Source organism: Eschrichtius robustus, chromosome 6, assembly GCF_028021215.1.
Source record: "Eschrichtius robustus isolate mEscRob2 chromosome 6, mEscRob2.pri, whole genome shotgun sequence".
Classification (NCBI taxonomy): Eukaryota; Metazoa; Chordata; class Mammalia; order Artiodactyla; family Eschrichtiidae; genus Eschrichtius; species Eschrichtius robustus.
In genome coordinates this window covers 135,673,715-135,743,389 of record NC_090829.1, presented here as the reverse complement: position 1 = coordinate 135,743,389, position 69,675 = coordinate 135,673,715, and the positions used below count along the sequence as shown (strand labels likewise).

The window sequence follows — 69,675 nt, the reverse complement described above, 5'->3', positions numbered from 1 at the left end:
TTTATTTTTGACCATGCCGTGCGGCATGCAGAATCTTAGTTCCCCAGCTGTTGCAGGAAGGGGGACCCCTTCAGGGCCTGAGAGTGGGCTCTTGTCTAACACTCAGAAATTAATTGTCCGAGGAGACACATGTGCTGACAAAGCAAGAAACTTTATTGGGAAGGGGCACCCGGGCAGAGAGCAGCAGGGTAAGGGAACCCAGGAGAACTGCTCTGCCACGTGGCTTGCAGTCTCAGGTTTTACAGTAACGGGGTTAGTTTCCAGGTTGTCTCTGGCCAATCATTCTCACTCAGGATCCTTCCTGGTGGCGTGCGCATTGCTCAGCCAAGATGGATTCCAATGAGAAGAATTCTGGGAGGTTGGCGGGACATATGGACTGGCATCTCCTCTCTCTTTTTGACCTTTCCTGAATTCTTCCAGTTGGTAGTAGCTTGTTAGTTCTGCATTCCTTACCAGGACCTCCTGTTGTAAGATAACTCATGCAAGTGGTCACTATCTTGCCTGGCCAGAGCGGGGGGTTTCAGTCAGTGGTTCCCCTAACACAACCAGGGATTGAACCCATGCCCCCTGCAGTGGAAGCGTGGAGTCTTAACCACTGCACCACCAGGGAAGTCCCTCCTTTGTCCATTTTAAATCAGGTTATTTGTTTTTTTTGTTGTTGAGTTGTAGGAGTTCCGTTTATGTTCTGGACATTAGCCCCTTAACAGATATGTGATTTGCAAATATTTTCTTCTTTCTGTAGGTTGCCTTTTCACTCTGTTAATTTTCTTCCTTAATATGCAGCCATTTTAAAGTTTTACGTTACCTGCGTTGTCTATTTTTGTTTTGGTTGCTTGTGCTTTTGGTGTCATATCCACCCCCCCAAAAAAGAAATCACTGACAAATTCAGTGTCATGAAGCTTTTCCCTTATGTTTTATTCTAGGAGTTTTATAGTTTTAGGTCTTACAATTAGGTCTTTAATACATTTTGAGTTAGTAAATAGTATAAGGTAAGTGTCCAACTTCATTTGTTTGCATGTGGATATCCAATTTTCCCAATACCATTTGTTGAAGAGGCTGTCCTTTCCCCATTGCATGGTCTTGGTACCCTTGTCAAAGATCATTTGAGCATATGTATACTCAAAATTTTTATTGGGTTCAGTAGACAAAGAAGGAAGGAGTGATACCAAACTCTGTCCCCAAACTGCACTCTACCCATAACCTCAAAGTTGTACCTGGCATGGTCTGGCCTCTCTCTGGGGGTGATGGGGCAGGAGAAGCTACAGTATTAGCTATCTGTCTTGGGTAATAGCTCTGACTGTTCTGTACCACCCCTGTCTTCAGTAGCTTGTTCAAAAGGTGAAAGAGGATGAGTCAGAGTCAATTCAGCCAGAAGAGTGTGCAGGGCCGTCTCCTTTCAGGCCCAACTCAGCTTTGAAGCAGGGCCTACTTCTTCCCATCCTCTCCAAGGGTATTTCTACGGATGTGGGGCTTCCTTCTCAATGATTCATTTACTACAACGTCCTACTTATTAAAAGGCAAAGGTGGTTGTAGTAAAGGAGGCGGTGGCTACGTATTTGCTCAATTGCTTGATCTTGCTTGAGTAAAACCAACAACCAAACCATTTCTGGGGCAGGTCGTGGTAACCAGCACAAGAGTCTTACTTTTTCTTTCCTTTCCTCCTTGTTCAAGATGAGGCATTCACAAATAGAGGAACTTCACGAAGCTCCCTGTGTAACCATACTTTGAGGAACTATCTTCTGAGGGTAACAATGCCTAAGGATTCCCATGGAGCCCTTTAGCAAGGATTGAGGCACACCATTTAAGAAAAGTTTTAAGCCAGTGTTTTTCAAATTGCAGGTTTATTTGTAGGGTATCCTAATTCGCTTCCAGAAATCTAAGAATTTGCCTTCACTTTGGTGGTAATCTTTAAAAAACTAATATAAGCATATTCTGGAATCATCAGAATAAACCTATTGTGTGTTTGTGTTTAGGGTCTCCTCCTTGAGATGTACTAGCAGCATTTTGATCATTTCCAGATAATGGGACCTAAACAGAGACAGACTTAATATGTTCTATTCCAGCCAAATGTAATCAAATGGTATTAACCATACTGTACAATCAGAGAGTCATGGTAGTTTGATCTTAAAAAATAGCAATGGCTAAATTGGTTAATTATAGGGTGCATGGGAGACAAGCCGTGCTGAACTCAGAAGAACCTTCTCTCTGACCAGATTCATTCTGTCAGTGGCAATTTAACTTCATCAAAATAACATTATTTTAAATATTGAATTAATGCTTTTGCTTTAACTTTATTGTTTTTCAGTTTTGATTAGAATTCATTTATAAATTTGATTTTGTTTTGTGGTTGTATGAGAGCTACGAACTGAAGATTATATTTGGTTTTAAATTCACACATATTTAAGGAATATTATAATTTAAAAATTGTCAATATTAGGAGATGCCAAAGAAGGCAATTACAATCCAACTTCCCACAAAGAAAAGCTCAAATCAGCGTGGTTTCACTGTTGAATTTTGCAAAACATTTAGAGAAAAATGAACACAAATTCTTCATAAGCTCTTCCAAAAAACAGAAGAGAAGGAAACCTTTCCCAACTCATTCCATGAGGCCAGCATTACCCTGATACTAAAACCAGACAATGGCATCAGAAGACAGCTACAAGTCAATATCCTTTAAGAATATAAATGCAAAAATCCTCAACAAAATACTAGCAAACTGAATCCAGCAACATGTAAAAAGGATTATACACCATGATCAAGTGAGATTTATCTCAGGATTGCAGGTTGGTTTAACACACAAAAACTTATCAATGTGATGTGCCATTTTAATAGTATAAAGGAAAAAAAAAAAAAGATGATCTCAGCAGACACAGAAAAAGCATTTGACAAAAATGTAACACCTGTTCATGATAAAAACACAAAGCAAACTAGGACTAGAAGGAACTTCTTCAGTCTGATAAAGGGCATCTACAAAAAACTCCACAGCTAACATCATAGTTAATGTAAAAGACCACAAGCTTTCTCACTAAGGTCAGGAACAGGACATTCTTTCACTTCTATTCAACATTGTATTAGAGGTTCTAGTTGGGGCAATTAGGCAAGAAAAACAAATAAAAGGCATCCAGATTAGAAAGGAAGAAGTAAAACTATCTCTATTTACAGATGATGTAATCTTGAATATAGAAAATCCTAAGGAATCCACCAAAAAACCCCACCCAAACAAACATACAAACAAAAAACTTGCTGAACAAAGAGCTAATAAATTCAGTGAGGTTACAGGATACAAGATAAATATAAAAATAATTTTGTTTCTATACACTAGCAATGAACAATTTGACAATTAAATTAAGAAAACAATTCAATTTACAATAGCATCAAAAACAATAAAACAATTAGGAATAAATGTAACCAAAGAAGTACAAGGCTTACACACTGAAAACTAAAAAATATTAAAAGAAATTGAGTGACCTAAATAAACAGAAAGCTATCCCATATTCATAGATTGGAAGAATTAATATTGTCAGTATGGCACTATTCCCCTAAACTGGTCTAGAGATTCAATGCAATTCCTATCAAATTCAGCTGACTCTTTTGCAGAAATTGAAAAGCTGATCCTAAAATTTATTCTTCACTGTCCTGTGCATTGTAGGATATTTAGCAGCATCTCTGGCCTCTACCTGCTTGATGTCAACTCTCATCAATGTTCGGGTAAAATGCGCTTTGGAAACTAGAGATTTGGAAGTTCCCTCAGGCTTGGAAACATTAAATGCCAAGGAGATATGGGGAGGCACCAATAGCATCTGCTATAGTTAACCCTTATACCATCAGAACAATTTTTGCCCCATGTTAACTCACTTCATGCTGTAACTGGTTCTTCCAGGTGATGGCTGGTCACGATTAAAAAAGAATTTAAAAAATCATCATGATAGGGAGATTAGAGGGACAGCTGCAGTCCCTATTTCTGAAGATGTTCTTAAGGCCATAATAGACACTCATCTTCTCCCTCTTCTCCCACCAACTTGAGATTCTCCTCACTCTAGGCCAGCACTTCTTTTTTTAATTAATTAATTAATTAATTAATTAATTTTTGGCTGTGTTGGGTCTTCGTTTCTGTGCGAAGGCTTTCTCTAGTTGTGGCAAGTGGGGGCCACTCTTCATCGTGGTGCGTGGGCCTCTCACTATCGCGGCCTCTGTTGCGGAGCACAGGCTCCAGATGCGCAGGCTCAGTAGTTGTGGCTCACAGGCCCAGTTGCTCCGCGGCATGTGGGATCTTCCCAGACCAGGGCTCGAACCCGTGTCCCCTGCATTGGCAGGCAGATTCTCAACCACTGTGCCACCAGGGAAGCCCCTAGGCCAGCACTTCTGATCTGGGTTGCTTGCCTGGTGAGATGACCCAGACCTTTATCCCTGAGTGATCTGTACCCCCATGACTGTGCCCTTATCAGGCTGTTACTGTAATAGTCCATTCCCAGTCATGACTTGGCATAGAAGCATGGAGACATGCCTCAGGGAATTCCCTGTGTTTCAGAACCACTCCTTCTTGTCCCATTATGTAGTTGTATCTCCTCATAATAATTGGGGTGAATTACGCTTGCCTTTACAGCATCTCCTTTTTCTGTCTTCTGGTCTATTGGCGTGAGGAGCTCAGAATAACTAGGTTTTAGCCACAGACTCAGGTTTAGTGGAGTCCTATGTCCTTTGGCAAAACACCCCCTTATCCCCATCAGGAAACGGAGACCTCTAGTCCAGCCAAACCTAAAGTGCAGATTCCCCAGGGGGACCCTGGGAATGATGGTGAGAGATGCCACTAGACTTCCATCCCTTGGTTCCCAGACCTTTGAATTCTACCTATCAGAAACCAGCACCTCAACCCTTCAGCAATCACCTGCCAGCTAGTGCCTTAGCTGTGGTGTTTCAGACCATCCCAATGTTTTATCAGACTGGTAGCTTCTAGGTGATGTTCCATACGGTAGGATCACTGGATCCCAGGATCATGTGTCCATTGTTGTACCTGCTTTGACATAAAATGGAACCCTTGGTCTGAGGCAATGTGTCAGTATTCAATCAGAGAAGCAGAACCACCCTGAATGACGTAGAATAACGTATTGTTGTAGGCAGAATAATGCTCCCCACAAAAGATGTCCACGTCCTAATTCCTAGAACCTGTGAATGCATTAGTTTAGATGGCAAAGGGGGAATTAGGGTAGCAAATGGAATTGAGGTTGCTTATCAGCTGATCTTAAAATTGGATTATCTGGGTAGACCCAATATAGTCACGAGGGTCCTTAAATGTGGAAGGGGGAGGCAGAAGAGGAGGTCAAGCAATGCCAAGTGAGAATTTGACCTGTTGTTGCTGACTTTGAAGATGGAAGAAGGGACCACAAGCCAAGGAATATGGGTGACTTCTAGAAGCTGGAAAAGTCAAGGAAATGATTCTCCCCTACAGCTTTCAGAAAGGAACACAGCTCTGCTGACCCCTTGATTTCAGCCCAGTGAGAACCATTTTGGACTTCTGAGTCACAGAACTTACAAATCAGTCATATAATACATTTGTGCTCTTTTTAAAAAAATAAATTTATTTATTTATATTTATTTATTTTTGTCTGCGTTGGGTCTTCATTGCTGCACGCAGGCTTTCTGTAGTTGCGGCGAGTGGGGGCTACTCTTTGTTGCAGAGCATGAGCTCTAGACGCATGGGCTTCAGTCGTTGTGGCACATGGGCTCAGTAGTTGTGGCTCGCGGGCTCTAGAGCGCAGGTTCAGTAGCTGTGGCGCGTGGGTTTTGTTGCTCCACGGCATGTGGGATCTTCCTGGACCAGGGATCAAACCTGTGTCCCCTGCATTGGCAGGCAGATTCTTAACCACTGCGCCACCAGGGAAGTCCTTAAATTTGTGTTCTTTTCAGCCACTGTTTGTGGTAATTTGTTAGAGTAGCAACGGAAAACTAATACTGATATTTATCATAGGGATTAGACCCTCGGCAGTTATGCTGTCAGGAAGGAAAGCTGAACGTGAACTGATCAGCTGCTGTCCCACACCAGCAAGGCAAGCAAGCGAGTCAGCAACCATGTGCCCAGCTGCCCAATGCCATGATGGATGCTTGCCTCTGTCTTAAACATCTTCGACAAATTGCTTCCCAGGGGGCTGCTAACCTGCAACGATGCAGAGAAGGAAATTCTGGGAAAAGTAGCTTCTGCATAGCTATTTTGATGCAGTAAAATGCCACCCACTCTTTTGACCTTTGGATGGTGATGGGGACTAAGGCACTGCCGGGCATGTAAGAAATAGCATTAATCCCAGTAAAATGAATTGCTACCCCTCCAGGTGGAAGTGGTCAGATGCTTGGAGCGTGGGTGGATGAAGGATATTACTGTGTAGGATTCAGCATCCTTCTAGGCTGATGTGGGGTTGAACGACCAGCCTTGGTGACAGGGAACCGAGGCTGTTGGGCCCGTGCATAGCTTCTTTCATGGCTGCTCTAGTCCTGGGCACACTGTGCAAACACCATGGGGGCTGAAGATGGAGACTGGTTGACCTCCACAGGATGAGTGGGCCTCTCTCCACCCAGTGGCCCAGGGCTCCCCCATGGTGGAAGCTCTCTGGTGAGCACTGGTAATAGACACCCAGATGTGCCCCTTCCCCAGACCTCTTTGTCCATGATTTTCTAATTTCTTTTATTCCAGGCCATTTGGTGGATTCATGAGTACAAGTAAAGACATGTAATTTATTCAATCATTTAAAAACATGTATTAAGCTCCACCCTGTAGCAGGTGTGATGCTGAGGCCTGGGATCATTGTAGTGAGCAAGAGTGTCACTGTCCCTGCCTCCAAGGAGCTGGCAGTCTAATAGGGGAAAGGTCATTATACGAGTTCTTTCTAGGGTAACGTGGAAGTACGGAGTGCTGAGGGGTCTATAACAGGAGAACATAGAATAGTCAGAGAGTAACAGTTCAAGGAACAAGAGTAAGGCCGGGAAGGTCGGGCTGCAAAAAGGAGCCACATTAGGCGAGGAAAGGGCTTAACCTAAGAGCAATGGGGAAGCATCTGATAGGTCCCAAATATTGTCTTTAAAGGGCCACTCTCTCCTGTGAGGAGAATGACTTGGAGAAGGACAAGAGAGGAGCAGGACAGGTTAGGAGGTGGTGTGTGGGGACCAGATGGTGGTGTAGACTAGGGCAGGGGCGATGGACACAGAAGCGGAAGGATTCAAGAGCAATTGAGAAGGTGGAATGAATGGGACTTGGGGAAGGATTGGATAAGGAGTGAGGAGGAAGGAAGGGTCAAGGACACCTTGTGGTTTCCAGTCTGAGCAAAAGGATGGATCCATTTCCTGAGCTGGCACAGAGTGCAGTGGAGGGGAGCCTGGAGGTTCATTTCTTCATCTACGTTTACTGATTTCTTAGGAAGAGGTCAGTACATGGAGGTGCTGAAAAGAGTAGAGTAAAGGCTCTCCCTGCCCTGAAGGAAGGCAGCCTAGTGGGCAAGAAAGAAAGGCAGACCAGTACATGGAAGGCAGTAATTCAGCTGGCAAAATTTTTTTTTTGCCACGCTGTGTGGCATGTGGGATCTTAGTTCCCTGACCAGGGATCGAACCTGTGCCCCTTACATTGGTAGGGTGGGGTCTTTTTTTTTTTAACATCTTTATTGGAGTATAATTGCTTTACCATGGTGTGTTAGTTTCTGCTGTATACCAAAATGAATCAGCTATACATATATACATATATCCCCATATCCCCTCCCTCTTGCATCTCCCTCCCACCCTCCCTATCCCACCCCTCTAGGTGGTCACAAAGCACTGAGCTGATCTCCCTGTGCTATGCAGCTGCTTCCCACTAGCTATTTTACATTTGGTAGTGTAGATATGTCCATGCCACTCTCTCACTTCGTCCCAGCTTAGGTAGGGTGGAGTCTTAACCACTGGACCACCAGGGAAGCCCTATTCTGGCTTTTTGACCAAGTAACCCTACTCTTGGGAGAGTGATCTGAAAGAAATAACTCTAAATGAAACAGTGAATCCATTTCAATTCAACAGATCCCTTTTTTGAGCAACTACTCACGTATGTTGGGCACCATTTGGCCTGAGGAATCAAAGACAAATGAACACAGCCCTTCACCTCAAGCTGCTCACAGTCCGGCAGGACAGACAAGCATGCGAGTAACTGTGACATGAAAGAACATGTGAACAGAGCCGGCTGAGAAGTGAGGGGAAGTTGGTAGCTGGCCAGATTCTTCAGAAGGTCCCCACCCCACGGAGCTGCCTTCCTCAAAGCCTTCTCCTTGGGACAGAATTAGATTGGCATTCATTTTTCTGGCTTGCAATGCTTGCAATGTTGACTCTCTTAAACATTGTTTATTTATTTAGGCTGCATTTGGTCTTCGTTGCTGCGTGCTGACTTTCTCTGGTTGCAGCTAGTGGGGGCTACTCTTTGTTGTGGTGCCTCGGCTTCTCATTGCAGTGGCTTCTCTTGTTGTGAAGCACGGGCTCTAGGCACGTGGGCTTCAGTAGTTGTGGTGCATGGGCTCAGTAGTTGTGGCTTGTGGGTTGTAGAGTGCAGGCTCCGTAGTAGCACACAGGCTTAGTTGCTCTGTGGCACGTGGGATCTTCCAGGACCAGGGCTCGAACCCGTGTCCCCTGCATTGGCAGGCGGATTCTTAACCACCTGGGCCACCAGGGAAGCCCAATCATCATTTTTTTTTTTTTTCCAGCCTCGCTGTTCGGCTTGCGGGATCTTGGTTCTCCGACCAGGCTTCAAACCCTGGCCACTGCAGTGAAAGAGCCAAGTCCTAACCACTGGACCGCCATGGAATTCTCCATCTCTTTTTTTTTCCCCTTAATTAATTAATTTATTTATTTTTGGCTGTGTTGGGTCTTCGTTTGTGTGCGAGGGCTTTCTCTAGTTGCGGCAAGCGGGGGCCACTCTTCATCGCGGTGTGCAGGCCTTTCGCTATCGCCGCCTCTCTTGTTGCAGGTCATAGGCTCCAGACGCGCAGGCTCAGTAATTGTGGCTCACGGGCCTAGTTGCTCCGCGGCATGTGGGATCTTCCCGGACCAGGGCTCAAACCCGTGTCCCCTGCATTGGCAGGCAGATTCTCAACCACTGCGCCACCAGGGAAGCCCTTCTCTCCATCTCTTTTTAGAAGTTAAATTCCAGGGTATTAAAGCCTTATAAAATCTGGGAACAGACAATAGTACACAAAAGGCACTCTGCTATCTGTTATGCAGTTAAGGACTAATTCCAGTCTTTTGGAAAAAATGGACCATCTTTCTACTGGAGAGATAGGAAAATGTTTTTCTTCTTCTTCAGTCATTCCCTTTCCCCTCAGCTCCTTCTCTCTGATGGATCCAGGAACTTTTGGGACAGAGGACCGGGAGTGGCTAGAGTCACTGTGAGGAGAAATGTTTAAACCTGCTCCTGAGAGAATTTTTCCATTTCCTCCCTCTTCCCAAGACCTTTCTCTAAGCCAGCATATCGACTCTGCCCACTTTTTCTTTTCTTGGTCTGCATCAATTACTACTTCTTCACCCAGAAGATATCTTCTGCTAGAACATGAGTTCTAGTGGGGACAGAACGTGGGAAGGGAAGGTATATCCTTTGCATGAAAGACGTATCAAATTCTCTCTTCTTGCCTTTTTTTCACTCAGGTGAAAAAACTGGATGTTACTGGTATTTGTCATTACTGTTAAGTAACAGGGAGTTTCCCAGGCATCAGAGATGAATTTACTAATATTTACTTCCCTGTACAGTTTGAAAAAAAATTCACAGAAGCTTACTAAAAACACACGAAGAGTTCCCAGCCTGAATGTCAGTGGTGTTTAACTTCAGATTCAAACGTGTCTAGAAGGTAGATCAATTTACATGTGGGACTACGGAGTCTCCTTAAAGAGCTTATCCTGAGAAGAAATGTTGGTAAAAGGAAGCAGTGTAGTTCGCCAGAGCGGAGTCTGCACCACACTGCAGACTCACTGGGTTAAGGCTGTGCTCCGGCCAAGTCTAAAGTTGAGGCTGTGAAAAAGCAAAGGGCAAGCAAGAGAGCTCCCTGTCCAGGAGCTCTGTGGGGCGGTGACGGCAGTGGGGCCCCTTCAGGATACCAGCGCCGGGCATGCGCACACCGGGTACAGGGACCAGCCCCCTCGGTTGTGAATACCTCATGAAGACAGCAGTTGCCACTCCTGTGATGCATGTTTAATCAGTTCAAGCAGAACCACCATAAAACCCAAGACTTTTGGCCTCAGTGCTTATTACAGAAAACTGTTTAACAAACTGCTTAAAAACCGGAAATGGGGGTTAAGACAAAGTACAAATGAAATAAGATACAAAGCTCACTGCATAGAAACATTGGAAACATGGTTGTGTCCTTCCACAACTCAACAAGACACACAAACAGTGTCAGAAACACCCATTTGGTTCAAATTTTAGATTTCAATCATTTGACAATTATTTCCTGTGCGCTTTTTACGTGTGACGCACCGCTCTGTGGTAGGTGCTGGGGATACAGTAATAAGTCAAAGTAAATTCCTGCTCTCACAGAGCTTCTGGTCCCCTGGGGGGCAGACAGACACCACGAAACAAACATGTCAGGTAGTCGAAGGGTTACGGGGAGGAGCGGGTAGGTAGGAAAAGTTTCTGTACACTCTCCAAATTCTTAGGAGCAATCAGAGGCTGCTTTGAAGGTCACAGTTTGGGGAAAAGATACAAACTCTAAATTATATTTTTGAAATAACTTTTTTATAGGTTGCAAATTTCTGGTCAGACTCTTTAGTTCACAGTTCTCGAGCAGCATTTATACTTTTCTAACTAGAAGCTATGCTAAGTCTTTATGGCTGTACTACTGGAGTATGGCCCACATCATGCATGTGCACGTGTAGGCATTAAGTATGTATGTATGTTTACAGACGTATGTCACCACTTACGGATATGTTAATCTATATTACGTATTAATACATTATTTCTGGCTGTAATGATACAAATCTTTTACATGATGCGTAGGTTATATCTAGCTTCTCCAAGAACTATCAATATTGTAGTTCTGAGGCAGTTTATTGGTGCGCCCAAGTATATGGTATTTCCAAGTAAACTATCCTTCAGAAAAAATACTTGTTACTTTACAAGTAAGCACATCCTGCTTAAGCTACACGTGGGCCACAGTGAAGAATGGGACGGAATTGCATTTTTAGGTCAGAAGACAAGGCAAAATCGAGAGGTTTTTGTTCGCTGCTGCTCAGATGCTTGTTCGCTGAAAACCACAGGGGGTCCCTAAACCCCAAAGACACACAGACTCCCACATCCAGGGACCTGGCGACTTCTGTGGTGTCTTTTCATCCTAATGCCCGAGTTTTCCCTCTTCCACATCCCACGAAGGCGCTGTTTCCTTTTGGGATGTCCATTCTGAAGCAGCCTTCTTCCTGTGGTAAATCCCGGGCCCGCGTGCTGACCAGGCCTGTCGCACTGACACAGCGTGGAGGCCCGGGCTGACAGGGTCCTGGCATGTTCCTCACTTCCTCGCTACAGAGGCAAATTCCCACTGACAGGGCCCTTACAAGCGAAGGGCCAACCCAGATCTGCTTTGAACCAAAGGCCTCCGGTCAGCAGGATCAAAGGTGTGTGTGGGTCCCTGTAGGGATCCTGCAGCAGAGAACTGCTTCGGCGGGGATCCCCGGCCCATACTGTATGCTCCCCTAGGAGCTGGACCGAGGTCCGGGGAAGCACACGGTGTGCTCTGCAGAGGACGTGCTGAGCGTCACAGCCCTTCCCAGGGCAGCTGCTTTCAACCTCTTCTTCCACCCAGAAGACCACAGCGGACCACCGTGTAAATAAGACTGGCCTGCCGTGATGCTCTGGGTAGCTCCATCTCCCTTCCCTTTCACTGGTCCTTCTGCAACGACTGAAGCCGAGAACCCGGCCTCAGAGGCCACCACAATTCCTACACTTCCCTCCTCTGCAGGCTCTCCATGAATAATCCCAAATAGCGAATCATTTAAAAATAAGCTACAGATGCCTCTGAAAGGCATTATATATTTAAAAAATTAGGTTTTCTTCCCAGGTACGTTTCCTCCCACACCTTGATACTAAATAATCAAGGACATTTTCTTGAGTGCATGTAGGCTGAGCAGAAGGGGTGCCTAATACTTCCAGACGGCGTACAGAAGCTGGCCTGGACTCAGAAATGATACAGATAAGCCACGAAAACAAACCACCCTCAGGATGTTAGTAATCAGCAGTTGATTACACACATTATCCTTATTTTTCGCTAAAGCCACCTGCTTCTTTCCTACGGAATGACTCTACTTCTTACTCTGTCTCTTCTCTCAGTACCATTTTCTGGTCCCAAGACTTCTTACATCCACTGTGACTAATGTCACATACTCCCATATCTTAAAAGCGAATAGTAAGTTATCTCCTCAGATAGTTTCCCGTTTCTCTGTAATTTTAGTGATTATGCACTCTGTCACCAGAGGCTATTGTTCCAATGTTCTGAATCAGGAAGACTTCATGGACATATAGCAAAAGATTGTCTGGTTTTAGTCCTAAACCGCAGAAGGGACAGGTAACTGTGACGTAGAAGCCAATGTAATTGGTAAAACGGATAGAATTCCCCTGAAAAAACTGTAAGGACCATACCGTGTTTCTGGCATCTGCAGCTGTTTCCCAGAGTAAGCGACTTTTTCAGAAAACCAAGTGATGGTGGTATTCAGGCTTTTCTAAAGCCATTTCCAAAGGGCCTACTTTCGTGTCCAAAGAAAAGACCAAATGTTCTAAATATGTCCTGAAAAATAACGGACTGTAATACTGGGACGGAGAAGGGACAGATGGTACACGCAGCGGCAGTGGCAGCACGGCGACGGTAGCAGCTGATGCGAACACAAGCGCCGCCCTTACCACACGACGACATGGTGGGGCTTTAGGGGATCATTAGGAAGACAGAGGGCATCTTCTGGATTTAACTCCTCTCATCCAGGGCGGTCCAATGACAGGTCTTTCAAGACCTTACACATGGAAAAGAATGTAGAAAACTCTTTCCAAATTCCTTTCAAATAGTTAAGTGCTTGCCTGTGTTTTTAGGACCTACGATCTGAAGATGATCTTTCTTCCCCCACAAGCAAATATTCTCTCGATAGTTACTGAGAGGACCAAGGAGCCCAGGCTCCCACTGCAACTCCCGCCAAGACTCCCTAATATTTTAGAGTTCATTCTTGGTCACACAGTTTCCTGTTGCAGAAGTTCTTCACTTATTTTACTTCCACTGTTTTCGTCTTCATTAGAATAGTTTCCTGAATCTTGACTAGTTTGGGAATTGTACTTTTTGTGATCGTCATCAATTGGATTAGTCTCTTCTATTACAGTAAGAGTGTTTGCATTTTCAATTATAGAACATCTTTCTGTTCGTTCCTCAGAAGTGGAAAGGAGTAGATTCCTTACTGTCAGTTCAGAGAAATACTAATTCAAAAGGGAAAGAACAGAAACAGATTATTTAAAATAACAAAAATTAGTTTTCTAGTTCTAATAAGCTGTGGTTTCTTAAGTTATCTAGAAACCCTATCTTTTGACATGCATATTAAAAAGCAAGCTAAGAGCATATCGATTGCACTATAATGTTTAGAGTAAAACCATCACTAGTGAGGTCACGTACGTGTTAGTATCGTTTTTGGGAATTATATGAAGAGTCCCTAAGAAAGGTCCACTGTGCTATCAGGGGTGGGGAGTGGAAAAGTGTGGGTGAGGAAGGAAAGGGAGAGCCCTGGGATTTGGGACATTTTATTTTGACATAATAAAAATTTTGGTATCTAATCCACAAATACCCAGAAAAAGCACAGGGAGAAATTAATTTTTCCCTGTCCCACTAAGAATAAAGAGCTATTGTAACTTGTTAGTTTTAAGTTCTTTAAATAACAGCTCTGAAGAGAAGAGTATATAGAAATGATATTAAAAAACTCAGGCATAAAAGAGTAAAACAGTTCATATTTACAGAACGTTTGTACAGTGTTAGGCCTTTCTGGTTTATCACCTTCGCTCCTCACAAGTCTGCAGGATGGTACTACTGGCTCTGTTTTACAGTCTACGGGCACTTGCTCAAGTACCCTTAAGAGAGCTGCTCAAGTTCACAGAGCCAGTAAGTGCAAATACACTATAGCCCATCAACAATTCACCTTCAGGTCTCTAGCTCCAAAGCCTGGGGAACCTGAAACTGGGCAGGTAGCGCGGAAGCTGGTCCAGGTGAACACACCACCCCCAGGGTGGTGTCCACACTCTGGTCTCCACCACTCAGTGCTTTCACTAACTATGCCAACCAGAACACCGAGGTGCTGTGAAAGGAAACTCACGTTCTGCTACTTCGTTTTCTGTGATTTCATCCACAGAAATCAGTTTTTGCACTGATGATAATGTTTTAATCTTTTTGTGAATATAGACTTTCAGTGGTAAAACAAGTGCCACAGTAACCAAACTGCCAGAAAAATATGAGATTAAGGACACACCTTACTATTCCATGTTATATTCTATTAAATGACTGTTTCTAAAGTTAATTTTCTGAAACTCTGAAGAAAAAAACCCAAATCAGTCTGTATTATTTTCTGAATATCAAGAAAACATTTATATTCTGTTGAAATCAAATATATTTCCCATTCATTTTAAGAAAAATCCAGTTAGCTCTTGAAAAGAAAAGTAACATACCTCATCTACAGTGGAAGGAGGTTTACTTGATGGAAAGAACACATAATTGATACATCTCAAGAGGACTTTCACAACATAAATGGCAACAATGATAGAAAATAATGCAGTGCAAATTCCAGCTATAAGCCAGGTTTTGGAAGTATTTCCTAAAAACAAATAAATGGTGTTTAGCATCAATATAGGTTTTGACACACATACATTAAGACTGCTGACAGTCTGTGTGAAACAAATACAGCCATGTGAAAGGAAATATACATTCTATTAAATAATACCAACAATAACATAAAAAAATTCACAACTGAACTAATTAAGGGATTTCCACATAATAATAATATTATGGATTATATAAAAAATTAAAATAGTCTCATTAAATTCTGAGTAATAATAAAAGGAAATTAATTATGCAGATATCCATGAAATATAAAGCATGCAAAAACCACTGAACTAAGTTGAGTATTAAAAATATTTTCTAAAACTGGAAGGCTCAGCGTGAAGTACTCACACAGTTCATGAAGAAAATATTCTCTATATTTTTGTGGTAAAAAGGAAATATTTTACAATTTTCAATTAAGTCTTGTTACATTAAAAAAGAAAAGATACAATAAAAGATTCTGACCTGGTTTTGTTTTCTCACACACAGTATCACTAAAAACACTGCTTTTATTCCACTTGTCATTCTCAGTGAGTGCTCTGGCTTTCACACAGTATACAGTCAGCGGTTTCAAGTTAGGAAAGGTAAAATCAGTTCTTTTCTCTACAACTTTTCTCTATAAAAAATAAGTAAATCATTGATAAAATTTAGAACCCCAAGAAATCATATAGGGAATATCTATTTTCTGAATTCCTTAAATAGTCAAGATTGGCCTCTCCCAAACACTTAGTTGGTATATGTTTGAGAAATATAAATTTCTTTTGGACAACACATTATAACCAAACTCAAAAGTTAAACATGGCTGCTGCCAAAAAAAGAATACAATATGTTCCTAAGATGACTCTACTTTATAAGTACACGCTGATTTGGTTTAATCACCATCGTGTTGTCTCTGTTTAGTGGCAGAACAATTAAGTGCAGAGGTTCTGGCCTCAAACTGCCTGTATCAAGATATCACTCACAGCTACATGGCCTTAGGCAAGTTATTTAATTTCCCTGGGCCCTACTCCCAGATCTGTAAAGTGAGGACAATTATTACTCCTATTTGTATTAGTCAGCTATTGCCACAATAATGTTGTATAACAAAACATTACAAGGCCAACAAAATAATGTTGTGCAATGCTGTGTAACAAAACAGCCTGTGGCTCAAAAGATATTTGTTTTTCTTACTCGTGAGTGTCCCAAAGTGCTGGGGGAACGCTCACTGAGGCCGTGGATCAGGTTTAGGTCTGCTCCACGGTCTCCCATCCGCCTGGGGCCAGAGACCACGTGGAGCTTGCTTTCCTCTTGACAAATGGGAGAAGCATGCATGCGCACTTAAGGCCTCTTCTCACACCACACCACATCCACTCCCATTCCACGGTTTACAGCCTAGTATCAGTGAGGCAGTAACGAATATTCCATCCCAAGTATTTGCTGAATAGTAATTTAATCAATCAAACTGTCTGGCAGGGTTGAAGAATGATTGAGACAATTCATGTAAAATACTTAGCCCAGTACCTGATACATAATGAGTATTCAATAAATTTGAGTTGTTATTACGATTGTAATTATTGATGTGTTGCCCAGCATAGGATGGCAAAAAAAAAAAAAAGTTATTGAATCTACTATTTGTCAAGCAATGTGGTATGTATTTTCATATATTTTACCTCATTTTAAACCTTATAAACATCCTTTCAAAAAAATTAAGTTACAATGTAATATGCATAATATGGATAACTAATGAGAACCTGCTGTATAGCACAGGGAACTCCACTTCGCTGTACAGTGGAAACTAACACAACAGTGTAAAACAACTATACCCCAATTAAAACAAAAAAAAAAATTAAGTTACTATGACCACCACCACTTTAGAGGAGAGGAAACAAAGCTTTAGCAGTTAACCACCTTGCCTAAGGTTACACAATTTGGTGGCTTGAGACACAAATTTAGATCTTTCTGATCTAGGGATGACTGAGAACTAACCACAGTGCTCAACAGGGCTAAATTCTGCTATGGTTACAGAGTGTTCAGATAGTTAAAATGAAAGCCGCCAAGTCGCTGGAATTTTCTTAGATTTTCAACAGAAAATGCAGTTACAGAATTTACCAACTTATTTGCACAAGATTTTTAAAGGTTGATTCCTTGATTGTAATTCCACAGGGAAAAGTGATCTAGGAATAATGTGGATTATCTGATGTATATTAGCTTTGTCAGTGGTTTTTGAATTTTAGGGTTTAAACGAGTGTTTCTCAACCCTTTTGTCATGACTACTCCCCTAAGGAGCCTTTTTAGACCATTTTTTCCTAATCCCTCCCCCTTTACAAAGTTGAGTAAGATTTTGTTGGGCGAAGTTGAACACTTGAGGCAGGTTTTCCTCCTGGAGGGTCACAAACCACTGTAACAGGTAAGATTCTTTTGCATCCTAAAAACCAATTTTTGCCCTCTTGGAGGTGCCCCACCCCTCAGGGGATATTTGGCAATATCTGGAGGTATTTTGGGTTGTCAGAACTGGGAGGGAGCGCTACAGGCACCTAGTGGGTATAGGCCAACGGTATTGCTAGCCATCCTATAATGCACAAGGCAGCTCCCACAACAAAGACTCAGCCAACCCAAATGTCAATAGTGTTGAGAAACCCTGGTTCATGAATACCTGAGAATCCTGTTAAAAATACAAATTCCTGAGTTCTACCCCCAGAGATTCTGACTGAGTAGGAATAAACTCAGGATCTGAATTTTAAAAACTAACTGCGGGCGGGGTGAATTCCCTGGCGGTCTAGTGGTTAGGACTCCATGTTTCCACTGCAGGGGGCACGGGTTCCATCCCTGGTCGGCGAACTAAGATCCTACATGCCACGTGGCGTGGCCAAAAACACAACAACAACAACAACAACTAACTGGGGCCCAGATGCAGGTGATCGTAACTCTTACTGTGTAAAACATGGGAAATGCTCATTTCTTCCTATTGTAAATATCTGAGTTAATCACATAAAGTTTAAAAATTTCCCTAGAATTTTAACTTCAAGCTTTGTTTACCCAAACCACAGTTATAACTCTAAGTTATAAACCTATATACTACATAGTCTTTTTACCTCAGCATTTGAAGTGTTTTCCCGAAAAATAACTTCATAGATTAGTGGGTAAAGCTGGTTCACAGACTTGTTTTCAGACTCTTTTGGAGCACCGATAGAGACGTGCAGTGAGTCATCATTAACGGATTTCATGCTAATGACTGGAGGAAATATTATAGCTAGAAAAAATGTGTAAAGACACAAAGTTCAAATTAGACTAAAAAACAATTTTAAGAGTTCGCAACAACTTGGAGAATTACAATGTAAAGTAAAAACTATTGGCTTACTTTTCATTTCAGTATTAAATATTTTCTCTTCAGACCAAAAAGATGTGTTATTTCCATTAGATGCTTGGACACGGATACGGTGAATTCCTTCTGGGAAAACATTTTGAGGAATCACACAGTGGGTAGTTTTGACATCTTCACAGTTTGGTATTTGTTTCCATTTGTCTGAATGACTCCCAGGAATCCTTTTTAAAAACTCACTTTTAAGACAAAAAAAAGTTTTTTATTCTAAACACATTAATTTAGTAAACATTTACTGAAAACCTATAATACACTAGACACTCTGTTAGGGGCTAAGGTTACAGAGGTAAACGGTCCTCACCCTCAGGAAACTCACAGGACGGTGGAAGAGACATGTTCACAAAAGAAAACCAAAGATCTTGCGCCAGAGCGTGATAAGGTAGTGGTGTGCTAGAGCTGGCTCGTACCGGTGCACAAAAACAAATGCTAAATTTTCAGGAATGCTGCCAGCTAGTTGTTAAATACAGCCATTATTAAAAGTTAAGTTACATAAACTTACAAATAAATAAATTGTATTAAAAACAAAGGTAATAAATACTCAAAACTCATCTTGTCCTAATTATTTTCCTACATTTTATTATCTATGCTCAAGGCTATTTACGTCTATCATGTCTATACAGCAGAAACGCTACATGACGGAGGGCTTACTGTGCATCTTCCCAAATGCATGTTCAGTGACATGCTGTTGGGAGCTTGACAGTGGCCGTAATAGGAGTAGTTATATTATAAAAACTGGCAAATGCTACAGATAAGGCTTTTCCCTACTGGAAAGCCAGCTGCTAAATGTACCAGCACACCTGTGGGCGAGTGCTGTATCAGAGATACACACCAGTGTCCTAAGAGCAAGTCTGCACAGAGTAAGACTGGGCCTGGAGAGGTTAAGTAAGCTGCTCAGAAACAAACAGCTCCAAGCATCTCAGTTCAAGCCTGGAACTGTAACAGCCTCCTGACTTGTCCCCTTGTCTGTCCTGTCTCCTTAGTCCCGCTGCACCACACACAATGTGGCCACCTTCACCCTCCTCAAACACAGCCCTGTTACCCGTCCCTCAACACAAAATTCCCAATGGCACTCAAATGCCTACAGGGCAGTCTGAGGCCAAGCCTAAGCTTATGCCATCCTATTAATTCAATGTTCTCTCTCATCGCTCTCCCAGGCCCAAATGTTCTGCTACTCTCAAAGCAGGTCCTCCCTTCTTGTCGGCAAAATTCCAAACTGGCCCCCCAAATTCCTACCCGCTGGTGCACAAGCCCTACATGATCCCCTCCGCCTCAGTGTGGGCAGGATCCGTGAACTCTTGATTGGGTTACATTATTTGGCAAAGGTGAAGGGATTTTACAAATGAAATCAAGGTCCCAAACCAGGTGACTATGAGTTAATCAAATGAGAGCCTATCCTGGGTGGGCCTGACCTGATCAGATGAGCCCTTTAAAAGAGGGTCTAGAGGACAGAGATTCTCTCTCCTGATGGCAAGAAGCAGGTCACCATGAGTTCTGCAGCTGCAAGAAATGGATTCTGCCAACCACCACATGAGCTAAGGAGACAGCACGAGACAGCGTGTACGAGACAGCACCCCAGCTGACACCTGAACTGCAGCCTTGCAAGACCCCGAGCAGAGAACCCAGCTAAGCCACACCTGGACTCCTGACCCAAAGTCATGGACAGATAGATAATAAACAGTGTGTTTTAAGCTGCTAAGTTTGTGGTAGTTTATTACAGAGCAATGGGAAATGAACCCCTTCTTGTTACCCCGACCTAATTTTGTCTCTTCATATCCTGAGCTTTCCCCTGTGTGTAGCCCCTGCCTGGGATGCCCTCTCTTGTCGTTTACAAATATGTGACTCAGCAATCAAGGCCTGGTTCACACTGCATCTCCTTCCAGAGGGCTTCTTTGGTCTCTCCAGCCCCAACCACCTTTACATTTCTGACTTCTGTAACCCTTATAATCTGTACTCCACTCCTCAGTCCTAAATCACATTTTGCTATGCAAAGGCAGATAACTGCTTCGGATTTCTAGCACCATATGTTTTATTCTGCTGTACCTTTACGATTCCTTCAGTGCTTTGTACAGTGTGCTAAGTACCCAAAAGAAACTTAGAGACCAGCCATCAGAAACCCCTATCCCTGTCTAGTCTGTGGCCCTACTGTTTAACATGCTTTTGAAAGTGAAGAATACATAAAAGACTCCTGTACAGTTTCCTGATCAGTGTGTGTGTGTGTGTGTGTGTGTGTATGTATGTATGTATATCTGTAAGGGCGTGTATGACATGAATGCATTTATTATACAAACTGTTATTGCTTCGAAACTAACACCAAAGGGTTGAGAGTCATCAATCACAGCAGTATTGACTTCCCTTTTCCCTCATTTTTTCTGTGCCTTTCTAGTCTCTTTCTTCTCACTCTTCCCTTCCTGCTTTGCCTATACTTGCCTTTGGTCCCTCTATTCCTCTGCCCTCAGTAGCTCTTTCTTTCCCGTCCCTTTTCTCCCCATGGTGCACTTCACCTTCCACTTGATTATCCTCTTCTCTTCTCCCTCTCTACTTATCCCCTAGAGTTTTCCAATCAGTATAAACTATATGCAGTCCCCTTCCACTCACGTGGTGCTAAGCTTCACTCATATTTGGCTGGTCTCTACTCAATCACACAGAGCACAGTTCTCTCCAACTTTCTTAATTTCCCACTAAAGTAATCACTAAAAAATCTGCCAAAGCCACGAAAATAATCAAGACAATGGGAAGGCTAACTTGAATTGAACACGACAGAGTGACTGGAGTCAAATCATTTCAAGGGCTCATGGAAGAAGTGGGTTCTGAAGAAAGATCACGGCCATGGGTCAAGTATTCCAGACTGAGGAAATAGCACATGCAACTAGAATCACACCTTTAAAAAAAAAAAAAAAAAAAAAAAAAGAGAGCCGGTAAGAACACTAGATAGTATTAGAATGTACCCATTTTACAACAAGTGAAGAAACTGAGGCCCAAAGAAGTTAAGTGATTAGCTCAATGACATCCTGGGACTAGAATGAAACACTCCAGTTCCGGTATATCACAACCACCTTTCCATCAGGCCACACGTGTGCACGGAGCAGCAGGTGGCTGAAGCAGGGTGAAAAGAAACCTAACAAACTGGGCAAAATAAACTGCAAAAGGACACTTATGCAATAGAACTTACTGGGACCACTGAGCTCGAAAAGTCGTGTTTTCATATGCGTAATCCCATTTAAGAACATAGACCTGATTTTCAGCATTGATTTGTATATTTTCTGGTGCAGGCACTTTATGTTTCTCTAGAAGACAAAGAGCACACAAAAACACACACACACATTTTCTTTAGTGAGATAACAGACGGCTAGAATTCCTAATGGCATGAGCAAGAAGATAAAAGGCTCGCATTTTATCATAATGACCTAACAGCTAAATAAGTTATAGTGTATATTCACGCAAGGGAATACTATGCAGCCATTTAAAAGAATGTGATAGATCTATATGTGCTGACATAAAAAGAGAGCCTCAATCTATTGGGTTAAACAAGCAAGTTTAAAATATATCTGGCAGGACCTTATTTTTTAATTTAAAAGACAAAAACCCCAAAACTGTTAAGTCCAAGTATATACTTATATAAGCCCTGAAAAAAGTATGAAAGGTTGTACACAGACTGCTGGTGATACTTATCTCTGGTAAATGGAATTGGGGGTCAGGAGGCAGGAGAGGAAACCTTTAAACCCTTCTATACTGTTTGATTTTAAAAACAAAGCATATTAAACTTATAACTGAAATAATAAATCCAAGCTCCTGCCCTTAAACCTTAATTGTTGGCAAGATGTCACTGATTAAATGTATCAGGATGCTTTCATATTTTAACATTTCATCTATAAAGGTAAACTTTTTGGAAGACTAACTGTTCTTCTAGCAACTACCTCCCTTTCTTGTGGATTCTGAATAAAAACAGTTTTTTTCATTAGAAAATACTTGGATTTTACGCAAAATTTTCATTACTATTTACTTGAGACAAAAATCCCAAATAACATTTGTTGCTTACGTAAATGCTGTTAGAACGCTTTTGTTTTAATGTCTATTAAACCATCACATAAGCTTTAGCAACTATTGGAAAAATGCCAAAATTAATAGGTTGCCAATTTGTATACATAGTTATTGAATCTGAAGCAAGACTTCCTCCTTACCTGTGGTGTTTATACAATACACTGGACTATAGAGACCAACTCTTCTTGGTGAACGTAGTTCTGCTTTAACTTTTAAACAATAAGTAGTCTCTGGTGAGAGTTTATAAATTTTATCTCTGGAATAAACAGTTTCAGTCCTTTCCTATAATTAAAAAAAAAAAAAGAAGTCTGTTCTTTAAAAAAGTATAAAGTCAAGTTTTAGAATTAATTCATGTCATTCTTCTCTCACATCAAACAAAGATAAAAATAATGCTTACTTCTAGACTTGAAGAGTTTTTCCAGATAACTAAGCTATACATAAAGCTGGAATGATCCATAGCCCACATGATACTATCTTTTGTCCCAGGAGGAGAGATGTTTATTATTATTGCCTTATCTTCAGCTTCTAAATGTACATCTAGAGGACCAATCTGAGCTGTAAAAATAAAAACATTTACTATATAAGTTCACTAATACAAGCCAAAACATTCATACAACAAACAATTCTAAGCACTTAATATGTGCCTGGCATATAAAACGGAGAAAATCCCTCATGGAGCTTATACTTTAGTGACGGATGTGGCCAAAAATCCCAAATAAACAAATGCATATAATGTTATAAGGTCATGTGTGCTGTAAGAAAAAATGAAGCAACATCAAGGGACAGAGAATGGCAGCAAGAGCTGTTTTAGGTAAGTTAGTGAGGAGGAGGCTCCCCGAGGCGTTTGAGCTGAGACTTGAACAAGGTGAGGGAGTCAGTCATGCAAGTCTTGAGGGGAAAAGCATCCCCAGCTGAGGGGGCGCCAAGGGCAGAGCCCCTGAGCTGGGAATGTGCTCACCATTTTCAAGAGACAGTAGGGGGCGCTCGAACGGCTGAGTGGTAGAAAATGAGATCAGAGAGGCAGCTAGAAGCCAGGTAACAGGCAGAACTCTGTAGTCTGAGTCTGCAGTCTCTGGAGGACTGCTGAGACCTGATTCACATCCGGGAAAGATCACCCTGGTTGATGTGTGAGGAAGCAGGGAAGCTACTGCAGCAGTTTGAGTGACAAATGAAAGTGGCCTGGCGAAGGCTGGTAGCAGGGGTGGAAGTGAGAAGGGATCCGATTCAGGATATACTTTGAAGGTTGATCACTCAGAATTTGTTGGTGGACTGGATGTTGCATGAGAGAAAGAGATGTCAAAGGTGATGCCAGGGCTCTTGGCCTGAGCAAATAAATAGGTGATGTCATTAACAGAGATGAAAAACACTGCAAGAAGAGCAGGTCTGGAGGGGGAAAATCAAGAGCTCTGTTTGGCCATTTAAAATTTGAAACGACTCGTAGACCTCTAAGTAGAGATGCTGAATAGGGAGCTGGTGATATGAGTCTAAGGTAAGGGGAAGGAATGAGGCTGGAGAGATATAATTTGGGGAGTCAAGAGCACAGATGATGTTGAAAACCATACGATTCCTGGTGGAGGGCACGTAGAGAGAAGACGTTCAACGACCAAGCCCTGCAGACTGAGCCCTGCAGCTGTCCAACATTTAAAGGTCTGGGGAATGAGAAGAAACTGACAAAGGAGCAACCAAGGAGCAGGAGGAGAGCCAGGAAAGAGCAGTGCCCTAGAGATCAGAGATGGAAGGGTTGCAAGAAGAAGGGAGTGATGATCACGCCGATGCCACAGGGGAACTGGGCCAGAAGAGGACGGGGAATCCACCAGGCATTGTGGAGGTCATGGTGACCTTCGCAAGAGTAGTTTTAGGTTAGTGATGGGGAACAAAGCTCAAATGGAGAGGGCTGAAGAGGGAGTAGGAGGAAAAGTGCACAGAGAGGGGCTACAGATCATTCTTGTGTGAGTTTTGGTACAGGGCAGTGGTTCTCAAACTGTTTGGTCTTGGGACCCCTTTACACTCTTAGAGAAACTGAGGGTCCTAAAGAGCTTTTGTTTGCATGGTCTATGTCATTGAATATTTAGCATATTAAACATTAAAATTGATAAAAATTTAAAATATCTATCAATTCATTAAAAAATAGTAATGATAAAACCCACTACGTGATAAAAAATGACTATATTTCCCAAAACAAACAAGCCAAAAAGCTTAGTGAGAACAGTGGTGCTGTTTCACATTTTGTTCAAATCTCTTTAATGTCTGGCTTAATAAAGAAGGCAGCTGTGTCTCACACCTACTTCTGCATTCAGTCAGTCACCATTGCACATCAAACAGCCTCTAGAAAACTCCACAGTACACTCATGAGAGAATGAAAATGAAAAAGACTAGTAAGTCTTAGAAGTATTAAGAAAATAGTTTAGACTTTATAGACCTCCTGAAAGGGTCTTGGAGACCACGCTTTGAGAACAACCACTATAGCAGCGGTTCCCAAACTTTTTGGCACCAGGGACCAGTTTTGTGGAAGACAATATTTCCACGGATTGGGGGGGCGGTGGTGATGGGGGGGAGACGGTTCAGGCGGTAATGCAAGTGATGGGGAGCGATAGAGAGCAGCGGGGAGTGGTGGGGAGAGGCGGGGAGCGATGGGGAGCGGCAGATGAAGCTTCGTTCGCTTGCCCGACGCTCACCTCCTGCTGAGCAGCCCGGGGTGGAAGGGGTGGCTTGGGGACCCCTGCACCGTAGGGAAAGCAGGAAAATGAGGCCATAGCAGGAAGGAGACACCGGTTTAAGGGAATCCTTGTTTGTTTGTTTGTTTGTTTGTTTTTAAAGATGGGAGACTTTATATCATGCAAATGAATGGGCTTGGGAAGAGAGCTGTTCTGGTAATATTCAATAAAAAATACAATGTAATTCAGCTGGCAACTTCTTACCTTTTTGAAATGGTATAAATGGCTTAACCTCATGCCATTGAGAAGTGTTGTTTCCTTTTTCTGCTCTTATGCGCAATTCGATTTTTTCATAAACATTTTTAAGCTTGACTGAAGAAAAGTTGCATTCGGTACTAGTAATATGTTGACACCCAGGCAATTTTTTCCAATTATCCATCCCTGGTCTTCAAGATAAAATAGCAAATAAATGAATGAACATTATAAATACAAGAGTGACAAACATGTTTTCTATTTACATTAATATTATAAAGCTAGTGTAAGTAGTTATTTCTTCTACTTGAGTTAATGTCCTGACAATATTTTTGTGCGTAATATTCTACCCTTTTTCAATACATATATACCAAGTTATTATTTATACAATGGAATAATTCTGACATATAATTTTTTAATATAAAAAATCCTAATGCATTAGGATTTCAAAGAAGCAGAGAAAGAAAGAACCCGTAAGATAAAAGTGGACTTACTGTCGGCTTTGTTAAAGATAGTTGTGTGACTTTTGGCCAACTACTTTGTATTCTGGATCCTCTCTTCCTTACTGAAAATTTGGGAAGTAGATTTGATGATTCCCTTCTGACCTCCTCCTATGAAGAGATTTACTAACCCTAAGGAAGACCTCAGAATCAGTATGGTTTGAGAATTTCCTCTGCTCTTCTCAAAACCAAACTATTCCTTCTGCATACTGATCTCTGTAATTCCTTTGTTACATGACTAGAAACAAAGAACTTAAAATGTTAACATAAACTAACAAACTTCTCAATGTGGATTTAGTCCATTAAAAAGTCTGAGTGATATTAGATTTTTTTTAAGCACGTGAAGAAATTAAGTTGGCACAGAGTGCCTTAAACAGAAAGGACATGTTGTTACAAAGGGGACAGGAGCTGAAGTGAAGGTGAGGGACAGAAAACAAACATTAGGTTTCAAAATTTTTGCCTGTGGTAAGCCCTGTCTGCCTTAAACCAAAGAGAGAAACTATCCTCTGAGAAGGCATTTTTGTCAAGCCTAATTCATAGTTCTAGCACTAGCTGATTTTTATTTTTTGGGTAATATTGTAGACCTCATTTTAAAGATGCTAAAGCATCTTTATTTTTTAAAAAATTTATTTATTTTAAAAAATATTTATTTATTTGGCTGCACTGGGTCTCAGTTGTGGCACTGGGGATCTTCACTGCAGCATGCGGGATCTTTTTTTGTTTTTAGTTGCGGCATGCGGGCTCTTAGTTGCAGCTTGCCGGCTCCTTAGTTGTGGCATGCGAACTCTTAGTGGCGGCATGCATGTGGGATCTAGTTCCCTGACCAGGGGTCGAACCCAGGCCCCCTGCACTGGGAGCATGTAGTCTTAACCACTGGACCACCAGGGAAGTCCCTAAAGCATCTTTAATAAAAAGCTAAGGATGCTATTAAAAGCTAATAGAAATTAGGGATGATATCTAAACAATGTTTGTGCTGACTCCAATTCAAGTCTACCTTATTTTTCAAAAAAGAAACATTTTAAAAAAGTTACCGGGACTTCCCTGGTGGCACAGTGGTTAAGAATCTGCCTGCCCATGCAGGGGACAAGGGTTCGATCCCTGGTCTGGGAAGATCCCACATGCCATGGAGCAACTAAGCCCGTGCGCCACAACTGCTGAGCCTGTGCTCTAGAGCCCGCGAGCCACAACTACTGAGCCTGTGTGCCGCAACTACTGAAGCCCACACACCTAAAGCCTGTGCTCCGCAACAAGAGAAGCCACCACAGTGAGAAGCCCGTGCACCACAATGAAGAATAGCCCACACTCGCCACAATTGGAGAAAGCCCGCTTGGAGCAATGAAGACCCAACACAGCCAAAAAGAAAAAAAAAAGTTACCAAAAATATACACTACCATATACACTTCATTCCTGGCGAGTTTCCCCTTCTTTACCTATCTGAGCTTTGAGATTAGAGTTGGCATTAATAATACCTTGATTTAAATGCAAATCTTCCTGAGAAACTCCTCCACAACAGAATCTATTTTTTTAAAATCCAGACTTTAAAAATCTAAACCAAAAATTCAGATTGTTTTTCCCCTCAAATGTCATTTATTAGAAAATATAATTCCAGAGAAATTAGGAGATTAAGGAAGTCTGGGAAGTGGGTACGGTACACAGACCTCTTTAAATCAGGTGCACAGAGGGTCAAAATAAAATAAGCTCCAGGCAAAAAGCCAGTATAACATTTCTGGTCCATTTATATGGAGAACTTTTATTATACTCAACAGAAAACCTTATAAAAAATTTAAAACTAAGCCTTGATATGGTTTCAACCCACCCTCACTCTTTACATCTGTCTATCCTGCTCCAGGAGATGCAGCTGCCCACTCTATTACAACTGCTTTTGCATGTAAGGGAGCTACTGCAGTGGTAGCTACATTTATATTTTCTTAAAAAAAACCCCAAACTTTATCATATACAGTGTTTAGATCACAACAGAAATATAACTTGAAAATAAATGTGTAACCAATAGAAAATTCATTTCATAAAACCAGTTTCATAATAAAACTTCATGCCATCTTTGTCTCTCCTATTCACTAATGTATTCCAAGTACCCAGAAGAGTGTTTGGCATAAAAAGCATTCAATGTTTGTTGAATGAAGACTGCACACTACATACGTCATAATACATTTTATTTTATTTATTTTAAATAAATAAATAAATAAATTTTTTTAGTTAATTAATTTATTATTTTTGGCCGTGTTGGGTCTTTGTTGCTGCATGTGGGCTTTCTCTAGTTGCAGCGAGTGGGGGCTACTCTTCATTGCAGTGCGCAAGCTTCTCATTGCGGTGGCTTCTCTTGTTGCGGAGCACAGGCTCTAGGCGCAAGGGCTTCAGTAGTTGTGGCATGGGGGCTCAGTAGTTGCGGCACACGGGCTTAGTTGCTCCATGGCATGTGGGATCTTCCCGGACCAGGGCTCAAACCCGTGTCCCCTGCATTGGCAGGTGGATTCTTAACCCACTGTGCCACCAGGGAAGTCCCCATAATACATTTTAGATATAAGTCACAAACACTGACATCTTAGATAAGTATATGTTCTACAGGCACTGGTATCCCAGTAGCTTATTTATGTGTCTGTGTATCATTTATCACCAGTGATATGTCTAATGTTCTGAGAAACACTATGTGGAATATCTGTCTGCTGCTGCTATTAACTACACTTTGGTTGATCACGTTCTCCGCACCACTGTTATGCACACTTGATACACAATTGTGCAACACTCACAACAGCCTTCCCAGTTAGATGCTTCATCACTGGGGTGCCCCAGGCCAGTCTGCCTGGGACTGCCCTGGTTTAAGCTTACTGTTCCAGCTTATCTAAAATCAAGTGCTTCTGTTCACTCTCAGAAGTATCCTGGTTTCAATGATAAATTACATGTGATCATACTAATTTTTTATCTTTACTTAACAGATAAGGAAACTGTGACAGAGAGAATAAGTAGCAGAGGATGGATTTAAACCCAAGCAGCCTGGCTCAAGTTCATACCACACTACACCACACTAACCGCTAAACTGGCTCCGCAAACTTGTGACCTGGCATGTTCTGACAAGGCAATTGTTTATAAAGCTAGCAGAACAGAATACAGAAAGAACACGCTGAAATAGTGCATTGGATACTAAAGTCAGAACGGACAGATTATCATGAACTGGAGAATTCAGTAGAAGTGACAGAACGTGTGAAGGAACAAGAACACGAGTGCACTGTCTATGGCTCTGTTCTTTATTACAAGGGTAATTTTCTTTTATTTTTAAATTTTATTTATCTATTTAAAATAATTTTTTTTTTTTTTTTTTAAATTTTGTGGCTATGCTGGGTCTTCGTTGCTGCACATGGGCTTTCTCTAGTTGCGGCGCGCGGGCTTCTCATTGTGGTGGCTTCTCTTGTTGTGGAGCATGGGCTCTAGGCACGCGGCCTTCAGTAGTTGTGGCTCACGGGCTCTAGAGCACAGGCTCAGTAGCTGTGGTGCACGGGCTCAGTTGCTCCGCGGCATGTGGGATCTTCCCGGACCAGGGCTCGAACCCATGTCCCCTGCATTGGCAGGCGGATTCTTAACCACTGCGCCACCAGGGAAGCCCCTACAAGGGTAATTTTAAATAAAGGAATCTGAAGTAATCTCTGTTATACCTAAAATAGTTGTTTCATAAGAACATTCTGAACTAAGGCAAAGAACAAATTTGGTAACAAAACTCAGAGTTCAATTTAAAGAAAATCTCTAAAGATGAAAACTGTTAAATTATCAGTTCTGAGAAAACCCACATATGTGTGTGTGTGTGTGTATGTGTATACATATATATGGTTGACCCTTGAGCAACACGGGTTTGAACTGTGTGAGCCCACTTACACGCAGATTTCTTTCAATAAATACGTGTTACAGCACTACACGATCTAGGGTTGGTTGAATCCACAGATGCGTAACCGCAGATTACGGAGGGCCTACTGTAAAGTTATACTCAGATTTCCGACTGCACGGGACGGGGGTAGGGTGGGGTGACCATCCCTAACCCCCGCCATTGTTCAAGGGTCAACTGTATATACACACAGGCACAAATTACTAACCATCAACTGGGAGAACAACCGGGCTGTGGCTGAAGTGGTGGAATCCTGGTTCTAGAGGTCCTACACCCTGTTTCTTCACTGCCTGATTCCCTGCCTGCTCTTTCTTGGACAGGGATCATGGTTAGCAGACAGGGCCCCAGAACCCAAAGCAAAGTACTATACTTCCTGAGCGGCATTTCCTTCTGTAATCCCTTCTTCCGCAACTCCCTGTCTGCCTATCCTCTTGGCAATCGTCAAGTAGAAAGTTAGCACTAGGGAAGAGGCAGAAACACCAGAAACACTGAGTCTGTGGGAAGGCAGGGTCCAATATACTGATGTTTATAAAGTGTATCTAGAATTAAAACTTTGTGTATGATGGAGGCAAGAGGAAAGCCTGACCACAGAAGCCTATTCCAAGACCGTGGCTAGGCCTTTAGGGGCACTCTCCCATATCCTCAAGGTATGCTCTGGGTCAGCCCCTAATTTATATTTAAAGAAGTTGGAGCATACAGAACAGAGAAGGTATGGCTGTGGACTACAGAAGTTGTCTGCTAGCCTCGTCCCCAAAATCTCTTGTTTCAATACCCAAGGATGAATTTGACTGAGTCTCTATTTGTAGAAATGAAGTTATAAGTGTTATGCAAAATAGCCATACATTTTCTTTAAAAAAATGGAAAAACCAAATGTTTCCGAAATCTGAAAAAAAAATTTATGGTGTTGAAATGGTAAAAATTATTCAGCAAATCAATAAGTAGAGTAACGTACATTTTATACTCTGCTGAAAAAGTCACATTCCTGACAGACTCACTGTTGCTGTTCCACTTCAGGATAAAGTTGTCATCAATGATGCAGACCCTGCCATTTTCAGGCGATTTTAGATTTGTTCCCCCTGTCAAGGCAATAAGAAAGAAGACAGTTACACATACATACATATACACATACTAAAGATATTTTATATATTTTAAAATGTTATCCTTCACATCACTGATTGGAGAATGAATACATTTAAATATAAAATATAAAAGTTAAGCATATAAAAAAATCTAAAAAAACCTAGTGCTTGCTCTCAGCATGGGGAGGCTGCTAATTATTTCTATCTCTGCATTCGAGAGAGTTGGAAAATGGTTGAGTTTTTAAAACCTATAAAAAGCAAACATTATATATCAATTATATCTCAATAAAGGTGGAAAAAATAAATCATAAAAAGGTAAGCATTGTCTTTTAATTGGAAAAAAAAAGTCTCTGTATAAAAGTAGTATTTTTCTTTGGTCTTAGAAGTGATACTGACGTAAAGGATACAGGGTTGGACTGTTTAACAGCCTCAATTTGGTTTCGCATACTATGTTCAGAGAGGGATATACTCTGATAGAGAGCTGAACAGATGTGGTTTCAGAGCTGACAACTATTCATAGGAACCAAACATTCACATAACAAAATCGATAGCGATATATAAGTTTATCACGTCACCCAAGCCCTACAGGAACCTGAAAAGTTCTTGACCACTGAACGTATCAAGTCTGAACCCTTCTGTTTATTTTTAAGGACTTCCATCTAGAGACCTATTTTATTTCTTATGCTTTTTTAAAAAACTGAAGTGTAGTTGATTTACAATATTGTGTTAGCTTCAGGTGTACAGCAAAGTGATTGAGTTTTATATATACATGTTGCAGATTATTTTCCATTTTAGGTTATCACAAGATACTGAATATAGTTCCCTGTGTTATACAGTAAATCCTTGTTGCTTATTTTATGTATAGTAGTTTGTATCAGTTACTCCCATACTCCTAATTTATAACCCCCCCTTGCCATTTCTATTTTTTTTTTTTTTTTTTGCCCTTTATTTCTTATACTTCTAGTACAAATCTTCCACCAGTTGGATGCCCTCTCTTCTGATTTTTCCTTTTTGGCCCCTCCAAATAGCGTTTCTCTTCCTCTCTGACCGCCCAAATCCTCCAAGACCCAGCTCAAGTTTGCCCCCTAACAGAAAACCTTCCTCAAATACTGCAGTTCATGCCAACCTTGCTCTTTCTTTACACATTGCATCATGAATCTGCACCACTCAACTTCACACTAAAGTAGATGTACTCAGCACAGTACCCGACATCTAACAGGCTCCCAAAACTTGCTGACTGAAGTTGTCTTTTAAAAAATTGCTTCTTTGGGACTTTGCTGGTGGCGCAGTGGTTAAGAATCCACCTGCCAATGCAGGGGACACGGGTTTGAGCCCTGGTCTGGGAAGATCCCACATGCCGCAGAGCAACTAAGCCTGTGCGCCATAACTACTGAGCCTGCTCTCTAGAGCCCGCAAGCCACAACTACTGAGCCTGCGTGCCACAACTACTGAAGCCCACACGCCTAGAGCCCGTGCTCCGCAACAAGAGAAGCCACCGCAATGAGAAGCGCGCGCACCACAATGAAGAGGAGCCCCCACTCGCTGCAACTAGGGAAAGCCCGTGCGCAGCAAACAAAGACCCAACACAGCCAAAAATAAATAAATAAATAAATTTATAAAGAAAAAAAATACTTGCATATGGGGGAGGGATACTTTGAGAGCATGGGATTAACAGATGCACACTACCATATATAAAATAGGTAAGCAACAAGGATTTACTGTATAGCTCAGGGAACTATATTCAATATCTTGTAATAAACTATAATGGAAAAGAATAGAATATATATGTATAGATAGATAGATACATATATATGTGTATAACCGAATCACTTTGCTGTACACCTGAAACTAACACAATATTGTAAGTCAACTACACTTCAACAACAACAAAAACATGCGTATGGTATACACCGCCATACAGTGTATTTATTATTCTAGGCTGCCTTAAAACTCTACAGAATGAGGTATGGAATTTTTTTTTTCTTACTGAGTTCTAGAAATCAGCTGATGTTTCATAGGTCCTGCCCAAGCTAAGCCAATGTGCTGATCCAGGTGACTGGCATTATTACATCAAACACCAGCTTTTCCTGGAAGTCTCAACTCTGGCACGAGCCTTTTCAAGGGGAGTGTGTACCCAGAAAGAATTGTTAGTGTTGAGGAAGGAATTAAATGAAGAAGCCTGCTGTTCCCAGTAATGCTTTCTCTTCCCTACCAGTACAGTAAGTCCCCTACATACGAACGAGTTCCATTCCGAGAGCACATTTGTAAGTCCAATTTGTTCGTTAAGTCCAACAAAGTTAGCCTAGGTACACAAATAACACAGTTGGCTGTATATCCACTGCATTTACGCTTGCTTCCAGACATCCTGGGCTTGAAATAAAGATACTGTACTACTGTACTCTATACACAGTACTGTAAAGTACACAAAAGCACAACCACTTGTAGAGGATGCACACACGCGACAATGTACACCAGACACATGAACTAACTTACGTGATTGGACATGCGAACGCACATTCACATCTTTGAAAGTTTGCAACTTGAAGGTCCGTACGTAGGGGACTTACTGTCCCCTAATGACTTACCTAATGACTGGCCAGCACTACCCACATCATGGCCCAAAGAATGCCCTTTTGCAAACAGAAAGTCATAGCCTATTTCACAAATGAGTATATACAGATTACTGGAGAAATGCAGCCAATCCTTTCCACCCTCACCTGCTGTAACCCCAAGCTCTAGAAAACGAAGCTAATTCTTCTATCCCTTCTTTTTTTAAGGTAGGCTTTTACACCCACCAAGTTAACGGTGCACTGAGTTTAACAAGAAAAGGGTGAATGCCAGTCTTAGGAGGCAGAGCCCTGCAAGGTCCACAGCTTTCAGATTTTGAGAGAGAGGGAGTGTTGGTGTAGTGGCCAGCCTGGGGATGCCAGGATTTAGAGGTGTGGGTGTGCTGGGTGAGGGGGCATGCAAGGCTGAATTGGTGCAAGAGCCCAAAGCAGAGGTGCTAAGAGCAGCTACCCACCTGTCTGGTGTCATTCCGTGCAGCCCCTCTGGTGTGCTCAATAACGGCCCCTGAAGGTGTCCACATCCTAATCCCCAAAACCTGTGAATATGTTACCTTACTTGACAAAATGGACTTTGCGGGTGTGATTAGATTAAAGATATTGAGATGGGGAGATTGTCCTCGATTATATATGTGGGCCCAATGTAATCATAAGGGTCCTTATAAGGGAATGAGGGGGCAGGAGTGTCAGAAAAGAAGATGTGACCATTGATGGATGAATGGATAAAGAAAACACAGTATATATACAACGGAATATTATTCAGCCATAAAAAATGAAGGAAATCCTGCCATGTGTGACAACATGGATGGGCCTTGAGGGTACAATGTTAAGTGAAATAAGTCCAACAGAGAAAGACGATTACCATATGATCTCACTTATATATGGAATCTAAAAAGAAAAAAAAGGAAAAAAGGAAGAAAGAAAGAAAAAACTGAACTCATAAATACAGAGAACAGATTGGTGGTTTTCAGAGGCAGAGGGTGGGGTGAAATGTGTGAAGGTGGTCAGAAGGTACAAACATCCAGTTATAAAATAATTAAGTCCTGATTATATAATGTACAGCATGGTGACTATAGTTAATAATACTGTATTGCAGACTTAAAAGTTGCTAAGAGAGCAGATCTTAAAACTTCTCATCACAAGGAAAAAATTCTGTAACTCTGTGGTGACGGATGTTAACTAGACTTACTGTAGAGATCATTTTGCAATATATACAAATATTGAATATTATGTTGTACACCTGAAACTAATATAATGTTATGTATCAATTATATCTCAAATATATTTTTTTAATGAAAAAAAATTTTTTTAAATTTTTGGCCACACGGCTAGGCTTGTGGGATCTCTCAGTTCCCTGACCAGGGACTGAATTGGGCCCCAGCAGTGAAAGCCCAGAATCCTAACCACTAGACCACCAGGGAACTCCCTCAAATTTTAAAAAAAGAAAAAGAGATGTGATGACAGAAGCAGAGATTGGAGAAAGAAATGTTGAAGGCACTACATTGTCGGCTTTAAAGATAGAGGAAGGGTCCACAAGTCTAGGAATTCAGGCAGCCTCTAGAAGCAGGAAAAGGCAAGGACACTAGATTCTTCCCTAGAGCCTCCAGAAGTAAGGCAGCCCTGTCAACCTATTTTGGACTTCTGGCTCTAGACTGTAAGATAATAAATATAAATTTTTTTTTCTTCGTTGCTGCATGCGGGTTTTTTTGTTTTGTTTTGTTTTTTTGAATTTCATTTTATTTTTTTTACACAGCAGGTTCTTATTAGTTATCCATTTTATACATATTAGTGTATACATGACAATCCCAATCTCCCAATTCATCACACCACCACCCACTCCCCCACCCCCGCTGCTTTCCCCCCTTGGTGTCCATACATCTGTTCTCTACATCTGCGTCTCAATTTCTGCCCTGCAAACCAGTTCATCTGTATCATTTTTCTAGGTTCCACATATATGCATTAATATACGATATTTGTTTTTCTCTTTCTGACTGACTTACTTCACTCTGTATGACAGTCTCTAGATCCATCCACGTCCCTACAAATGACCCAATTTCGTTCCTTTTTATGGCTGAGTAATATTCCATTGTATATATGTACCACATCTTCTTTATCCATTCATCTGTCGATGGGCATTTAGGTTGCTTCCATGACCTGGCTCTTGTAAATAGTGCTGCAATGAACATTGGGGTGCATGTGTCTTTTTGAATTATGGTTTTCTCTGGGTATATGCCCAGTAGTGGGATTGCTGGATCATATGGTAATTCTATTTTTAGTTTTTTAAGGAACCTCCATACTGTTCTCCGTAGTGGCTGTATCAATTTACATTCCCACCAACAGTGCAAGAGGGTTCCCTTTTCTCCACGCCCTCTCCAGCATTTGTTGTTTGTAGATTTTCTGATGATGCCCATTCTAACTGGTGTGAGGTGATACCTCATTGTAGTTTTGATTTGCATTTCTCTAATAATTAGTGATGTTGAGCAGCTTTTCGTGTGCTTCTTGGCCATCTGTATGTCTTCTTTGGAGAAATGCTATTTAGGTCTTCTGCCCATTTTTGGATTGGATTGTTGTTTTTTTAATATTGAGCTGCATGAGCTGTTTATATATTTTGGAGATTAATCCTTTGTCCATTGATTCGTTTGCAAATATATTCTCCCATTCTGAGGGTTGTCTTTTCGTCTTGTTTATGGTTTCCTTTGCTGTGCAAAAGCTTTGAAGTTTCATTAGGTCCCATTTGTTTATTTTTGTTTTTATTTCCATTACTCTAGGAGGTGGATCAAAAAAGACCTTGCTGTGATTTATGTCAAAGAGTGTTCTTCCTATGTTTTCCTCTAAGAGTTTTATAGTGTCCGGTCTTACATTTAGGTCTCTAATCCATTTGGAGTTTATTTTTGTGTATGGTGTTAGGGAGTGTTCTAATTTCATTCTTTTACATGTAGCTGTCCAGTTTTCCCAGCACCACTTATTGAAGAGACTGTCTTTTCTCCGTTGTATATCCTTGCCTCCTTTGTCATAGATTAGCTGACCATAGGCGTGTGGGTTTATCTCTGGGCTCTCTCTCCTGTTCCATTGATCTATATTTCTGGTTTTGTGCCAGTACCATATTGTCTTGATTACTGTAGCTTTGTAGTATAATCTGAAGTCAGGGAGTCTGATTCCTCCAGCTCATTTTTTTCCCTCAAGACTGCTTGGCTATTCAGGGTCTTTTGTGTCTCCATACAAATTTTAAGACTTTTTGTTCTAGTTCTGTACAAAATGCCATTGGTAATTTGATAGGGATTGCATTGAATCTGTAGATTGCTTTGGGTAGTATAGTCATTTTCACAACATTGATTCTTCCAATCCAAGAACATGGCATATCTCTCCATCTGTTGGTACCATCTTTAATTTCTTTCATCAGTGTCTTATAGTTTTCTGCATACAGGTCTTTTGTCTCCCTAGGTAGGTTTATTCCTAGGTATTTTATTCTGTTTAGCCTCCATGTGTTTGGTTTTTTTACAGATTTTTTCCTGTAATTGATATCTAGTCTCATAGTGTTGTGGTCAGAAAAGATACTTGATACGATTTCAGTTTTCTTAAATTTACCAAGGCTTGATTTGTGACCCAAGATGTGATCTATCCTGGAGAATGTTCCGTGCGCACTTGAGAAGAAAGTGCAATCTGCTGTTTTTGGATGGAATGTCCTATAAATATCAATTAAATCTATCTGGTCTATTGTGTCATTTAAAGCTTGTGTTTCCTTATTAATTTTCTGTTTGGAAGATCTGTCCATTGGTGTAAGTGAGGTGTTAAAGTCCCCCACTATTATTGTGTTACTGTCAATTTCCTCTTTTATAACTGTTAGCAGTTGCCTTATGTATTGAGGTGCTCCTATCTTGGGTGCATATATAGTTATAATTGTTATATCTTCTTCTTGGATTGATCCCTTGGTCATTATGTAGTGTCCTTCTTTGTCTCTTGTAACAGTCTTTATTTTAAAGTATTTTGTCTGGTATGAGTATTGCTACTCCAGCTTTCTTTTGATTTCCATTTGCATGGAATATCTTTTTCCATCCCCTCACTTTCAGTCTGTATGTGTCCCTAGGTCTGAAGTGGGTCTCTTGTAGACAGCATATGTATGGGTCTTGTTTTTGTATCCATTCAGCGAGCCTGTGTCTTTTGGTTGGAGCATTTAATCCATTCATGTTTAAGGTAATTATCGAGATGTATGTTTCTATTACCATTTTCTTAATTGTTTTGGGTTTGTTTTTGTAGGTCCTTTTCTTCTCTTGTGTTTCCCACTTAGAGAATTTCCTTTAGCATTTGTTGTAGAGCTGGTTTGGTGGTGCTGAATTCTCTTAGCTTTTGCTTGTCTGTAAAGCTTTTGATTTCTGCAAGAAATCTGAATGAGATGCTTGCTGGGTAGAGTAATCTTGGTTGTAGATTCTTCCCTTTCATCACTTTAAGTATATCATGCCACTCCCTTCTAGCTTGTAGAGTTTCTGCTGAGAAATCAGCTGTTAACCTTATGGGAGTTCCCTTGTATGTTATTTGTCATTTTTCCCTTGCTGCTTTCAATAATTTTTCTTTGTCTTTAATTTTTGCCACTTTGATTACTATGTGTCTCGGCCTGTTTCTCCTTGGGTTTATCCTGTACGGGACTCTCTGCACTTCCTGGACTTGGGTGGCTATTTCCTTTCCCATGTTAGGGAAGTTTTCGACTATAATCTCTTCAAATATTTTCTCGGGTCCTTTCTCTCTCTCTTCTCCTTCTGGGACCCCTATAATGCAAATGTTGTTGCGTTTAATGTTGTCCCAGAGGTCTCTTAGGCTGTCTTCATTTCTTTTCATTCTTTTTTCTTTATTCTCTTCTGCAGCAGTGAATTCCACCATTCTGTCTTCCAGGTCACTTATCCATTCTTCTGCCTCAGTTATTCTGCTATTGATTCCTTCTAGTGTATTTTTCATTTCAGTTTTTGTATCATTCATCTCTGTTTGTTAGTTCTTTAATTCTTCTAGATCTTTGTTAAACAGTTCTTGCATCTTCTCGATCTTTGCCTCCATTCTTTTCCGAGGTCCTGGATCATCTTCACTATCATTATTCTGAATTCTTTTTCTGGAAGGTTGCCTATCTCCACTTCATTTAGTTGTTTTTCTGGGGTTTTATTTTGTTCCTTCATCTGGTACATAGCTCTCTCCCTTTTCATCTTGTCTACCTTTCTGTGAATGTGGTTTTTGTTCCACAGGCTACAGGATTATAGTTCTTGTTGCTTCTGCTCTCTGCCCTCTGGTGGATGAGGCTATCTCCGGGTTTTCTCTAGTTGCGGCAAGCGGGGGCTACCCTTCCTTGCGGTGCACGGGCTTCTCATTGCAGTGGCTTCTCTTGTTGCAGAGCATGCATTCTAGGCGTGCGGGCTTCAGTAGCTGTGGCTCACGGGCTCTAGAGTGCAGGCTCAGTAGTTGTGGTGCACAGGCTTAGTTGCTCCGTGGCATGTGGGATCTTCCCGGACCAGGGCTCGAACCCATGTCCCCTTCATTGGCAGGCAGATTCTTAACAACTGCACCACCAGGGAAGCCCAAAATAATATATTTTTATTTTAAGCCATAAAGTTTGTGATAATTTGTTACAGCAGCAATGGGAAACTCATGAAGCTCCCAAGAAGAGGGGTTCCCAGGCAGGCCTCCACAGGGCACACGGACAGGAGGAGCCCTTGGTTGAACCGTCTGAGAGCTGAGGGTTCCCAGCCTGGGTCTGAGCATCACTGGGAATCTTTGATGGAAGGAATGAAGGCCCCCAGAGCTGTCTCAACAATTCACAAGGCCCCAGAGAAGTCATTAATTTGCTCCCAGTAAGGCTTTTCAAGTGGGTTAAAACATCAAATTTCTTTACTTGTGTCTGGAATTGTACCCCCGCCATGTGGCAATACGGTTCTGCCACCAGCAACGCTGACTAGCAACTTCTGAGTGACTGTAAAACAGGAAATGCATTATCCGGGACTTAGTTCATGCGGGGAGATTATGTTCTGACAGTACAAGCACAGGCTTTTCAAAATGTGACTCTTGCTGTTCCGTAAAACATCTCCATAAAGTGAGAGGATCATCTGTCAGACAGAGGCCAGGCAACTTATTCAGTTCAGTTCCTAACAACTGTTTTATGAGCTCTCTTATACACATTGTCATAGCCAGAGATCAAGACCCCTTGTCTTAGCTCGGGCTGCCATAACAAAATACCATAGACTGGGTGGTAAACAACTGAAATCATTTTCTCACAGTTCTGGGGCTGGAAGTCTGTGACCAGAGTGCCAGCATGGTCAGGTTCTGGTTAGAGCTCTCTTCCAGGTGTGAAATGTGAAATAACATGGAGTTATTTATGTCAAGGGGTTTTTTAATGGAGGCAGGAGGCCATTAAGGAGGTTGGCCTTGACACACGTCCTCACCAGGTGGAACCATAAACTTTTGAATTGGGCAAACAATATAAATATGCTAATGACTCTGCAAGAACACCTGAAACTTACTGAACACCACAACTACTGAAGCCCGCGCGCCTAGAGCCCGTGCTCCGCAACAAGAGAAGCCACTGCAATGAGAAGCCCGCGCACCGCAACAAAGAGTAGCCCCTGCTCACTGCAACTAGAGAAAGCCTGCGCATAGCAACGAAGACCCAACGCAGCCAAAAATAAATAAATAAAATAAATACATTTATTAAAAAAAAATTGCTTCTTTATGTTAAACACAACCTCCAACCAGACTGGAAGTTCCTTAAGGCAAGGTATATACAGCTTCACACTTAACCTGCATTTTTCAGAGTCCTCAGACTAACGCTGAGTTCATAGGAACTTTTTCCATATCACAAAGGACTGATCTTTCATGATGATAAATTACAATTTTTAAAAGACCAGCTTTTAAGTTTACTCTTTTCCCTACAACATTTCTAGCCTTTACTTCTGCTTCAGGACAAGGATGTTATCTCCTCACAGACTTTCTACTACAGGGGTCCTTGTATAGAACTTTTTTTTATTGGGATTGCTGCCTCTACTTTCCAGTTAGAGATATTATGGTATGGAGTCAAAAAAAGAGGAGACATCTGAGGAAACATTTTCTGACTTTTCTTTTTAATTTGGGGAGGTACTCATTGAGTCTCCTCATCCACATTTTTCTATTTTACACTCCTATTCTCCGAGACTTCATCACCGAATAGAATTACTTCCCCGTGTCCCACTCTAAACTTAATCCCCATCCCAGTTGTTGGAATTTTAGAGATTCTGTGCAGCCAGAGGACAGTGACTGCGTTTATGGGGTTAACAAAAGGCCTGATGGCATCTGTAGTCTCCAGCCCAGAATATTCTAATTCTAGTAATTCTGGGCCCTGAGATAGGATGCAGCAATTTGATACCTGGGGTACAGCCAGGTATTTCCTCAGAGATGAAATCCTTCTGCTACTAAGGAAGGAGACCCTGGAGTTAGAGGCATCTTGGCATTTGGGAGACAAACAAATAATTGACTGATAAATGGACAGGGACTTGGAAATAGTTATTAAATAGGATTTTAGAGTTCATAGATTTTGTTCTATTAGTATTAGCAATATCCCTTTGATAACAGTTTATTTCAACATTTAGCATGTAAAGTATATAAAAGGGTACTTAATCCAATATTTCTATTTATAAAATTGGTTGCTTCAACCCTTCACATTCATATTGATGACTAGAAATGGTTTATTATATATATACATTTTTAGTATTTATTTATTTGGTTGCGCTGGGTCTTAGTTGCGGCAGGTGGGCTCCTTAGTTGTGGCTCATGGGTTCCTTAGTTGCGGCTCACCAGCTCCTTAGTTGGAACACATGGGCTCCTTAGTTGCGGCACGTGGGCTCCTTAGTTGTGGCACGCAAACTCTTAGTTGCGGCATGCATGTGGGATCTAGTTCCCTGACCAGGGATTGAACCCGGGCCCCCTGCACTGGGAGTGCAGAGTCTTATCCACTGCGCCACCAGGGAAGTCCCATGGTTTACTATATTTTTAAGTCTGACATAAATCCAGACACATACATCTATACAAATATAAATTTCCTCCCATATTTTGGATAGTTTTCTTAGACTAGGATCCCAGAGTTGCATTTACTAGGTTTGAAAGTATGAACAGTTTGAAGATTTTGAAACATAGAGCAACATTATGATCTCAAGTTAGGGTTAACATTTCATTTAGTTTTCAACACTGCTATTCCTTTGAGAAAAAAGTAGATTAGTTAATTGAAAGATAACTAAGCCCTTAACATATAGGTGGATAATCAAGAACTAAATTGTGTGACCTTTAGAAAAAGTCTAGCCTTAGGCCCCAGGGCTTTGAGGCCAGATTCTCAGGGTTTGATTTCCTCCTAAAGCACTGGCTAGCTATATGGTCTCAGTCCACTCCTCTGTAAAATTAGGATAACAGTGCCTAGCTTTGTTCTGAAAGCTGAATGAGTTCATATCTTTAAAACACTAAGAGTAGTGCCTGGTACATAGTTAAGAGGACAATAAATGCCACTTGTGTATGAAGTTTATTTTAGCTCTCCTCTAATCTAGATTAAAATTGTGATCTTAATGAACAACCTCCTGGAATGTTAATTTTACATGAAAATTCTGGGGAAAGACTTTTTATACGAAAGCAAACATGAGTTTAAGGCAAAATTTTCATGAACAAAAGACTCCAAAGAAATTACCAGGGGTTACACCAGGACCCTAGTACCCATATACTATATACTATGTATGTGGAAGAGTTTGAGAAATAGGTGTGAAACAGAATAAAGGAAACATCATTTAAAATGAAGTCAGGAGGCCAGAAGCTGGAGCCTTCATGCACTTTCACTCACCATCAATTCCAGACCCCAGGAGGAAGAATTCTCCTCTACCAGCAACAAGCCCAGCCAATGGGAAAAGCAGCACCATCCTGAACTCTTGCTTTCCTCCAATGGACTTACTCTCAAAACAGCCCCACCCAACTTCCTCCTTTTTCTCTATAAAGTAACCTTCTTCTCTTTTTGTTGTTGGACTTGCCTAAGGTTTTTGACCTAACTTGCTTGTCCCAAATTGCAATTCCTCTGGTATTCTGGAAGAAACCCATTATGCTGGTAAAATAACTAACTGGCTGTTTTATTTTTTAGGACAAGATAGATAGGATACCATGTACCCCAGAAAATAAGGATATGCTTTTCTAAACAAACAGGTATCTTAAGCCCACGAGGCAGCCTCACCAACTCCTGGATTCCTGCTCTCAGCTGCTAGGCCCTGTTTGTCTTTGGGCCTCCAAAGACAAAGGGGGACACCGAGTTCCCCTTCTCACTACAAAGTCAACCGTATGATAGCTGCCATTCCTCCATGCATCCCAGCTAAGTTAAGAAAGGCAGCAAATTAGCTTGGTGGCTCCCAGCCTTTGTATTTTTCTTTTATTATTATTATTTTTGATTAGATTGTACGAATCCTGAGGGCAGAGAAATGCTTGCAAACCTTATCCCCCTCCCACATGGGACCAAGTAACTGTTTACTAAATTGAGGAAACAGCAGCACATAGCTCGTGGCTAAAGTCTTATTTATTATTAAAAAGTCCAGTCGAGCTGCCGGAATTTCCGGACGGAAACAAACTCGACAACAAAGCTCTCCCACACCCAGCCCCGCGGGGTAGGAGCCCAGGGAACAGGCACAGGGCCGAAGGGATGGCGAGGAGGGCGCCCCCAAGCAAGCGGTGTGGAAGGATCTTGAACATCACTTTCTCTCGTTTGATTTTCGAGCCCAAGTCGGTTTCAATGTGAGCGCTGCGACCACGGACAACCAGAGGTCTCCCAGAGAGGACCTCTGTCCCTCCCGGGTCCGAGGTTTCCCACGCCGCCGCTGTCCAGCCTCGCGCCCAGCCCCCGACCCATGGACCCCCATCTCTCACCTGAGGCTGCGGGCAACACCCACGGCGCCCCAGCGACCAGCATCAGGGTCGTCGCGCCCAGGAGCGCGAGCATCGTCCGCGGGCCGCCGGCAGCCCTCCAGTCACATCTTCTGCCACCGCAGGTAGGGCGAGGCGGCGCGAAAGAAAGTTGGGCGCACTGGCTGGCCCCGGGCCGGCGCCCCAAACTCGCCGAGCCCACCTCCGCGTCGCCCCACCCCTCTGCCCACCGACTCCCGCGCACGCGCCGTCCCTTCTGCACGCGTGCCAGCGTCCGCGCACGCGCGTCGGACACTGGTGGGCTGTACAGCCTCCGCTGCCGTCTCTCTGACCCCTCTTTCCGGCCCGAGACTGCACGCTCGCGGTGCACCCTCGGGTTCCGGGAAGACCGCGTCTAACCGGAGGCCTTGACCCGGGCGGGAACGCGGAACTTTGCCAGTGCGTCTGCGCAAGCCTCGCGGCCTGGCCTCCGCTCCCCGGTCCTCCTCGCCTCCCCCCCACTTCCCGCTAGTAGCAGCCGGAGGCCACTGTCGGGCGCTCTCGTCCCTCGCCCTCCCCAGCCCGGGTAGCGGACAAGGGAGCCTGGGAAAGCGGTGTTGGGGAGGCTTGGGGATTAAGGGAGAAAGCAATGAGGAAGCTTCCGAGCGGGTCAGGCCGCGAAGGGTAGGCGTGTCCAGAGTTAAGCCTAGACACGTTGAGCTCCCGTTTTCCGAGCGATCTGGCCGGGGGCAGCACGGGTCCCTTGGAGAGGGTCGTGACGGCGTCCGGGCCTTGGGGGTGGTGTCCGGAACAGAGGTCTCTAAGCTCTTTTGATCGTCTGCCCTTATCAGTAAATAATTTGAGTCCATTATTCAATGGTTATTTAAGTACGTTAATAATAGATTATGTACATTATAAAAATACACAAAAGGGAAAATGTAAAGGACGAAAGATGAAATAAGTAGTCAAAGGCGTAGCTGTTAATTATAAGAACTAAATTTAATGCTCAATTATAAAGTCAAACGAGTTTTGGTAAAGAACTATGTGCTTGAATATTGCCTTATAAACAACTGAGGTATAATTTGAATACCATGAAATTCACCCATTTCAAGTGAACAATGATTTTTAGTAAATCTGTCCAGTTGTTAGCCCTCATTTTTAAAAACCTTGGATTATTACTTTGTGATTCATAGAATTTTAGGTTTGGTTCTGAGTATGTCAGTGTCTTGCTTCCATTGAGGTCATAGATGGAAAAATACCAGATGAGAATATGTGGCTCTAAATGGAAGAAGGAAGTTCCTGATTGCACTTATTAATCATACTCTCATTAAAAGCCTTGACAACGGCTTATGGTTTTCATTAAAGTTTTTATTTCCTGCCGTCCAAAAGTTGTTCTTGCAAACTAGTTGGAATAGAACAATGGGCCCAAAGTATTTCATGGACTGAAACATTTCTTTCGAAATATTTTAAAATATGTTGAAAAATTTCCCTCCACTTTGGTGGGCAGCTCGAGGTTTTTTAGATGCACATAGCATTTTTGGCAACAAAAATCACATTCAAATGGAAATATTTCCAAATATATTTTATTTTATTAAAATTTATTTATTTTTGACTGCGTTGGGGCTTCGTTGCTGCGCGCGGGCTTTCTCTAGTTGCGGCGAGGGGGGGACTACTCTTCGTTGGGGTGAGTGGGCTTCTCATTGCGGTGACTTCTCTTGTTGCGGAGCACGGGCTGTAGCCATGCGGGCTTCAGTAGTTTTGGCACGTGGGCTCAGTAGTTGTGGCTCGTGGGCTCTAGAGCACAGGCTCAGTAGCTGTGGAGCACAGGCTCAGTTGCTCCGCAGCATGTGGGATCTTCCCGGACCAGGGCTCGAACCCATGTCCCCTGCATTGGCAGGCAGATTCTTAACCACTGCGCCACCAGGGAAGTCCTCCAAATCTATTTTAAAATGCAAGAATTATATATACTGAATACCTGTATAGTTTCTTTTGATTTTCATTTGTTCACAATAAAAGCAATTTTAATGGATTAAATGCTTTGTTTTGTTTTTCAGTATTGCTACATGACATGCTAATGTTTTACACTTATTAAAGAAAAGGTCAGTAAATATATTTTGTAAAACCAGTTGAATGGCACAGAAGACTTTCATAGTTTTTCCCATCTTAATACAATAATTGTAAAGATTGGATTGTATCTTAATAAAATTGGATTGAATTTTAAAAAATTACCACAGGCGTGACACCCTGTAGTACTTTGTGCACTTCAGTTTCAACTTGTTTGCTGTGATAGTTTGTCTCTGGATGAAACATGAATTAATTTCCTGTGTGGTGCTAGCTCTGTAACCTTAACCTAGAACCTCCCCCTCACCCCCTTTATTCAAGTCAAAATGATCCATCAGAGGTTATATAACTGAGCAGGACCCTATCAGGCCTTCCCAGAATAGACCCTACTCCCACCCCTCCATGTCCTCCACCTGCCTTTTGTCTGTAGAAAAACTTTAGTCAAAGAATAAGTTTGACCTGAGAAGGGAGAAAATGCAGAAAGAAAGGAAGGCAGTCAAGCAAGGCAAAATAATAATAGTTTAGTCATTAAACAGAGTCAAGAACCTTTAGTTCCTTCTCAAGGGCTATAGATAATATTCTGAGCCACAGCCTTTGAGCTGTTTTGCAGATACTGAAACCCCCGCCAGGTGGAAGAAGTTAACTGCATGCTGCCCACAAGCATGTAGACCCCAGACTGGTTGGAACCAGAAGGTTGATAGTGTTGACTCCCGATTACCTCACCACCAACCAATCAGAAGAATGTCCACAAGCTGATCACACCCTGCTCCCTGAACACTATAAGACTCTTCACTACCCGCTGCAGGACGGGATACACAGGCTTGAGGGCTTTAGCCCACTGTGGCCCCCTTTGCCAGGCAAAGCAATAAAGCTATTTCTTTCTACTTCACCCAAAACTCTGTCTCCAAGATTTCATCCAGCACCAGTGTGCAGAGGCTGAAATTCGGCATCAGTTACGCTTGCAGTTTTTCCATAAAACATGTTCTTTTAAACTTTTTATTCTGAAATTGCGATGGTCCGGCCACCGCAGGGGCTCTTCCAGGTCCCAACGGAGAGGGGTAAGGGACTGAATAGCACCGTGAGTATGGGGGTCAGAAGGACCAAGACAACTGATGGTTGCAAGGCACTTTATTTAGAATTTACTGAATCTTATATAGACAGAAGAGGAGCTCATTATTAGACAATAATCCCATGGAATTGCTTATTGTCTCAGTTCAGTCACTACCACGGATGGACGTCAACAAGTTTACAACAACTATCCTTGAACATTATCTTCCCTTAACCAGGCTCACACACAGCCCCCAGCCATAAGGAACAACCAGGACTCTCAGCTCCCTGAGGTCTCCTGGCTTGAGATAGCTTTGCTGATCTCTTTTACATTCCTCAGGCCTGGGAAAAAGAGTGCATTCCAAGGTAAGGGCTTTGCTTTTTGTGAGAGACATACTGTCTCCTCCAGGAGTTACCTCCGGCTAAGACTGCATGCTTCCCACAGAAATAATTTCAAACTTACAGAAAAGTTGCAAAAATAGTAAGAGAACTCCTGCATACCCTTTGCCCAGATTCACCAAATTGATACTTTGTCATTGTGTCATCTCTGTCTACACATACAAGCATGCATACAAACTTCTTTCTCCCTGAACTTCTTTAGCTTTCTTTAATCTGGAGCAGTTACCTGGCCTTGGTCTTTCACAACACCGACTTTTTTTTTTTTTTTTTTTTTATACAGGCGAATTATTTTACAGAATGCTTTTCAATTTGGGCTTGTCTGATGTTTCTTCATGATTGGGATCAGACTATGCATTCCTGGCTGGAATACTGCATAAATTGTGTTGTGTTCTCAGATATTCCATCTGAAGGCACACCATGTTCCTAGCCCCTCACTGGTGATGCTAATTTTGAACAGATGATCAAGATGTTAATCCAATGTCTCCACTCTGTAGTCCTTCGTCTCCTTGCAATAATCTATGGAGAGATGCCCTAAGATGCTGCAAATACCCAGCTTTTCATCAAACTTTTACATCTAGAATTAGCATCCATTAATGATGCCTGCCTGAACCAGTCTACACTGATAGTTGTGAAATTCCTATTTCAACCCTGCCTCTCCAAATGCAGGTATTGGTTGACCTGCATTTATAGGAGAGAGCTTTCTCTTCTTTCCATTTATTATCAGTATGGATTCATAGATTCTTATTTTATTCAGTGTTTATAGTTCATTACGATCCTTATTTATTTATTTTTAAAAATGATTTTTTAAAAATTTTATTTATTTTTTGGCTGCGTTGGGTCTTCGTTGCTGCGTGCAGGCTTTCTCTGGTTGTGGTGAGCAGAGGCTACTCTTCGTTGCCGTGCGTGGGCTTCTCATTGTGGTGGCTTCTCTTGCAGAGCACGGGCTCTAGGCGCGCGGGCTTCAGTAGTTGTGGCACGTGGGCTCAGTAGTTGCGGCACGCGAGGTCTAGAGCACAGGCTCAGTAGTTGTGGTGCACGGGCTTAGTTGCTCCAAGGCATGTGGAATCTTCCCGGACCAGGGCTTGAACCCGTGTCCCCTGCATTGGCAGGCGGATTCTTAACCACTAAGCCACTGGGGAAGTCCCAATCCTTATTTATTTAAAAACTTTTTAAATTAATAGACTTCACTTTTTAGAGCAGTTTTAGATTTATAGAAAAATTGAGCAGAAAGTATAAACAGTTCCCATATATTCCCTTCCATCCCCCCCCCCCACACCACCTTTCACCTATTGTTAATATCTTGCAATGGTATGGTGCACTTGTTACAATTAATGATTCTATACTGATACGTTATTATTAACTAAAGTGCATAGTTTACATTAGGGTTCTCTCTTTGTGTTGTATAGTTCTATGGGTTTTGCCAAATGGTTAATGTCATTAATCTACCACTACAGTATCATACAGAATAGTTCTGCTCCAGTGGTTAAGAATCTGTCTGCCATGTAGAGAACAGACATATGGACACCAAGGGAGGAAAACTGCGGTGGGGTGGGGATGGTGGTGTGCTGAATTGGGCGATTTGGATTGACATGTATACACTGATGTGTATAAAATTGATGACTAACAAGACCTGCAGTATAAAAACAAACAAACAAACAAAACAACTAATACTAAACTTTCATTGGGTTATTTGTATGGAAATATGTTAATATAAATGTTTCAGACATTACATGAAATTTCTCAAAAAAAAAAAAAAAAAGAATCTGCCTGCCAATGCAGGGGATGCAAGTTCGAGCCCTGGTCTGGGAAGATCCCATGCTGTGGAGCAACTAAGCCCATGTGCCACAACTACTGACCCCACGTGCCACAACTACTGAAGCCCGCACACCTAGAGCCCGTGCTCCACAACAAGAGAAGCCACTGCAATGAGAAGGCTGTGCACCACAATGAAGAGTAGCTCCCGCTCGCTGCAACTAGAGAAAGCCCACGTGCAGCAACGAAGACCCAATGCGGCCAAAAATAAATAAATAATTAAATTTATTAAAAAAAAAAAAGAATAGTTTTACTGCTCCCAAAATCCCCTGTACTCCAGCTATTCACCCTTTTTATTTTAGTGCTCAAATTGTCCCAGTCTTGGCCAGGGGGAGCCATTTCAAGCTGGCTCCTGTTTCTTTTGATACATCCCATCTTTTTTTTTTTTTTTTGAGCACTTCTTTACCTTTGGGCATAAAATGTTCTAGGCTCATTTTATACTTTTCCTGCCCCAGCCCTGAAATCAACCATTTCTCCAAGGGGCCCAGGCTTCTTTTAGTGGGAAATAGTATTTACAAACCAAGATGGGGGCACTAAAACTTTTTGTTTTAATTAAAGAAGTGCAAATCAAAAAGTCAAAAGAAAAGGAGCTACGGGAAATTCGTTTGGCTCAATGTCTAATCCATCTCATAATTGTCTGGTACCATTTTATTTTTATTTGTTTTTTTTTCAGATTGTGGGACATTTGCCTGATAATATCAGTCAGGGATGAAGGCAGGTTTAAAAACTGGCTGGAGAAAGGATAAGGGGGTCCGTTTTGCTCTGCCAGCCCTATTGTTCCCTAAAGGTATAGAATCTGTCTTCTCAGTATGGGCTGAACAGTGAACAGTAGCAGTTTTAGAAGGGAGGTGGATAGCTCGTAATAGGGCAGCAATTATATGCCCATTAGCAATAGGAGTCCCTGCAGAGGTTAAGAATCCACGGGATTTCCAAACTGAGCCAACAGCTTGGCAGACTGCAAAAGAGAGGTGGTTTTCCCTTTTTCTCATGTACACGCTCTAGTAAAAGCTACAAGTTCAGCAGCTTGGGCTGGTTTGACAGTGGGCAAAGATTATGCCTCAGGTGTTTCATGTGGGGAACCCATGGCATAACTAATTATTATGTTTCTCTCAAAATTTCATTTATAAGAGCCATCACAAAATAGAAGTAAGCCTTGGTTGTCTGAAGGGATGTCTGAGAGATCTTCTTGTGGCTTTGAGACCATTTTTGTAGTTTCAAGGCAATCATGTGGAATGGACTCAGGCTCTCCATCACCAGGGAGGGGGCATGAAGTAGCTGGATTTAGAGTATTACAACGATGGAAGATGACGGAAGGGTTAATTAAAAGAGCCTGGGTGGTGCTTTGCGATGACCTAGAGGGGTGGGATAGGGAGGGTGGGAGGGAGGCTCAAGAGGCAGGGGATATGGGGACATGAGTATGCATATGGCTGATTCACTTTGTTGTGCAACAGAAACTAACACAGTATTGTGAAGTAATTATACTCCAAAAAAGATCTATTAAAAAAAAAAAAAGAGCCTGGGGACTTCCTTGGTGGTCCAGTGGTTAGGACTCCGTGCTTCCACTGCAGGGGGCGTGGGTTCGATCCCTGGTCTGGGAACTAAGATCCTGCATGCCATGCAGCGTGACCAATAAATGAATGAATGAATGAATGAATGAATAAGCGAGCCTGCTCATAGGTGGTTGGTTGCCCATGTAGGGAGATGCTGCATCCTGTGAACTCGCAAGATAGCAGACACAGCATGGGGAACAGAAAGTTGCATGGGAGACCCTATTGTTAGAGTACTGGCTTTGTCAATCAAGGTGGCAGCTGTGGCCACCACATGTAAGTGTGGGGCCTTACCTAATGCTACAGTGTCTAACTGGCATGAGAAATATGCTATAGGACTCATCTGAGAGGCAAAAGACTGTCCTATAATGCCTGCAGTAATTCCATTATTTTCATGGCAGTATGGATGAAAAGGTTAGTCAAAATGAGGTAAGCCAAGAGCTGGAGGTATAGCCAGAGCTAATTTTAAGGCTGCAAAGGAGGTAGCAAAAGGCTTGCTGGTGAGGAGTTTGAAGCTAGAAAAGCATGACAGGTGTTAAGAGGCCCTCAAGATATTAGGGTGGGCTGAGACATGGGCAATGAGGTAGGCTGCCCAGAGACTCCAGCTGCTTGAATAGACTCAGAGGTGACAGGTAGAGATAAATCCTCTGAGCAGATGGTAGAGAAAATCTCACCAGTGTCAATTAAGAAATCCAGTTCGGAACCTCTGTTTTAAGTTTAATGGTAGGCTTTTGGGGTTGAACTGGGGATCCGCTGACACTGTCATTTGAGGGGGAATTGTCTGTCAGGAGGAGAAAAATGAACCTGGGAGTAATGGGACCTAGAGGGGTTGTTTCTTAAACTTTCCTTTCTCTTAAGTGCAGGACAATTTTTCTTCCAATGTCTGGATTTCTTACAGTATCTGCAACTGTCTGGAAGAGCTCTGAGTGGGCGTGGAGTTGCTCTTAGAATCATGCTTTTGTTTTTCTAAAGATTCCAGTTGCAAAGCAAGAACTCTTGCTTTTAACTGTTTTTCCCCCCTGGCATTCCTGCAAACTATTTTCAAAGAATTGAGCTACAGCTTCCATTATTAGCTTAGCGGTTGCCCAGACCAACTGACCACACTATTTTGAATCTGTTTTTAATAACAGGGAGAAAATTTCCCACTAAAGCAGATATGAAGAGATTCCTGTGTTCTTGGGGCTTCTGGGTTCAGTGCGGTGTGTCTTTGAAAAGTTTGTATAAAACGTTCAACAAAGGCTTTTGGATGTTCCCCATTCTTCTGAGTGTATAGTTTGACCTTAGACCAATTAATCTGGGGGGGAAGACTTCTACTATTGCTTGAACAGCAGGCTTACAGGGCCTACTCATGTGTTCTGCCCTATAGTTCTTCCTCCTTATGACAAATGACAAAACAGATAGAGACAAAGAAAAACAGTGACCATCTGGGAGGACAGAATCAATAAAAAGCAAGAGTACTCATTTACCAAATGCCAGAGGCTCTATGTCACAAGGAACTAGCTCCAAAACTAATCTCCTGCTAATCTAAATAGAGAGAGAGAGAAAAGGGACTCCCACCACTTTCCCTTCAACCAGACCCTGCAGGCAGAGATCTGGGAGGCTGATGTGATAAGAAATCTTAGCTTCTGCTGGCCTTTGTCAGGTGTCTCAGGATCTCTCAGCTGTAGCAGCCTTGGGGTGGCAAGGGTCTGGCCAGTCTCCTGGCTGGCTTACCAACTGTCAGGGAGGAGGGAATTTCCCCCTCCCCTCCCTTCTTGAGTTCTTGCAGCTGGACTAATAATAAAAGTGACACTAGACAGATTAACAGGAGGAAAGAAACAAATTTTAACTTGTATATATGGAGTTCTCATAGAAATGGGCCCTAAGAAGTGGCCAAAGCAGGCAGCTTTTATACTTTTTTGATAAAGAAATAATAAATTTGTGAGGAATTGTCAGGACAAAGAAACTTAGTTTTGGGTGCTTAATTAGTGCAGAATCTAAACAAAGTTTGGGGGACTTCCCTGGTAGTCCAGTGGTTAAGACTCTGTGCTCCCAATACAGGGGTCCTGGGTTCGATCCCTGGTCAGGGAATTAGATCCTGCATGCCTCAACTAAGAGCCTGCATGCTGCAGCTAAGACCTGGCACAGCCAAATAAATAAATAAATATTAAACAGAGTTTGGGGTTGGGGTAGTAAAGAAGTAACAAAGTTGGTTTATATAGGCTTCTTGGGCCTGAATTCCCTATCTCTTGTGATAAGGGTGTCCTACTTCCAGATGCAAGGGAGTGCACCTTTCACATGGAAGATTTATTTCCTGCTTTCAGGGGGACAGAGGAGGGTCCGTTTTCTTCTTGCATCCACTGCTTCTCAAACAACTTCAATTCAAAATAATCAACATGCCATCAGCATATTTTGGGGTGACCCTCCCTGAACCCCAACACCAGAATCTGGCACAAGGTGTTCAATAAATATTGGCTAATTTTTCCCCTGGCCATTATGGTTTTTGTATTTTCTATTTCAGCAAGGCTCAGGGGGAAGATCTAGGTCTGCTATTCTGAAGGATCATGTGACCCCAAAATCAAAACTTTCTTGTCTAACCTCAACTGGGCTGACATTTAAAACCTTCTGCACTCACTGCAAATCTCTGCCCCACCACTTCTCATTTTCAACAGATGTCCCACTCAACTCCTACTTTCTTGGAAAATTCAAGCAACCGCAGATCAGACTTTAGTTTCTCACCACCAAAATCTCACATGCATCTGAACTTGCAGCTCTTCTTTCCTTTTCTTTCTTTCTTTCTTTCTTCTTTTTTTAAACCCTTTTTAAGTTGAGAGGTTTAATTTTGGAATTGAAGGCTATGGAGAATATATAAATGGATTTCTTTAAAAGGAGAAATAACCTGATCCAATTTTCCAGTAGAAACACTCTGGCAGCAGTGTGGAGAGTGAGTTAGAGAGAACAGTGGGAGACTGAAAGATTTCTTAAAATATGGTTGCGGTTAGGCCAGGATAAAAGGGATGGCCTTTAAGGTAGGATTGGAGTCATGGATAAGGTAAGGAGCTAGTGAATACTAGGCAGCAGCGTCTATCTTTTGCTAATTAGTTGTGGAAGAGGTTGTAGTTGAGGATGATGGAAGAAATTTTCACACGTTGAGATATGGGGAAGTCATTCTGGCTTAACTTTATGCTAACTAGAACAGCCTGTTTTGTGGCTTATTGAACATGCATTGTACATCTGCTTTAACCATTAAAGAAAAGAATGCATTTAAAACTCAAAATGGAGTAGCTGTAGTTCAACCATTCAAAATGGAACTGGGTGGCCATTGTGGATGTGGTTTCAGACATGTTCTTGCATTACTGAGAACTTGAATTTTCTGCACTGTATCAGACTCAAGGACACCAACAGCCATTCTCAAAACAATATCTGTTAGCGGCTGCCAGCTGCAACCTTCTGGTCTCGAGGTCTCCCCTTGTAACTATGCAACCATTTCAGACCCCAACCAATCCTTGCTTCACAACCACCCTTACTTCTTGCCAGTTCTAATTATAATTCTTGACAAATTTATATAATTTTGTGGGTTTTGCTTTTATAAGCCTCCCCTTTTTTGTAGTCCAGCGGAACAGAATTCAAGTGCTTCTTGAATCTGTGTCTCCCAGGCAATAGTCCTCAGTTTGGCTCAAATAAAATTATTTTCTATTCCAGTTATAGACTGTTTATTGATTATTTCTGTCAACAAGGATAACTCCTAGGTTTCCACTTTGAAGAATGACTTGACGGTGAGCCCATCACCAAGACAGAAAATAGAAGAGGAATGAAGAGTAGGGTGGAAAAGACAATGAGTTTATGTTGAGACACATTACCTGCTTTAGCAGGTAAATGTTGCATGTAGAGGTCTGAGTTGGAAAAATAGATTTGGTAGTCATCAGCTTTATATTTTATTAAATGAATCCATGCATGCATATGAGGTCCCTAAGAGGGAAAGTGTATGGAATGAGAATGATAGAGAACTAAGGAACACAGGCACATAAATTCAGGAAGGAAAAGAAGAATCTACAAATGGGTCCCAGAATAGCCATCCAGAGAAAAAAGGGAAACCAAGGGAGTGACGCAGCCTTTCTTTTTCTTTCTTATTTATTAATTTTTTAAAAATTGCAGTATAGATGATGTACAATATTATATGTTTCGGGGTACAACATAGTGATTTATAATTTTTAAAAAAATTTTATTGGAGTAGAGGTGATTTACAACGTTGTGTTAGTTTCAGGTCAGTTATACATATACATATATTCATTCTTTTTCATTTCTTTTCTCATGTAGGTTATCACAGAATACTGAGTAGAGTTCCCTGTGCTATACAGTAGGTCCTTGTTGGTTATCTATCTTATATATAATAGTGTGTGTACGTTAGCCCAAGCTCCTGATTTATCCCTCTACACCACGTTTCCCCTTTGGTAACCATAAATTTGTTTTTTACATCTGCGACTCTGTTTTGTAAGTAAGTTCATTTGTACCATTTTTTTTAGGTTCCACATATAAGAAATATCATACGATATTTGTCTTTCTCTGTCTGACTTACTTCACTCAGTATGACAATCTCTAGACCCATCCATGTTGCTGCAAATGGCATTATTTCTTTCTTTTTTATGACTGAGTAATATTCCATTGTATATATGTACCACATCTTCTTTATCCATTCCTCTGTTAATGGACATTTTGGTTGCTTCCATGTCTTGGCTTTTGTAAATAGTGCTGCAATGAACATTGGGGGTGCATGTATCTTTTCTATTATGATTTTCTCTAGATAGATGCCCAGGAGTGGGATTGCTAGATCATATGGTAGTTCTATTTTTAGTTTTTTAAGGAGCCTCCATACTGTTCTCTGTAGTGGCTGTGTCCATTTACATTCCCACCAGCAGTGTAGGAGGGTTCCCTTTTCTCCACATCCTCTCCAGTATTTATTGTTTGTAGGCTTTTTTTTTGGCTGTGCCATGTGGCTTGCGGGAATTCCCCACCAGGGATCCAACCTGTGCCACACAGAGCGCTAACCACTGGTTTGCCAGAGAATTCCCTGTAGACTTTTTGATGATGGCCATTCTGACCAGTGTGAGGTGATACATCACTGTAGTTTTGATTTGCATTTCTCTGATAATTAGTGAGGTTGAACATCTTTTCATGTGCTTTTTGGCCATCTGTATGTCTTCGTTGGAGAAATGTCTATTTAGATCTTCTACCCACTTTTTGACTGGGTTGTTTGTTTTTTTGACATAGTGATTCACAATTTTCAAATGTTATACTCCATTTATAGTTCTTATAAAATATTAGCTATATTCCCTGTGCTGTACAATATACTCTTGTAGCTTATTTATTTTATACATAGCAGTTTGTACCTCTTAATCCCTTACCCCTTTCTTGCCCCTCCTCCCTTCTCTCTCCCCACTGGTAACCACTAGTTTGTCCTCTATACCTGTGAGTCTGTTTCTTTTTTGTTATATTCACTAGTTTGTTGTGTGTTTTAGATTCCACATTAAAGTGATATCATACAGTATTTGTCTTTCTCTGACTTATTTTACTAAGCATAATACCCTCCAAGTCTATCCATGTTGTTGCAAATGGCAAAATTTAATTCTTTTGAATGGCTGATTAGTATTCCATTGAATATATATACCACATCATTCCCTGTTCCCTTGTTCTCAGGGTCTCATGATTTCACACTCATTTGCTGTTCCTTCTGTCTCTCTGGCCATTCTCAAGCTCCATCGCAAACCCACACCACTGCTTTTTACTTAATATTGGTGTCCCTCACTGTTTTGTCCTAACCCCTCTTTTTACTCATTTCAAGCAATCTCCCCTCATGGCCTCTTCCCCTCCATGAGTTCATTGGCTATCATTTATCCCGGTGGCTCCCAAAATTGTCTTCAACTTAGATCTCTCTTCTGATATCCAGATTTTATACCCTGTTATTCTGCCCTGTGAAATCTAGCTGCTTCAGCCCTCGTGGATTCCTAGTTCCATCTACTCAACCCACAGGGCTCTGGGTTCCTCCTCTCTGTGCTGATTCCTGGCAGTTCTCCAGAAAGTCAGCCTGGGCAATCACAGAACTTATCTCGGTTGTTTCTCTTCTCTCAAGGATCGCTGTCCTGAGCTGCGTATTGATATAGATCCAGAACCAGGAGTCCCATCATTGTACTGCTTTTCAGATACTTTCTCCTCTCCATTTTCTCTGTTCTCTTCTTATTAGTAGGAAGTTTTACTTTCTTCATTGACCCTTGATGTCTCTTAATCTGTTCACTCTTGTTTTTTTTATCCCTTTGTACTTTTGTCCTTGGTTTCGGAGGACTTATTTGACTTCCAATGGAATTTTTATTTCTGCAATTGTGTGTTTAATTTTCAAAAGCACTTTATTATTCTGATTTTTTTTAAAGTAGCACCCTGTTCTTGTTTTATGGATCCACCAACACCTCAAATCTTTTAGAACTTGGGTTTTTGTGACCTTCTTTTCTGTTCCAGTAGTCTGTTTCTCCAAGAGTGAATTTGCTCTGTTTGCTTAGCTTTGTTTTTCTCTTTTATGCCGCTAGTTTTTCTCATTGTCTAGTAATCTTTGGGCATCTATTTATTTAAAAGGTCAAAGGTTGGTTTTTTTCTTTCAAAAAGCACAAAACATGATTCTTGAGCATTATAACTGATGTCTTATTTAGTAGAATAAGTTGTGTCTGGGTTAGAGGTAATAAAACGTTACGAACCCACAACAGTAGGCTCTTCTCAGTACAACTGCTGAGACCACAGAATTGTGAAAGTGAGTCATAAGGGAGGCCGTTGAGAGCCATGTGTACCCACCTGTTTTTTATTTTGTTTTGATCATTTGCAAAGCTTATTTGCTGCTTCAGGAATAAACCAAAATAAAACTCCATCCTAAGCAGGGACTGAGTTCTCATTTTCCAATCCTAGAATCAGGACCAGACATTATTGTCTGGCCTTGCATATACCAACACTATTGGTGATCCCTGACCCTTAGGATTCCCTTTACTTGTCTGTGTACATCAGCCAGCATCTGCTAGTGGCAAGCACCTATACCTTTGTTGGATGCAGGCTAGAAGTTCTTGGGAATGATGTGTGGTGGTATATATACCCCACTTCCCTTACTCCTTGGCTAGGGTACTTCTGAGGAATGTGCTCTGCATCATTTTCCTCAGCTTCTCCATGGGATTAAGATTTACTTTGATAGCTGGTTTATTGGAAGTCTTCCTTTTCCTGTGTCATCTTCCCTCTGCTCTTGTCTTTGCACCTTCCAGGAGAACTATATGCTCTCAGTCATCACCTCAGGATCTTCATCTGGAGGGAATCCAATTAAGATAGATTGTAATGTGAGCCAAAAGCTGACACCCTTCCCATTTCTACTTCTACCAAAAGCCCCACTCTTCTCTCTCCAAAAGTCCATTAAGAGAGTCTGGTGAGGAGGGACAGATTTCTACTCTTGTGCTTCCTAGAATGTATTTGCCCCTGCTAATGGCAGGAAGAATGCAGGTACCCAGAATGTGGCAGATATGTCTCTAAAGACTGTTAAACCACAAAGAACACAAACCTGCCAGATGGGTTGGAGGATAGACCTCAGCTGTCATAAAGAATCTCTTCTGCTCTTGTTGGTGTTTCACATCCATTCATCTCCACCACCATAGGGTACTTTTTGACTCCTGCAAAATAAGAAGTCACAATAATACAGAAATCTGCAAATTTTGTAATAAATTAACCATTTATGTATCATTTAAGGGAGTGGTCCTCAAACTTCTGTGTGCATCAGAATCACCCAAGGGCTTGTTAAAACACAGATTTAAATACAGGTCTCACCCCTAGTGTTTGTGATCCAGTAGGTCGGGGGCGGCACCAGAGAGTTTGCATTTCTGATACGTTTGCAGGTGATTGCTGCTGTCCAGAGAACACACTTTGAAAATCATTGCTTTAAGGAATTTTGATGTTCTTCCCATCCTAGCTTAGATGATTATATTTCTTAGTCTCTGTTCCTTTCACGGAATCTTCTAACACAATTTATGTAGTTTTCCATGTGATTGTATTGTATCTACAGGACTCAAAGTTTCTTATTAGTGATGATAGGATATTCAGAATTTTCTTCTATATCAGGCTAGCATATTTCACAAGCAGTTCTTTTATCCCAGTAAAATATTAACCTACTTCATTGAATTTTAAATGCAATCAGCAATCTCATTATTTTCAGGTGTAACAATTAATATATCCAAATATATTGCAAAAGCAGTTCAGTTTCTTTCAAAAGTCACAAGGTTTCCAATTTTTTGGGACACTTTTTTACCTGCATAAAGTGATAGGCTTTGAAGGAAAAGCTTTGATCTCTCTCTTAAGTCTGATGCACTTGCATTGTGCTTCTCAGAATAAAGAACCAAGTCCCCTAAGGAGTTTGTGGATTGCAGTGTTTCCGGAAGGTGGAAAATTGATGCCAGAAGGGGGCAGAGAGAAGAAAGGAAAGACCTCAGCTGAGAGGCCATGGCAGGTGTGGCCAGCAAACAGGAGGGCCACCAGCAGAGCTTAACTGTGCATGGTGGAGACCCAGAGGGTCAAGGCAGGTTGGAGAGGATGAGAAAGAGAGCAGGGGCAAGGCAGCTCTGAGGGGCGAGGAGCAGGTGCTGGAGAGAAAAGGGGTGGGGAGCCAAAAGCACTCCCCGAGTTGGAAGCAGCAAAGGTGTAGCTGCTTGTTAATGCCTACAATGTGTCTTAAGCAGAAATTGTCTCTGAAGGACCTTAATCATAAAACATGTTACAATTTTCTATAATAAGAAACCCTGTAACCTTCAATTGCTCCATCGAAGAGCAAGATACGAAAAAGGTTAGAGGCTGTTTTATATGAAACATCATTAACCAGGAGGGTCAAAGGTTTTCTGGCTTACACCACACAATGCCATCTTGCGTGTTGCCTTTATGACAAACGTTCTCCTTAGGTTTATTGAGTTAAGATGAAAAAAAAAAAAGAAATAAGGCTTTGTGGAGAAATGTAATGTATTTGATGACAAATACATAAGGTATGTTTGTTTTTGGAAATGGTATTTGCTTCGAACATTGTAAATAAACACACTAATGATACTTAACCCACCACTGTAATCTGTGTCCAAAGCAACTGACCAACCGAACCAGTGTTGTGTTATTTCAATTCATCACTGCGGTGGAGGTTCTTTTGTTAGTCAGAAAGCACTAGATTCCCATCTTAGCTTTATCTTTACAGACATGCTCCAAAAAACATTGCCTGAAACTACCCAGATATTCATCAATGGATGAATGAACAAATGCTGTGTGTGTGTCTCTGTGTGTGTGTGTATGAATATTATTCAGCCATAAAAAGACATGAAGTACTGAAACATGCTATAATGTACATGAACCTCTAAAACTTCATGCTAAGTGAAAGAAGCCAGACATAAAAGGGCATATATTGTATAACTCCATTTATATGAGCTCTACCCAGAATAAGTAAATACACAGAGACAGAAAGCAGATTGGTGGTTGCCAGGGATGGGGAAGGGGGAATGGGTAGTGATTACTTAATGGGTGTGGGTGATGAAAATGGTTTGGAATTTGATATGGGTGGTGATGGCACACCATTGTGAATGTACTAAATGGCACTGAAGTGTACACTTTAACAAGGTTAATTTTATGTTATGTGAATTTCACCTCAGTTGGGGGGGAAAAAAAAAAAAGAAAAACATTGCGTGTGGCGCATTAGATTCAACTATAATGTGAAGCTTGTCCTTCCACAGCAGGCACTCAACTTCCCTCTCCCAGAGCCCCTGAGGTTGAGTTTCTCAGATGCTTCTTCCAGCAGCACCTCTAAGCTCAATAGAGAAGGGATGTCTGACTCATGTAATAGGAACCCCAATGCAAGGCAGACTCCTAGGATAAAAACAGGAGCATAGGGTCATGGGAAGGAGAGAGAAAGCAATGAGGGGGTAGAATTTCTGCCATAAATTCTGCATTTTAGAATAAATGAGAAATAACGTGAACGTGCTTAAATTTCCACATGGGGAAAAAGATGCTGTACAAGTCCTAGTTATGGGTACAGATATAATTTAACTACAAATGGAAGAGTTTAAGAAAGTTTACATGTGCTGATTCCAAATTGTGTACCTATCAATCTAAGAATCCAAAAGACGGGAAGCAACCAGTCAAGGGACACAGAAGACCTCATCTCTGGGTCTGAGTCTGCCACTCATTTACTGGCCGACCCTGGGCATGCATTCATTCATTCATGCATGCATCCAACAAATAGATCTTGAGCACCTATTAGGTGCTAGGTACTGTTCTAAGGGCTGGGGATCCAGCACTGAACAAGACACACAAAGTCTCTGCCCTCATGGAGCCTATAGTCTAGTGTGGATACAGACAACTCTGTGAACAAGTATTTGTTGAACTGAATTGAAATAATGTAAGGTCAAGTAATGATACATGCTATGAAAAAGAACAAAGCAGGACAAGAGACAGTGAGAAGGAAGATCTTTCCAAAGGGGAGACGTTGCAGCAGAAATGCAACGACATGAAGAGAGGGCTGTGTAAACAGAGAGCGTTCAGGGCATAAGGAAGAACCCATGTGAAGGCTCTGAGACATACATGTGCTCGGCATGTCGCAGGCATAGCAAGGAGGATGGAAGAGCTGGAGTGTGGAGAGGGAGGGGTGCAGAGGAAAGGAGCCAGGGAAGTAGTCTGTAGAGCCTGCAGGCTCCGGGAAGGGTTTGGGCTTTATTCTGAGTGAATGGAGACCATTATACAGATTTTAGCAGAAGAATGAACTTATGACTCAAAAGGCTCCCTCTGGCTGCTGTATAAAGATTCAAGTATAGGATGGGGGGCTAGAGAGGAAGTAAAGAAACCTGTTGAGAAGGTCTTATAGTAATCCAGGTGATTGGTGAGGGAGGTCTGGTTGGGGTAGAAGCAATGGTGGTAGGGAGAAGTGCTGCACATTGAATCTATTTTGAAGGTAAATGATACATGTCTTGGTGATGGATTGTATTTTGGAGTGAGAGAGAACTAGAGGAAGAAAGGATGACTCCAAGATTTTGGCCATGTCCTTGAGTCTGTAAGCCTTTGGTTCTTCATATATAAAGTGAGGGGGATTCGACTAGGCAATGTCTAAGGCTCCTTCCAGCACCGAGAGTCCAAGACTCCAAGAGAACACTGGATAATACACAGTAATGGAAGGACCAAACCTCAGTTTACTCATCTGTAAAACGCACCCATCTGAGGCTGGTGGTGAGGAGGAAGTGAGGTCATACGTAACACTAGCATACCCTGAGGGTCAAATAATTACTAGCTTCTTTCTTTTTTTTGGAGAGCGAGCGTATCTAGCTGTGCCAGTTCCTGAAGCCTCTGGGAAAGGGGTTCCAAACTAAGGGTGAGTTTTATAAAACAAACCAAGTATTTGGCATGCAGAGTGTCACTTAAAACTGATGAAAACTTATGTCCACACGAATACCTGCCTACGAATGTGTATAGCATCTTTATTCATAATTGCCAAAATTTGAAGCAATCAAGACGTCCTTCAGTAGGTGAATGGATAAATAAACTGTGGTACATCTATACAATGGAATATTATTATTAGTCCTAATGAGCTATTAAGCTATGAGAAGACATGGAGAAAACAAATGCATGTTACTAAGTGAGAGAAGCCAATCTGAAAAGGCTACATACTGTGTGATTCTGACTATATGATATATTGGAAAAGGCAACATTACGGAGACAATTTTAGATCAATGGTTGCAGGGGTGAGAGAGGAGGAATGGATGAATTGGTGAAGCACTGGGGATTCTTAGGGCAGTGAAACTATGTATGATACTATAATGGTGCATACCTGTCATTATACATTTGTTCAAACCCATAGAATGTACAACACCAAGAGTAAGCCCTTTGGTTAATAACTATGGCTGGATATTGGTTCATCAATTGCAACAAATGGACCATACTGGTGTGGGATGTTGATGGTGGGGAAGGCTGTGTGTGGTTGGGGGGGAGGGAACTCTGTATTCTCACTCAATTTTGCTGTGAACCTAAAACTGCTCTAAAAAAAAAGTCCATTAGTTTTTCAAAAATGCAAATTACCTTTAGGCAGAGCTTCATGGGCCCAACTACGCCATGTGGTCTCAGCCCTGTGGGCACATGACCCCTGCTCTTCAGCTTGGGAATCTCCCAAACTTATTTAGACCAGTGACCCTGAGCCCTTTTGAGACTTGTTTTTCACTTTGTGCAACTGAATGGTTTTTAGTATATTCATAGAGTTGTGGAGCCATCACTACTACCTAATTCCAGAACATTTTCCTCTCTCCCCTAGAAAACCCCATACCCTTTGGCAATTATCCTCCATTTCCCCCTGCAACTTCCAGCCCTAGGCAGTCACTAATCTACTTTCTGTCTCTATGGATTTGCCTGTTCTGGACATTTCATATAAATGGAATCATACAAATGTGGTCTTTTGTGACTGGCCTCTTTCACTTAGCATAATGCTTTTTTGTGGTTTGTTATAATTGTTTATTAGTTCTCTTTTTTTAAACATCTTTATTGGAGTATAATTGCTTTACAATGGTGTGTTAGTTTCTGCTTTGTAACAAAGTGAATCAGCTATACATAGACATATATCCCCATATCTCTTCCCATGCTTTAAGGTCCATCTGTGTTGTAGCCTGTATCAGTACCTCATTTCTTTTTATGGCCAACTAATATTCCATTGTATGCATATACCACATTTTATTTATCCATTCATGTGTTGATGGATATATGGGGTTGTATCTACTGTTTGGCAGTTATGAATAACAGTTCTATGAACATTTGTGTACAAGTTTTTGAATGGGCACATGTTTTCATTTCTCTTGGGTATATACCTAAGGTGGAATTGCTGGGTCATATGGTGATTCTGTCTAGGGAACTGCCAGACTGCTTTCTGAAGTAGCTGCATCATTTTATAATCCTAACAGCAGAGAAGAGGAGTTCTGATTTCTCCACATCTTTGCCAACACTTGTTATTATCTGTCTTTTTAATTATAGCCACCCTATTGGTTGTGAAGTGGTATCTCACTGTGGTTTGAATTGTATTTCTCTGATGGTTAATAATATTGAGCAACTTTTCATGTACATCTTGTCCAACTGTGTGTCTTCTTTGGAGGAATGTCTATTCAGATTCTTTGCCCATTTTCTTTTTTTTAAGAGCAGCAGCTTTTAAAATTACTTAATTAATCAATTAATTAATTAGGCTGTGTCTGGTCTTAGTTGCGGCAGGCGGGATCTTTCGTTGTGGAGCACAAGCTCTTCACTGCAGCACGCGGGCTTCTCTCTAGCTGTGGTGTGAGGGCTCCAGAGCGCACGGGCCCAGTAGTTGTGGTGCGTGGGCTTAGCTGCCCTGAGGCATGTGGGACTTAGTTCCCTGACCGGGGATCAAACCTGTGTCCCCTGCATGGGATGGCGGATTCTTAAGCACTGGACCACTAGGGAAGTCCCGCTCTTTGCCCATTTTTAAATTGGATTATTTGTCTTTTTACTCCCTTTGAGGCTCTTGAAAGCCCCAGTTCTTCTACCCACAACAATACAAATAAGACCTCAGGTTAAGAAACTCTGGGCTCTGGAACCAGACTCTGGGGCCGATCCAAGACAGAATCAGTAGGTGAACTTGGGAAAGGAGATTTGCAAGGTCACCTGGCACTTACCTCCCTCCTGGCTCATAATGACATTGCACTTACCCCATTAAAAAATGTTAATGTCCAAGGGTTTTTGTACACTGATAGGAATCCACATTAAATTATTTGGGTTTTTTTTAACAGTTAACAATTATCTAAATATTCACATTCTGCTTAGACAATTATTATATCAAAAAACATGAATTTTACAAATTAGAGTTCCCCAAACATTTTAACAGTGATCTCAATCAGTTAAACTGTTCCAAATGAAAACTTGATGAAAATTATAAGCCAAATTATGGGATAGTTTAAAATGCTTTAAACAGCTTAATAATCTGACACACATGAAAGCAATGATTACAAAATCGTCAATATAAAGCTATCAAAACTTTTGTTTGGCAAAAATGCCACTGTCGTGGATCTAAATTTGCTTCCATTATCTCTGTTCTTAATTTTACTTTCTCTTTTTCATATTGCTTCCCTGGGATGCTGGAGCCCTCCATCTGCCCCTCCAGATCCACTCTGCTCCTTGTCTGCCCTGGGAGACACTTTGTATAAAATGCATCAACGGAGCCCTTTACCTTCTGACTCTGGTTGGGTTCTGCCAGTGGGAGACTCAGCCTGAGATTGGAGGGTGGGGGACACTGAGGTGGGATCCCTTCCTGGAGGGTTTGTGGGTTGGCCATAGACCCTGCTGCTAATCTTTACTTTCTCTGGGGTCATGGTTCCTCCCATTTCCCTCCAGGCCTAGAGCTAGAAGTGGGATAAGAATCAGTCTGCCAATGCAGGGGACACAGGTTCGATCCCTGGTCTGGGAAGATCCCACATGCTGTGGAGCAACTAAGCCCGTGCGCCACAACTACTGGGCCTGCGCTCTAGAGCCCGCGAGCCACAACTACTGAAGCCCGTGTGCCTAGAGCCCGTGCTCCACAACAAGAGAAGCCACCACAATGAGAAGCCTGCACACCGCAACGAAGAGTAGCCCCCGCTCGCCGCAACTAGAGAAAGCCTGCGCACAGCAACGAAGACCCAATGCAGCCAAAAAACAAACAAACAAACAAACAAACACAAAACTATTCCCACTATTGCTAGCCTTATGCTACCGTATTCTTCCTTGTTGGTTTCCCTTACCCCTGCCCACCCCGCTATAAATAGTCCCTTCATACTACCCTCTTCAATCGCTCTATTGGAATGTTCCATCTCTTTCTTGCTAGATCCCTGACTGATAGATCAGATTACAATTTCCTTTGCCTGACCTGGAGAATCCGAGTGACCTTCACTAATCTGTTAGGATGACCAATACAGCTGATCAGTTGAAAGCTCAGAACCAGGAACAGGAGACTTGGATCTGCCATCCAAGGGATTCTGTCCAGGCAGAATAAGTTCTTTATCTTGTCTGGATAGGCTTTGTTCATTGCATGAGACCCTGCCCAGGTTATTGGCTCTAAACAGTCAGTTTCGCTTGGATTTTTTTTTAATGTCCTCAGTCTTGTAATTCTTTGCAAAATAATGCTGTTTGAAGGTCTTATCTTGAAAGGGGAGGCTGACAAAAGACAATGTCTAATTATGTAAGTGTTTATGATGCAATCAACATAAGCCATTTGCAACCACTTGTTCTAAGAAGGACTTGGTTTGGGTTGACTAATTACGCTCAATTCAGTGAACCGAGACAATGTTTTTTTTTTTTTTGGCAGTTCTATAACTTTATTGGACAATCAGCAGTTAGTTCTCATCTACATTAACTGTCTGTAGATTTTTGAAAGTGGTGACAGGTACATAGGTAACCAACGTATAGCGCTTGTTTGGTGAATCTTCATCTTCATTCTGTTTTCTGGAAAACCGCACACGGATACGGTATGGGACATTCCTTATTCCTTTGGCTCAGACAGCTTTGTTGAGCCTGGTGTCAATGCATACATCTGGAGTTCCCATCTCCTTCATGGCAAATTTCCGGACTTATTCGAGTGCCCGAGGGGCACGCTTCTTGAAACCCACTTCATGGATGTGCTTGTGAATGTTGGTGGTGTATTCTCTGGTCACCACCTCGTTGATGGCGGACTGGCCCTTCTTCTCGCCATCTTTCTTTGCGGGAGCCATCCTGCCCGGCCAGGATTGGAAAGGAAGCGAGACAATGATTTTTATTTCTCAGTAACCATTAAGACTTACAATAATGAGGCCTCTACCTCTGTGTCTGCTCAGGAACTCAGGGGCACCCAAGGCCTCCAGGGCAGTGAGTACAGTCAAGATAATGGGGCCTTTCAGGGCAGCCCGCTTGGGGCAATTTCACGTTTTCAGTAGAACAACCTTAGCGATTCCCCATCAGCTGGTGCTGCCCCAGGAGCAGGAAGAGAAAAAAGCGATGATTCCGCACTTGAGGACTTTCTGATACAAATTGTAATCTCTGAGTGGGTGTAGCTGGAGTTTTACTGCTTGTATTTTGCCAGCCAGTTTGGTGTTTTGAATTTCCCTGCCTGTGGGCCTTGGCTGCTCAACTGGGTGCATCTAAGTCGTTTTTGGACACACTTTCTGACACTGGCTGGGCCCTTTTCTCCCAGGACTGCTGTGGAAACTAGAAACACAGCAACAGGTCAACATCACTCCCCGGGAGGGCTCTTCTTCCAGCCCTTTCCCCATCTAACAGAGCTATTTGCCCATCGCCGAGCTGGGCACTTTGCAGATATTCTGCCGCTGATTTTCAAATAGGCTCTCAACACTGCCCAGTTAGCCCTCTCCTTTGTCGGGTGAGCTCACTTTCTCATGGCCCTGGAGGACCGTTTCACGTCCACTCATTTATCCCCCAAACTCCTCTCTTCCCTCCTTTAGCTGATGATCTTCATTGGGAAAATAGGAGACACCAGACTTCCTGAGCTTCCCTCCTGCATCCCTCACCCACGGCTGGCTAGCCTGCCTGCGCTGCCCCACGCTCTCTTCTCTCTGTCCTCCTGCCAGAGGCCAGGGCCAGGGCTCCGGGTCCTGCCACTGCTTTCATGTCCTTTCCAAGGGCAGCAGTCCTGCTCTCATGGGTATCATCAGTGTCATCAAGGGCTCAGCTGAGCTGGAGAGAGAGAGATGAGCTGCCAGGAGAGCTGATAGAAGCAACAAGCCCCAGATGAGAGTACCAGTGAGGTTTTCATCACTTACCACGATGGTATAAGCAAGAGGCACCCCGTTCCATATCCCCCCCATGGAACATGCAGTGGTCCAGGGTCAGATGGATCAGTGGGGGTCGTCTCACTGTTGAGGGAGCCTGAACCAAAGGCTATACAGTTTTATGGACCTGGGTCTGGTGGGGGAGGGAGGGGGGGGAGGGTGGAAAAGTACAGGGTGCAAGTCACAATGGATAACAGTGCCTCAAGGCTTTCCCCTCCTCCCTCATAAGGGGGCTTTAGCAGAGGTGCCTGAAGACCTCAGATGGAGAGACCTAGGGATGAAGGTGCCAGGGCTGGGAGTGCAGGTGTGTAAGAGAATGGCCAGCCAGGGACCTGAGTCCTGGACTGCAGCTCCTGTCAGAGTTTTCAGGGCCTGGCTGTCACCGAGTCTAAGGTGGGGAGGGAGTTTCCCCTGGGACCTGCCAGGTAAAGCCTTGTAATTACCTACAGTCAGGCCTGAAAATCACACATCGGGTTTTGGGGCAGGAGCTGGACTCCTCGGCATCCTGTCTACTGAGGCCACCCAATGGTCTCCAATCATGGTGTAATATCACTCACCCAACATACCTTACCCTTGACTTTCTGACCCTCCTCCAGGTACTGACACATTTCTCTGAGCCCTAAAGTCATACTTATGAAAGGAGGTGCCTATGCCTGTGGTCTCCACTTCCCCACACTCTCCCCTTCACTCCTCAGCTCCCTGAAACCTAGATTTTATCCTCATCACTCCACCAAGACGGGTCTTGCTAAGGTCTCTGTCTTAGGCTGGGTTCCCTGGAAACAGACTCTGAACAGAAGATGCCCAAGCGGGAAATGTATTTGGGAATGGTCTTGGGAACAACACTTGTAGGCTTTGGACGTGGGCTGCCCCTGGGGGAGGTGGGAGCTTGCACAAAGCCGTTCCTTCAGCTCCTCTGTCCTGAAGGAGGATCTGGGCGGCACCCCACAATGTCCACTACAGTCGCGCATGACCTCTGGGCCAGTACATCTATTACATCTCCTGTTCTTATCTTACCTAATTTATCAGCGTCAACACAGTTGACCACTTCCTTCTTCAAGAAAAATCCTTTTTCCTCGGTTCCCAGGACACCACACTCTTGTTTTATTTCTCTCACCCATCTGGCCATTTCTCCTCAGGCCTTTTCATGAAGCTCCCCTTCCTTCTCCTGGGCATTCTGTTCTTCTGATCCTTCTCTCCAACTTATCTCATACAGTCTCAGCAGTTTAAAAACACTACGTCCTCGATGCCGATGCTTATGTCTTTAGCCCAGAACTGTTTCTGAGCTTCTAGCTAAGACACCCAGCTACCGACTTGTCATCTCGACTTGGTTATCTCACAGGCATCTCACACTCAGAGTGGCTGGAATGGATGTCTTGGTTTATCGGCTCACCCTGTAGCTGTTCCTTCCCCTGATAGCCTTTTCCATTTCGGAAAATGGCACCCCCTTCTTTCCAGCTGTTTAAAGCCAGAAACCTGGGCTGTAGCCTAGATTTCTCCCTTTCAGTCTGCTGTTTCTACCTCCTCATATCCCTCCACTGCCTTCTTGCCCTCACCTCCACCAAAAGCCATCATTATCTCCAGCCTGGCTACAGTGAGGACCTCCTGCTGCCTTTCTCATTCCAGTCTTGGCTCCTCCCACAGCCCCTCCACCGGCTGCAGGATGTGGACCTACGATGACTCAGGGAGAACCCAAGCACTTCCATGCTGGGCACAGCCTTCTTCCCTGGGTTCCCTCTCCATCCTGCTTTCCTCTCCAACCTCAGCCCTGCTGCTCTCTGCTGCACCCTCGTCCTTTTTAAGGATGTGGAGTCATGGAAGAGACCTGAGTGTGGTGTGTGGGAGTCACCTCTTCCTGATGTCAGAACGAATTCAGTTAATTTCGAGAATATTCTACTGCGGGAGTCACCTGCTTTTCCCAAAGGAAATCTGGTTTTTAAGGCTCAGTACCAAACGTGGGTCTGGGGTGCTCTTGGCAGGAAGGCATCAGAGGATGGTGGCCCTGGGCTGGTCACTGGGCTGAGCCACAGGAGAGAGTCTGACTGCTGTCACTGAGTGACTATGACAGCCTACGGGGAGCCTCCCTGCTGGCCTTTTCCTTTCTGTCTGGGAAATTCTTTTTTTAAAAAAATATTTATTTATTTATTTATTTGGCTGCGCCGGGTCTTAGTTGCGGCACGCGGGATCTAGTTCCCTGACCAGGGATCGAACCCGGCACCCTTGCATTGGGAGCACGGAGTCTTAACCGCTGGACCACTAGGGAAGTACCTGTCTGGGAAATTCTTATGATCAGCTTTTCCTGTTTCTTGCTGTGGCTCTTAGACAATTTATCACAGAGCTGCTAGTGGACATAAATATTTTATCCTGTACATGTAGACACAATCAGTGACAGCTAAAGTTTAGTACTATGGAGAACATCACTCATTTGCCACAATTTATGTTTTTTGAAAGAGAAATACCACTGAGATCAGTTGTAAGGATAACCTGGTTGGAGGTCAGAGGTCTGCCTTCTAGTTTTCCAAGAAAACCAAGGTCTACTCAACGAGCACACTAGGACATGTACAAAGCAGCCAGCAACACTCCTGGCCAGGCAGATCTCCCTCCCAGGACAGCTTACAATAGGCACTTGAAGGCACTGCAGGTGGCAGAGAATTTTCACAGTGCATGTTCAGTTATTGTGCTGGTGCTTTTGATTTATCTGTGTTAGTAATTTGCACTTCCACAGGGGCCTGGGGATAGTCACCCATAGGAAATGGTTGTCTCCTTCTTAAGAGTAATTTCTCCTCTTGACTGCTAAGTCTTGACTTCCTAAAATGCAAAGTAAGCTGGCTTCTGACTACTGCTGCATTCACCAGGGTTCTCTGGTAACACCAGAGTCTTACAAAGGATGGGTGTTCTGGCTCTAGGAAATGTCATGTTATCTACCTGTCCTTGGGTAATGCCAGCATGCATTAACCCATCCTTGGCTCATGCCAGCCTCCCTCCAGCCCCTT

The 69,675-nt window shown here is 42.4% G+C and overlaps 1 protein-coding gene and 1 pseudogene across 1 annotated transcript; both read right to left on the bottom strand.

Moving 5' to 3' along the window:
- Positions 1-10,161: 10,161 nt before the first annotated feature.
- On the bottom strand, positions 10,162-43,466 carry IFNAR1 (interferon alpha and beta receptor subunit 1). Its single transcript, XM_068546989.1, has 11 exons — positions 43,045-43,466; positions 30,463-30,586; positions 25,134-25,315; positions 22,613-22,770; positions 22,356-22,497; positions 21,347-21,461; positions 18,157-18,356; positions 17,891-18,048; positions 15,285-15,435; positions 14,669-14,814; positions 10,162-13,435 (listed from the first exon to the last, which is right to left on the bottom strand). The coding sequence occupies exons 1-11, from the start codon at positions 43,115-43,117 to the stop codon at positions 13,196-13,198; spliced, it is 1,689 nt and encodes a 562-aa protein (XP_068403090.1). The 5' UTR covers positions 43,118-43,466; the 3' UTR covers positions 10,162-13,195.
- A 21,752-nt stretch (positions 43,467-65,218) lies between these two features.
- On the bottom strand, positions 65,219-65,656 carry LOC137766052 (large ribosomal subunit protein eL31-like; annotated as a pseudogene).
- Between the last annotated feature and the right edge of the window lie 4,019 nt (positions 65,657-69,675).

Excerpts from the sequence above, each read along its gene's own strand:
- IFNAR1 (XM_068546989.1), bottom strand. The coding sequence starts at position 43,117 with ATGCTCGCGCTCCTGGGCGCGACGACCCTGATGCTGGTCGCTGGGGCG. Across the intron at positions 22,771-25,133 it reads ATTTATACCATTTCAAAAAG|CTCAGATTGGTCCTCTAGAT; the intron begins GTAAGAAGTTGC and ends TTATTTTTACAG. Across the intron at positions 13,436-14,668 it reads CTCCTTCCACTGTAGATGAG|TATTTCTCTGAACTGACAGT; the intron begins GTATGTTACTTT and ends CTTTTGAATTAG.